Genomic DNA, 60948 nt, shown 5'->3' on the forward strand with positions numbered 1-60948 from the left:
GGTATTCAGAGACCTGGATTGGAAAGAATTGGGGATAAGAGTTAATGGAGAATACCTTAGTAACTTGCGATTCGCTGATGATATTGCCTTGCTTAGTAACTCAGGGGACCAACTGCAATGCATGCTCACTGACATGGAGAGGCAACGCCGAAGGGTGGGTCTAAAAATTAATCTGCAGAAAACTAAAGTAATGTTTAACAGCCTCGGAAGAGAACAGCAGTTTACGATAGGTAGTGAGGCACTGGAAGTGGTAACGGAATACAGGCACTTAGGCAATGTAGTGACAGCGGATCCAGATCATGAGACTGAAATAACCAGAAGAATAAGAATGGGCTGGGTTGCGTTTGGCAGGCATTCTCAGATCATGAACAGCAGATTGCCATTATCCCTTAAGAGAAACGTTTATAACAGCTGTGTCTTACAAGTACTCACGTACGGGGCAGAAACCTGGAGGGTTAGGAAAAGGGTTCTACATAAATTGAGGACCACGCAACGAGCTATAGAAAGAAGAACTATAGGTGTAACGTTAAGGGATAAGAAAAGGGCATATTGGGCGAATTAATGATATCTTAGTTGAAATCAAGGAAATAAATGGGCATAGGCAGGACACGTAATGAGGAGGGAAGATAACCGATGGTCATTAAGAGTTACGGAATGGATTCCAAGGGAAGGGAAGCGTAGCAGAGGGCGGCAGAAAGTTAGGTGGGCGGATGATATTAAGAAGTTTGCAAGGACAACATGGCCACAGTTAGTACATGACCGGGGTAGTTGGAGAAGTATCGGAGAGGCCTTTGCCCTGCAGTGGGCGTAACCAGGCTAATGATGATGATGATTATGATGATCCGCTTGGCACACTTTGTAGCTCCGTGAAGTCAGCTTGACGCAGTTGATGGAGGTTCACTGTGCTGGTATTGAAAACAACTTCAGCGGAAGAAACCTCCTTTATCAAGTAACTTGTTAGTGGCAGCAAACGTAATGTCTGTTTGATGGGCCAATGCGCGTTTCGCCTAGTCGCGCGACAGAAAGTCCCAGTACGAAAATGTCATTATTGCGATTTCAATTATAGACACTAGATGCTAGTTTACACTGCCAACGCCTCCACTTCCGTTGTGTCCATGGTGAGGGTGCCCCCTCGCCAAGTGTTGGAGGTGAAGTCGAGGTGAGGCTGGATACTGGAGCGCTAGCGCCGGACCTTAACAAAGGTGTAAGCAAACAGATGGAAAAGCAGTGGTTTTATGCGTACCATTGCACACTACCGATGCTAGTCTCTTTCGGCAGCAGCGATTTCTACAGCGCCATCGCTGACGCGAAAGAGGCTCATTGACACTTGAAGAACTTCTAGTGTCACTCTCTGGACCTCAAAAAACAGTGATGCACTGCCGTAAATTTTTATGGGATGTATTGCCACGCAGAGTAGCTGTGGTTTTGTGTACGTGTGGCAGCAGCCATTTTATTCGCGTCTCGTATCATTTTTACATCGGCAACATGATAGTGATCCAAAATACTCTGACAATTGCATTATTATAGACTACAAAAAAACTCGCCATACTATACCTCGGAAATCTTACAAGCATTTTAAAAACATGCGTCAGCGATGTTGTCATGTCATTTCTTTTATGATACAAGTCTCATTTTTTATGTCATGAAGACATGCCAGCTTTGCCCATGCAAGCTTGGAAAGGCAAGCCTGCGTTTTCTGTATTGTTTTTCTTTTGCGATGTTATTGTTGTGCGCTCTGGCATTTTTCTACAGCTATTATTTATAACATAAGGTAAATCGGAAGCAACGAGAGGAAGAAAGCGATTTTAATTTGGTTACCCACAGGCATACAGATATGAAACTCCGTGAAGCCTTCGAAATCATATCGAAAATAATTTGGTAATAATGCGATCAGCATTCTTTGCCCACTTCAACCGTTTTGAGACCAGCGGGGGTGGCTTACCGGCTACGGTATTGCGCTCCTAAGCATGAAAAGTTGCGGGCTCAAATCTAGGCCGCGGCAGCCGCATTTCGATGAAGGCGAAATGCAAAGACGACCGTGCCCAGTGCATTTGGGGCACGTTTAAAAATCCTGATCCAAATCTGGAGTACCCCACTATGGCGTTGATGATATTTAGATTATGGTTTGACACGTAAAACCCTAGAATTCAATTCAATTCAAAGCCTTTGGAGCCTATCTACCCGCAGTGGTTGCTCAGTGGCTATGGTATTACGCTGCTGAGCACGAGGTCGTGGGATCGCATCTTGCCACGGCGGCCGCATTTCGATGGATGCGAAATGGGAAAACAGCAGTGTACTAAGATTTAGGTGCACGGTAAAGAACCCCAGGGGGCCGAAATTTCCGGAGTTCTCCCGTATGGCGTAAGCAGAAAAGCAGAAAGTGGTTTTGGCACGTAAAATTCCAAAAATGAGATTAAAATTTTTGGAGCCAATCTGTCTATCTATCTATCTATCTATCTATCTATCTATCTATCTATCTATCTATCTATCTATCTATCTATCTATCTATCTATCTATCTATCTATCTATCTATCTATCTATCTATCTATCTATCTATCTATCTATCTATCTATCTATCTATCTATCTATCTATCTATCTGGCATCTCACGCCGGCCCAGTGACACAAGTTATCCAACAACTTAAGCGACTATGTACAGTGAACCGATTCTCTAACGCGCGGGTGTCGACTGGCCTGCCGGTCAGCGCCTTCTAATGGCGCGAAGTGACGAGATCAGCAAGAGTAGCGCATGCGCACCACGTTCACTCGAAACCCAAGTTTCGTCTGCTAGGCATTTCCCACAGGCATTTCCTCAGGTGTTGCAGCGCAAGATTGTTAATGCAAGAAACCCCCTGTCGCTGGCAGCTAAGAGGATCAAGGACACCGGCACCGTCATAGTTGCCTTTGACGGATACTGGGTACCTAACTACGTCAGGTATGACAATGCACTGGTCAGATGTACTTTATATCGTAAGCATATCGACATCTGCTACGTTTGCGGACGGCTTGGCCAGCGTGCCGACGTCTGTCCGACACCCAGCGAAGCCGTATGCAGAGGATGTGGAGCCTCGAACCCAGACGAGCAGCATCAGTGCACGCCTAAATGCAAGTTGTGTGGTGAGGGCCATCTCACGGCAGGAAAGGAATGCAGACAACGCTTTAAAATCCCATACGTCGTTCGACGTCGCCGAAAAGAACGAGCCAGAGCCGAAAGGAGCCGGATGAGAAGCCCTACCCTGGATTACCGCGGTTCTGTGCTCCAGTTCCCGGAGTTCGACCAGCATCGGTCCCAGCATACAGCCCCCGAGGGAGGTCGCCGTCACTCGAGATCGCGGTCTAGGGATCGTGACCGTTCCTGGATTTTATCCCGCAGCCATTCCCGTGGTCACTCCAGGGGACGATCTGCTTCCATGGTTCGCTTCGAGCCCAGAAGCCGGTCCCGGTCAAGATCCAGAGCCCGGGGCCATGATCATCAGCATCAGGTGGTCCACAAGGAGGGCCGCCCCACTTGGGCAGATCGGGTGCGTGGAGGACCATCAGAGGTGATGTCGAGGTCGCTGCCAGAGCATGATGATAGTTTGGAAAGAATCACGAGATTAGAGCGCGAGAACGCGGCCATGAGAGACAACATTAATAGGCTAATGGCTGAGATAGCAGAGATTAAGGGCGCTAGGAACTTGCAACCCACCGCTACCGTCAACGCGGAAATTCTGGAAGCCCCGATGGCCGAGGGTAGCGACGGGTCACGACCACCGAAGAAGAGGGCAATAGCTTGTGATCAGGAGAACGTGTCACGTAAAGCTAAATCAGAGATGCGCGAGATGCTAACCGCTCTCAGCGAGTCTGAAACAGTTAGGTGATAGGATCACTGAGATGCAAAGCAAGATGACGACCTTAGAAGCAAACACCAACCAACAATTGGCCAAAATGGATTCCTTTCTCGAGTTTGTGGTGGGCCCGGTAATGCCACCGAACCCGCCGATACGTCTTTCTGAACCAATAGCTAGCAACGTAGCCCCGATTCTAGCCCCACCTAGGGTCGGCGTTCAGCTCGTAAGAGATGGCTCCACCCCTTGAGACATTCCGAATTTGGCAATGGAACTGTAGGGGGTTCTCTAGGAAGAAGGCTCCCCTACAGCAATGTCTACGCAATTGTGAAAAGATGCCCCAGGTTATCTTATTACAGGAAACCCTCTCGCCTGGCATCTCGATGGCTGGGTTTTGCTCGGTCGCCGTGCAGTCGGGGAGAGGGGGGTATGTACTCTTGTTAGTAAGAAACTCACTCATGTGACCCATGATCTGAAATTGACTGGTAGTAATATTGAGTATATTATGGTAGAGATCATACCTGGTCGGGTCAACCGAGGCAGCATATATGTTCTTAACATATGTAGTAGTCCCAACGAAAAAAGGCAAAGATTTAAGACTCTGCTCCGCAAGGCCATAGACATGGCAGGCTCAAGCCCTCTTATTGCCGCAGGGGACTTTAATGCCCCGTTTCATGTCTGGGGTTATAAATATGATACCAATAAGGGTAAGCATCTCTGGCAGAATGCCATGGATCTGGACCTGACGCTGATCACTGACCCTAACTTTCCTACCCGAATCGGGACATCCACGTGTAGAGACTCTACCCCCGATCTCATCTTCGTCAAGAACGTGACTGAAGCCAAATGGAATAACTTGGCTGCGAACCTTGGTAGTGACCACTATATTTGTGAGGCCCAGCTTCCTATCGTGGGTAAAAAACAGCGCGAATTCTGGTACACGGAGTGGGATAAATTCCGCAAGCTTCGGGAGGAGAGGCCTCCCTCAGATTCCCGACCTACTATAGAGCAATGGATGGTTCAGGTTCAAGATGACGCTCGGCGTGCAACCTCTAAGGTCTGCACCGACCTTCCTGTTGAGAAAATGGACAGCAGGCTAGCCCATCTGTTAGAGGCCAAACAGTCCATTCTCAACAGATGGAAGTGTCAACGACTTAATCGCAGGCTACGCAAAAAGATATCTGAGTTAAACAAACACATTGAGGAGCATTGTGTAACCCTCTCTAAACAGCCGTGGGACGAGGTTTGCAATTAGATAAACGGCCAAATGCGCAATGGTAAAACTTGGAACTTGCTTAAGCATCTGCTTAACGAGACCAATACTAAGTCTAATCAGAGGCATGTCATTGCTAGAACCATACATGAGGCTGCACGAATGACCTCTGAGGATGAACTAATCCGCACGCTTGCCAACAAATATCTCCCAGTCGGCTCAGGGCGGTCTCCTGTACATCTCGATTACCAGGGCCAGGCCAATTCCTACCTGGATGCAGAGTTTGGCGTGGAGGAGATTCGTAGGGTTCTACATGGACTCAATGGCAGATCCGCACCAGGGCCGGATGGCATCTCCAACAAGGCGTTTCGAAATCTGGATGAAAAATCAATCCCATACGTCACAGAGGACATTAATGAAATTTGGAGGAGTGGAACCGTCCCATTACCTTGGAAGACTGCTCTCGCAGTACTCATCCCCAAACCTGGAAAAACACTTAGCGTTGACAACTTGAGGCCCATCTCGCTTACATCATGTGTGGGTAAGGTAGCGGAGCACGCGGTCCTGAATCGACTCTCCCGGTTCCTGGAGAATAGCGACGTTTACCCCCATAGCATGATAGGATTCAGACCAGGCCTATCCACACAAGATACCATGAAACTGATTAAGAATCAAATCATAGACAACGACTCTAGCGACACTCGAACCATTTTGGGACTTGATCTTGAAAAGGCTTTCAACAGCGTTCTACATTCTCATATCCTAGCCTCGATATCTCGACTCAATCTGGGTGAGAGATTTTATAACTATGTTAAATCGTTCCTCTCGGATAGGAAGGCTACCATCCGGGTGGCCGATATTGAATCACAATTGCTGGAACTCGGCGAGAGGGGCACCCCACAGGGGTCGGTCATTTCCCCCTGTTTATTCAATATAGCCATGGTTGACCTAAGCAGAAAGCTTCTCGAGATTGAAGGCATCAAACACACTATGTATGCTAACGATATAACTATATGGTGCCCAGGAGGCAATGACGGTCAGGTTGAGGGAGCCTTACAGGAGGCAATATACACTATTGAAACCTATCTCGAACCCACCGGTCTCAGATGCTCCCCCTTGAAGTCGGAACTTTTGTTGTATAGCCCCAAGAAACGCGGTCCTAAGCCCAAGGGATGGACATCGTTATGTACATTAACGTTATGGACATTAACTTATGTACAAAAAACGGTTGTCGTATACCCAAAGTCGGTTCAATCAAGGTCTTGGGCATGATCGTTGAGTCAGGGGGTACAAATGGCAAGACTATACGCAAGCTAATTGCTAAAACTGAAAGTGCTGTTCGTTCAGTTCGGAGAGTATCAAATCGGCATCATGGACTCAAGGAGGATAACGTCATTCGACTAATGCATGCCTTCGCTCTGTGCCACTTTAGGTACGTGGCAGCCATGCATCGATGGAAACGGGCAGAGAGGGATAAATTGAATGCACAGCTTAGGAAGATTACCAAGCGGGTTCTCGGGTTACCCGTATACACTTGTACAGAGCGCTTAATGCAGCTTTGTATTCATAACACTCTTGAAGAGATCACAGAGGCCCAGGAGCGCGCACAGCTAACTCGCCTCACAACAACGAAGGCAGGGAGATCTATCTTGCAGGAACTCGGATATCACCCCGATAGAGTAGCACAGGAGTTCTCTTATGTTCCTCCGTCGATTCGTGAGAACATTGCGGTCGCGCCAATACCTAGAAACATGCACCCCGATCATAATGGCGGTAGAAGGAGGGCAAGGGCGGCCAACCTCCTTAGGCAAATACACAGTGATCAGCGACAGGTCAGCTTTGTGAATGTCGCTTCTTGTAAGGGACGTCAGGCGTTCACCATCGTCACTGCTGATGGTCGGCAAGGAATCACCAATGCTGCCTCGGTTCGGACGAGGGACTCCGAAATAGCTGAACAAATGGCTATTGCACTAGCCCTGCTGGATAGCTCACGGGATGCCATCTATAGTGATTCAAGATCTGCAGTCAGAGCATATGAAAAAGGCACCATTTCCAAAGAGGCCCTCAGACTTATTGGGGGCAAGGCAATCACGCACCACTTCATTTATTGGTTTCCGGCACATCAGGGTCAGATAAAGGGTGTTCCTCCCAACCTCAACGAGTCGGCTCACGGGGTTGCGCGTGAACTTGCCCACCGCGCTACCCTCGACCAATCGGAAGCCGACTCACTAGAGAACAGGGACACGCCCTCCACCTATAACGAGATAACTAAACACTACTATCTCAGCCGTAGAACCTACTTTGTTCCTCATCCGCGCCTCAATAGAGCTCAAGCATTAGCGTTCCGTCTACTACAAACGAATACCTATCCGAATCCATCGCTCTTAAATAAAATCTACCCGGATACTTGCACCAACGCTACCTGCCACGATTGTGGAGATATAGCCACGTTAGACCATATGCTCTGGTGATGTGCTCGGTCACTCTCTATCATCGCTAACAGCTCGGCCAGATGGGAGGTGGTTCTCCGCAGCCCTCTTCTGGCTGACCAACTCTGGGCTGTCCAGCAGGCCCACGATGGGGCCGAGAGGCTCGGCCTTCCGGTTCCCGCGTGGGAGCGGCCCGCTTCGTGAAGACTCACGATCTGCAGGACTTTAATTATTAAAGTTTTACCATACCATACCATACCATTTCCTCTGTGGCCATTCACTCAGTGGAAGCTTGCGCCACGTTTGAAACTGGGTATTCAAGTTGATAAGCCCCCTCCTGCACTTCTCGTTGTTGCCGTTTGGATACAGTTGCATTGTAGCTTTCCACGTATTGTTCATTATTTTCATGTGCATGCGCACTAGAGCAGCACAAGTTTAAAAATGAAGAAAAAGGGACGCACACCAGGGGCACACGCACATTCTATCTTCGCACCGGTAAGCTTTCGCCCAATTAATCATGCCGGCGGCTGTGTCGAGCTGGTAGGAAGAGCCTAGCGGATGAAACTTGCGCTTCGGGTGAACATCCTGCTCATGCGCTACTTGTGCTGATATCGTCGCTTGGCGCCGTAAGGAAGCGCTAAGCGGTTGGCCAGTCGACGCTCGCGTGGTACTGTTAAATAATACATCCACTGTACGTGCCCGTCGTCGTGATGCCGTCCTTGCCATTCCAGGCTCCTCCTCTGACTCTCGTCAGACAGTCGTCGTCACGTCCTTTACGCGGATTCAGGGGCGCATAGTGAAAAATAGGAGCGTTTTCGTGGTCCTAATGCCGCCGTGTTCGATGCATCATCCTCATTCCAGCTTTATCCTCTGACTCTGGTAATGACGTTGTCTTCATGCTAACGTCGTTACACAGTGGTCAGACATTGATTTTCATGCGTTGATTGTGATGCCTTCATGGTCGTTCTAAGGCTGCCACTCCAGCTTCGCCATGAGATTCTAGTAATGCCGTCTTCAAACGATCGTTCTCATGTAATATTCGTGATATAGTCCGCTTCACGCCATTGTCGCCATACACTCGTCGTCATCCCCCTGTTCCCATCCCGTTGTCACGCAACCGTCGTTATTGCGTCGTCGCCATGCGGTCGTCATGTATCCGTAGTCATACCACCATCATGATATCGTCGTGGTTCTTCCATCATCCTTATTCTAACTTCGTCACCAGGCTATCGTCATTCTAGCGTCGTTACTCGACTCTCGTCATGAGGTTGTCGTCATGCTTTCTGCGTCGACACAGTGTCCTATGTTTTCTTATACCTTCGACAACTACGTATGTGCTCATGGTCGTGATGCTGCAGTGTTCACTGCACAGTCGTCATTCCAGCTTTGTCATCAGACTCTAGTAATGTCATTGTCATCGGGCCATTATTGTAACGCCTTCATTATCGTACCCTTGTCGTGATACAATTGTGGTGGTTCCATGTTCGTCATTCTAACTTCATCATCTGACTGTCGTCATGCGGTCATCACACATTGTAGTCCCGTTATCTTTGTCACACAGTCCTCATCTCGCCGTTGTTATCATGCCTTTGGCACATAGCCGTCGTCACAGTATCGTGATTACTTTAGAAAGGTCCATGCATTGTCGCCATGCCATCATGGCCATACTGCCTTCATTGTTCCATCGACGTGATTCCTTCCTCATTCTATCGTCATCATGCTGTCGTAATTGAATGGTGACTATGCCACCTTTTTACGACATCGTCGTCATTGCGTCGACAGAGAGTATCCGTCATGCATCCGTCATCATGCCGTGGTTATTATGCCATCGTAGTCCTATCATCGCTGTCATTACAACTTGGTCAGCGGTTGTCGTCATACCATTGTTGTCGTGCTGTCGTCATAATACCGCTGTCCTGACGCAGTATTCATCACGTTGTCGAAATTAAATTATCATCATCATTCCAAAATCATTGTTCTATTCTCACGCATTGGGTGTCATGACCCCCGTGTTTTTGTATCGACATCATTCCTTCTTCGGGATCCCATAGTCGTGACTGCGTCGGGATCATGCAGTCATGCTCATGAGCGCCTTTGTCAAGCAAGTGTCATAGCAAAGTGTACCGATACCAGAGACAGTGTATACCGCACATAGTCTAAGCAATGGTAATATCAGAATGATAACTACAGATATTAAATAAACCTGACTTCAGCTATTCAGTGTGTTGTTATATTCGTTGAATGCTAATCACAGTTCTGTCGACATATATCGTGACAAAGCTTGGGCGGTATTTTTTATTCAAATATAGAAGTGATAAGACCAAAGGAAATGAAAGTTGATGAAAAATCCAAATTTCTCGTATATTGCTGTAGCTTATCGACGACTTCAATGCCAGGGTAGGGAAGAAGCAGGCCGGATAAAAGTCAGTGGGGGGAATATGGCATAGGTTCTTGGAATAGCAGGGGAGAGTTATCAGTAGAGTTTGCAAAACCAAATGATATGCGGACAATGAATACCTTCTTCCGCAAGCGAGATAGCCGGATGTCGACATGGAGGAGCCCGAATGGCGAGACTAGAAATGAAATTGGCTTTATACTTTGCGCTAACCCTGGCATCGTACAAGATGTGGACGTGCTCAGCAAGGTGCGCTGCAGTGCCCATAGCATGGTAAGAACTAGAATTAGCCTAGACGAGGAGGTAACGGAAGAAACTGGTACATAAGAAGCCGATCAATGTGTTTGCGGTAAGAAGGGAAATAAACGAATTCCGGATCAAGCTACAGAACAGGTATTCCGCTTTAACTCAGGAAGAAGACCTTAATGTGGAAGCAATGAACCACAATTTTATGGCCATCACTAAGGAGTGTGCAATAGATGTCGGTGGTAACTTCGTTAGACAAGATACCGGTAAGCTATCGCCGGAGATGAAAGGTCTGATTAAGAAACACCAATGCATGAAAGCCTCTAACCCTAGAGCTAGAATAGAACTGGCAGAACTTTCCAAGTTAATCAACATGCATAAGGCAGCTGACATACGGAAGTATGTAATGAATAGAAATGAGCATGCTCTCAGGAACGGAGGAAGCCAAAAAGCACTGAAGAAGAAACTAGGAATTGGCAAGAATCAGATGAATGGGTTAAGAGACAAAGCCGGCAATACCATTACTAATAGAGATGGGATAGTTCAAATGGCTGAGGAGTTCTATAGAGATTTGTACAGTACCAGTGGCACCCATGACGATATTGGAAATGAGAATACTCTAGAGGAACTTGACATCCCACAAGGAACGCCGGAGGAAGCACAGGAAGCCTTGGGAGCTATGCAAAGGGGGAAGGCAGCTGGGGAGGATGAAGTAACAGCAGATTTATTGAAGGATGATGGGCAGGTTGTTCTGGAAAAACTTGCCACCCTATATACGCAGTGCGTCATGACCTCGAGCGTACCGGAATCTTGGAAGAACGCCAATATAATCTTAATCGATAAGAAAGGGGACGATAAGGAGGGGACGCCAAAGAATTGAAAAATTATAGACGGATCAACCTACTGTCCGTTGCCTACAAAGTATTTACTAAGGTAATCGAAAATAGAATCAGGAACACCTTAAACTTCTGTCAACCTAAGGACCAAGCAGCATTTCGTGAAGGCTTAATCAACAATAGGCTATATTCACACTATCAGTCAGGTGATACAGAAATGTGCGGAATATAACCAACCCTTATATATAGCTTTCGTTGATTACGAGAAAGGGTTTCATTCAGTCGAAACTTCAGCAGTCATGGAGGCATTACGTAATCAGGGTGTAGACGAGCCGCTAGGAAAAATGCTGAAAGATATCTATAGCGACTGCACAGTCACCGCAGTCCTCCATAAAGAAAGCAACAAAATCCGAATAAAGAAAGGCGTCATGCAGGGAGATAGGCTCTTTCCAATGCTATTCCAGTACCTCCAACACCTTAGTAACTTGCGATTCGCTGATCGTATTTCCTTGCTTAGTAACTCAGGGGACAAATTGCAATGCAAGCTCACTGACCAGGAGAGGCAAAGCAGAAGAGTTTGTATAAAAATTAATCTGCAGAAAACTAAAGTAATGTTTAACAGTCTCGAAAGAGAACAGCAGTTTACGATAGGTAGCGAGGCACTGGAAGTGGTAAGGAAATACATCTACTTAGAGCAGGTAGTGATCGCAGATCCGGATCATGAGACTGAAATAATCAGAAGAATAAGAATGGGCTCGGGTGCGTTTGGCAGGCAGTGTCAAATTATGAACAGCAGGTTTTCATCATCCCTCTAGAGAAAAGTGTATAACAGCTGTGTCTTACCACTACTCACGTATGGGGCAGAAACCTGGAGGCTTACGAAAAGGGTTCTGCTTAAATTGAGGACGACGCAACGCGATATGGAAAGATGAATGATGGGTGTAACGTTAAGGGATAAGAAAAGAGCAGATTGGGTCAGGGAACAAACGCGAGTTAATGACATCTTAGTTGAAATCAAGAAAAAGAAATGGGCATGGGCAGGACATGTAATGAGGAGGGAAGATAACCGATGGTCATTAAGGGTTACGGACTGGATTCCAAGGGAAGGGAAGCGTAGCAGGGGGCGGCAGAAAGTTAGGTGGGCGGATGAGATTAAGAAGTTTGCAGGGACGGCGTGGCCACAATTATTACATGACCGGGGTTGTTGGAGAAATATGGGAGGGGCCTTTGCCCTGCAGTGGGCGTAACCAGGCTGATGATGATGTTGATGATGGTGTAATGAGGAGGGCAGATAACCGACGGTCATTAAGGGTTACGGACTGGATTCAAAGAAAAGGCAAGGGTAGCAGGGGGCGGCAGAACGTTAGGTGGGTGGATGAGATTAAGAAATTGTCAGGGACAACATGGCCACAATTCGCACGTGAGCAGGATAGTTGGAGAAGTGTGGGAGAGGCTTTTGTCCTGCAGTGGGCGAGCCAGGCTGATGATGATGATGATGGGTGATGCTGTAACAGTTGACCTATGGCAACGGCTCCTCAAACGTACGCATTCCTGGAGATAATAACGCGTGTCTACAAGACTTGACCCTAAGAGTGATAGCCAGTGCCACCAATAGTAATTTTGGTGGTTGTGGCATATCCTTTTTGTAGCAGGCGTCAAGTTGTACGCAAACGTAGGAAGAGGCGGTTGGTCAACGCAAATAATAGTATAAGGTCTGTCTTCACTACGTCTGTGTTTAGCTTCATGATTTGTATAATTCATGCGACTCGAGACGCGACTTCAGCTGGGTAGCTTTCTTCTTAACACGCCTTCTTAACAGACCCTTTATAAAGTGGGCTTGATAAATAAACTGGAACGAATTCAAATACTAGCCGCACGGTATATCTTCAGTGCTTCTCAAAGGACGTAGTCTGTAACTGCGTTATTATCTCGTGCCGGTTTGCCCGAACTCCCAACGCGCATAAAAATAGCCAGGTTAAAATTCTTGTACCAACTGTATCAAAATAAATTCAATTTGGACTCCGGACTATAATTGCGTCCCCGTGGACGAGTGTCCCCACGCACAGGTCACCCTCGTGCTGTAATGCTCTATGTGCAGCACGTTGATGCCTTTCAATTTTCCTTTCTTCTGAAAACCATAGTAAATTGGAAAAAAGTTGACGCAGACGTATTTATTAAAACGCACACAACTGAATCATTAGAGCGTAAACTGTCATGTCTTTGCTGAATGCAGTTTGTTTATTGTGGAACTGGTGTTACACTTCTTCCTTCGAAGATGGGAGGTGGCGTGTTCAAACACCTTGTAGTGTATATTGTGAACCGACTAACGGTGAAACGGTGATTACGCGCACCTTTACTTGGCGTCTCATCGTGGAACGCACAATTAGCCGCATAGCGAACTAGCCATGGATGTGATTGATAATTGTGGAGGCTGTTCGACGCGGCGTCACTTTAATTCCGGCTGCAGAGTAGAAACTCCGCAGAAAAACGGGCGTAGTGTACTGTGCCCTACTTAATTCTTTAGATTTGTCCTGTTGCTCTTCCTTTCCTCTTTCCTCCCCTCCTTCCTATCTTCCATTTCTGTGTTGCTGTCACCTCCATTAAGAAGAGTAGGCAGGCGTTGTGCCCCTTCCGGTGGCAGTTGCCAGCCTGCTCCTCGCTTTCCCTTTCCTGTTAACTGTGTATATGTGTATATGTGTTCAAAACAAATAATAAATAACTGGTGTTACGTGTTTGTCGAAAATTCTTTTTCCTCCACCCCTGTAACAGCCCGCAAGGGCTAACAGTATGGGAAATAAATAAACAAATATATAAATAAATAAATAAATATGGATAACCAACGCAGAATGGCTGCTCGGGTAAGAACCTTCATTTATAAAGCTCCGTCATGCTTTTTCAAATTATATGCGGAGCGCACAGCGGCAACAACGCGCTGTTCGTTTGTGTGTCTTACATTTAGTTTCTGGCTCCTTTAATTTCTGTCAATGCTCCATCGTTTAAGTGAAGTCCAGCAGTATGCTAAATGTGATATTTTTGAACGGAATGGACCGTGGAAACTCGACAGCGCCCAAACCAAAAAGAACACGTACTGGTAATGTTGAAAGCACGATGAGGCAAGACAGAAATGCGTAAAATAATATCTGCAAATTCGGGCAAAAATATTCTCACGCCTTATAAACACACCTTCATAGTGTATAACATACAAAAATAATTCACTAATTCACACATAATTACAAAGTGTGGCAAATCTGTGCTGCTTATATTATCAAGTGGATGACTTTTCATCAAATGGAAAAAATGTTACATCCCGTACATCAGCATAAAGCTACAAACGGAAAGCACCAACGGTATTCAGGGGCGTCGCTCTGCCGCCTGAGCTAACCAGGCGGCTAACAGTGTTTTGTATCCTCCACTCTGGAGACAAAGCACCCCGACTCGGGGGGGGGGGGGGGTTGCGACGATGTGGCGAGGAGGACGCCCCCACCTAAAACGGCACTGATGGAGGTCACTAAGGCAGAAGCGCTGGACACTCATGACCCCTCGAACTACATGCGAATGCCGTGCGGGCGCGTTCCACGAACAGCGACAGGTGGCATGGTGGTGCCCATCAGCTTAGGGGCGAGTCGCTTGCACGTGCGGGGTGCTTGAAGAGAGCAAAAAAGCCTGTTTGGGCCAGTGTGTCGTTACTTTCCCTTTCTCTCTACTCTATCCCCTTTCCCGTACCCCTAGTAAAAAATAAAGCAGTCTTCTTGATGCACTCGAAGCAAAAAGACGTCTATCGTTTTTTCCATAAGTGAAAAGTACGGCACACAAGAAGGAATAAAGACAGGAAGCGCCTTGTCCTTTCTGTATTCCTTCTTGTGTGCCGTCACTATTGGCGCTTCACTTATTGAAAGAAAAGTCTCCATTTCTTATTCTACAATAAGCAGGTCACAGGCGGAGGTGAGGCGAAGTCTCAGGCTTTATCGATTGACCAGGGCAATTGTTTTTTTCGCTTCCAATTGTTATTTTTGAAAAACCCATACTGCTTTGCTTTGTAACGTCGTGCTACTGTCGGGTGGGTGGCAAATCCTTAATTATTTTGTTCTGTGACTTCAGCTTTGAAACAAGTGTCTTCGCGTAGAACGAATAGTTTACTTAAACCATGTAGCCATACGTAACTGTGGTTGCCGCAATTTTTCTATTTTGTTTTCGTTCGGACTAGAGAAATTCTATCAACTGGCCTTCAAAAGCGCCTTCTCCTTTTAAGGTCTAGCAGCCAATCTTACCATAGTTGGCAAGAAGCAAATAACAAAATGTTTAGTACAGAAAATGTTCTACCCCAACAGGAATCTAGTAGCAAGGACATTACATTCATATTCAAAATTATGTTTACACAGCGGTACTGTGGACACATCGCCACCATGCAAGTTGTTTGTCCTATATTATAATTACTTGTTGCAAGCGTACTGTGAAAAAGCCACTGCCATCCAGGTGACAAAAAGTTGCATAAGAACAAGGCGGACGAAAGGCGTGCATGTGTTTAGAGTCGCAGCTTCTTACCTACATAGTCGAAAGTCTCAAAGTGATTATATTGTTAAGTAGTACAAACGGGAAAAAAGCAGCAAAGCTGTAAATTACGAAAGTTGCGTTTTATTGGGTGACCATGAGACCTAAAAGCAGGCTGCACTTAAAGAACAACGATAGCGAGTGGCGAACGCAGTCGGTGATAGGCGAAAATCTGATCAGCGGGTCAAGTGCGTCGGCTTTTATACATGAGTCTGAAGGCTGCAGAGTAATCGATGGTGGCCGCGTGCCTTCCAGAAAGTACTACACAATTCCCGACGCGCATACGTGCAATCAGATTACACAAGGTCCAGTGACGACAGCTGATAGAACATCGATAACATTCGAGAAACATCCAATACATGCGGACGCGTCCTGAGCTGAGCGATAACATTTGCCCTGTGAAACGGATGAAAGGCGGTGAAACAGGGTCACTGGATAAACAACTACACTTGTCAATATGGTCTTCAAAAAATTGTGTTCTCCCTACTCGAGACACTGTTCTATACTCCGTCCCTAACATAGCAGTGAACGCGGTGGAAGCTACGCAACCAGTTCAGTCAAGAAAAGGGAGCACTCCACGTGTTCTGTAGACGCTTCGTTGCGCGCATGGGACGCATGGGGTGCATGGGATGCTCCTCGCGACGGGCTGCAAATAAAAAACCCGAAAAGAACAACAAAAATAAAAATGATTTTAATGCACTAGCAGCGTATACCACAGTGTGTTTGGATTCAAGCTTGTTTCATTCAAGGCTGAGCCTATATAAAGAATTGTTGCGCACAATTGCGGTCAAAAACATCGAACTGTATCCAAGTTCGAACAAAGCCACAGCAAAACGTCTCTCTAGCCTCCACAGCGTTGATGACTATGTATGGAACGGACTGTAGGTATACGTTTTTCCGTGTTGTGTAGGCGCGTGCATGAAAGTTTGTCGCTTCACTTTTTCCAAAGCCAGCTATTAACAAAATAGGCGTTACGTGCAAAACGAAAAACTGTTGTTTCTGACTAGCATTCAGTGCTTTTGGTTTGTTAGTTGTGATGTTGAGCGTGTTGTTTTTATTTTCTATTTCTGCTGAAAAATTATCTTCGGAGACTAAGTTTTTTCTAGTAGTATTTGCGTTCTTTCTTCTTTTAGGTGGATAATCCTTGCCGTCAGACCTTACCGGCTTCTGTGCGTGTGTGTTTGCGAATGCCTGGTACATTACTTTCGATGACACAGAAATTGCATGACTGCATATTCTGTCCTTTGACACTGTAGTTGCATCTGACAGAAAAAGTAATTAAGTTTTATCGATATGGTCCAGCAAAGGAAGATCACATACGATATTATCGTTGTCCAAGAATTAAAAGTGAGGGAATTTGATGTTCAAACATAAGCAGAATGAGACTTTGTATCATAATGCGGGTACAGCGTGACCCCAGGTTACCATCATTGAATTTTCATGTGTGTAGGGCTGCAGCTGCTCGTTAATCGCCGTATTAGTCTGCTCGCGTATAGACTCTCACTGACACTGTTCAGGTAAAAACAAATTGCTACAAGAATGTGGTGTACAACTTTTTTCGTTTAAGCAGAAAATGATGGATCCTGCATATACTCAATGCAACGTATTAACGCTGTACTAAGGAGCCCCACAACTCAGTTTAGACTCATGAAGCAGTCTTTCTAAATATTTTACAGGGAAGCTGTATACCTTTAACGTCCAACGAAATTTCCGTGTCCTTGGCGTGGTAAGCAAAAAACTCCCCATACGTGGGCCAATCCCGAATACAGTGCAATACCGGCGAGACTCGCGGCGGAGGTGAAGCAGGCGTTAAGCACTCCTCCCACGTGGGCCGATACCGGAGATAGCGCGAAGCCGGGCCGGGCCACGGCGGAGGTGGAGGCGGGCCGCGGCGGAGACCCTTTCATGGTAAAAAATTCTACAGAGGTTATCGAATATTTTTCTGGCTGTGAAACCTCGTGTCAAAAGAGGTTTGCTTTTTCTATCGATGTAGAAGATTTGCTTTACTCATTGCCTCATCCTGAGCTTTTCAGCGTGGTTAGAAGCCACATTGAAGACGTGGGACCAGTGGCCTTCCAAAACATGACTGGGTTATCAACCGACAATTTTTTAGAGCTAATTTCTTTTATCTCTCATCCACCATTATCACTTTTAATGAAACTGTTTTATCCAAAAAGAAGGAGTGTGCATCGGCTCTTGCCTAGCACCACTTTTAAGCGATATTTTTTTAGCAAGTATTGAAAAGCGCATTCAAGCGTCCCTTTACAACGCAGGCGTGCAGAAAGTTTTTAGTAGGGGTGTGCGAATATTGAAATTTTCGAATACGAATCGAATACGAATAAGGCGAAAAACTGTCTTCGAATATCGAATCGAATATCGAATATATGTGTAGTATTCAAAAATTGCAAAACGAGGTAACAATAGCTTCATTATCCTTTTAAAAATAATATTGCATTTTACGAGGTTGCTTCAGGTTAAAGAGGCACTCATTACAGGTAATGCACTGAGGTAATGTCAGGTAATGCTCTGTCAGGTAAGCGCTTGTTACAGATGATCGCTAAGGAAAATATACTGCTCAACATGTTCAGAAAGTAACGGCTCTCTATGCACTGTGACAACATTTGTCCAGGTAACATTTTCTAGGTGCATATTTTATTGCGCATACTTACAAAGCCCGAAAGTACATCATATATTGTTATGAAAGAGCCCTCGAATAAAGCTTGGTAAAAAAAAAATCGAAACTGATCATGTCTCACGGGCCTGATGCAGATAGACTAGAACAGAGCGTACAAATTCATAGTAAGGTTCTTTACAGCACTTAAGATCACAGTGCTGTAACGCTGTGTCGTCGTTTTGTACCTTCTTTTGTCCCTGTTTTGTGTTGCGCTGTAACAAACCTTACTATGAATCCCAACAAACTGGCCCAACTTGCCATCTTGATGTAGAGCATACAGATAATGAGCGGATCATGTGAAGCTCTCAGTGAATAAACATGTTTTTAGGAGAATGTGGAGCAAGCACATAATTCGTTAATTGCTAAATTATTCACAGTCTGTCCGAATATTCGCCGTTTCGACCATTATTCGGCCGTCCTCGAATATTCGGGAATTTACGAATATGCATTTCTCGAATCGAATACGCTTCGAATAAGGAAAATATTCGATTCGTATTCGAAATTTCGAATATTCACACACCCCTAGTTTTTAGATATGTCGACGATTACCTCGTGGTAACGAATACGACTGATGCTCAGGATAAAGGCAACAGTATAGGCAACATTCTCGATATTTTTGCTAATAACGCCTTTGGAATGAAGTTCACGCACGAACTGCCGCAAGATGGTCGCATCCAGTACCTGGACTTGTGTCTCATTTTTCATGGAGCGCGCGTGTGCTGGCAGTGCAAGCCACGGTCGAAAAAACAAATTCTGAATTATCAATCGGCCCACTCCAAGCTCGTAAAAAGAGCTATAGCAAAAACTGCATCCGCTCTGCTCTAGACAAGTCATGCGAACATCAAGTTCGTGACAGCGTCGACGCCCAGCTAAGGCGTCTGGAGAAGGCTGGGTTCCACGGAGAAATCGTGGCCTCGGTGGTAGAGTGCCAGATTCGCGAGGCAAAGGCTGGTGGGAGTCGCAGCCTGAAAAAAGACGCACGCCCGCAATAGCGCCCTGTCATAGTGCCCTATTGGCACCAGGTTTCTCACCGCCTCAAGAAGGTTGGCGACAGTTGCGGCGTGCGTGTTGTGTTTTCAGCACCGGAAAAGCTGGGACGAATGTGTCACCTAGTAAACGAATCCCAGAAGAAGCCAGCCTGCAAAATAAAGCACACCAAAGCCCTCGTTGAATGTGACGTCGGCGTTCTGTACAGTATTCCCCTCGCCTGTGGGAAATGCTATATTGGCCAAACTGGGCGCTGTCTGAATGAACGCTTGCTAGAGCATCGCAGGAATGCTACATCACTAAGTGGCGCTGGTCATTTAGCCGGTGACATTCGCCATTGCTCGCACAAGCCAACATGCAAGGCGTATTTCGAACGAACACGCGTGTTGCGCAAATATAGCGATCAGAAACACCGGGAAATATTTGAAGCGTGTTGTATTTCCAATGAAAACGATTACTGTGTCAGTGCTCCTTCTGTTGCACTCGGGACAAAAGAAATTGATTATCTCAGGGCAAACGGGTGTGTCGATTCTACCAGGTAGGGCTGGAGATGAACAAGATTGTACTGAGTGACGTAAAAAAAAAAAGAGGGAAAAGTTTTACTTTTATTTTTGTTTTGACACCTCTGATGACCTTTGCCTAGACCAAGGAAATATTTTTGAGTGGTCCTGTGCACTAGCAGTTCCCCACCCCCTACCCCTTGTGCATATAAAGCCCTGTTTCCCATGAATAAAACAGTTGAAATCCGGCGTTCGTGTTGTCTGTCTCTCCTCGTCCTTGTTCAATTGTGCGCTGGAACTATGTTTCACAATGCTAATCATAACCAACTAGTCCAGCTGTCCATACTTAGATGCTGCTGCTTCTCGGTGAGACGAGTGGTCTCTAACCAATTTCTTTATTATTTGCATTTCCTTTCGAATCAAAGGGCATTCCTTCGTAGATGCATCGTGAGGGCCGTTGCAGTTTCTGCACTTCAGCACACTGGCCTCGCACGTGTTTGTGGTGTGGGGCCGAGTGCAGCGAGAACAGATGGTAGTGTTCTTGCACACACTACTTACATGGTCAAGCTTCATGCACTTCCAGCACTGCAACGGTTTTGGTATAAAGGGGCGAATTGCGTGTCGGAAGTGGCCCACTTTTACATGCGATGGGAGGGATTAGCCCTTAAATATCATCTTCACACACCGTGACGTGCCGAGACGAAACGCACTCGTGATGATGGCGTTTTCCGTAGCTGACTTGATTAAGATTGACAGATCGGAGTCGACAATGGTCTCAACATCGTAAATTACGCCAGTACGCACTTGTTTGCCCAGCGGAATATAAGGGAGGACTTTCATCCCGCAAAGTTCCGTGACCTTGCGCAAAGAATCCAACGCAGCCGCGTGTTCTACGCCAATCGCTAGCACGTTCTTACGGGTGTTCACTCTGATGTCTTTGATTTTGTTTGGAACCAGCACCTCTAGATGAGAAGACACAGGCTTGCCTGTTGAGGCGTCTCAGGCTGTCAGTGGCGAGAACTGGCGAGAACAGGATGGTGGGCTCCTCGGTATCCCGCGAAGATCTCACGGTGGACTCACTCGCGCTGAGAAATCTTCGCTTTGCTTTACGACTCCGCACCAGCTCCAAGGTGTCATCACAAGAATCTTCACCGCTGACATAGTACTGCATGGTATCGTCGCTGTCAGTGTCGCTCTCGGTGCCGTTGCGCTTCCTGGAGGCAGCCGCCGCGGGCACTGCCGAGTCCGGCGGACGCGCGTGAGGCTCCATCTCCATCGCACTTAAGGAGGAAATAGCAGTCCACTCGCAAAGTCTAGGAAATTCACAAAATGAGTAGAGCTAGAAGAGCCGGCGTTCTGCCTGCGCGTTGACGCCGAGCTGTATTTTGATGAAAATGATAACGTAGGGAAACTATGCAGTCAACCTACCAAGGTAAAACACTGTCCGCGGGACATGACCTGACTCCTAGTGTTTCCTGCTAAAATACCTACACTGTAAAAAAAATTTTCCTTACTTTACAGAAAATTTGCTGGTAATTTGTGACCGAACACTCTTCCGTAAATTAAGAACGGTCATTTCCGTAGAACGGACAACTGTAAAAGAGAGACCGTAATACAAGATACGAGTGCTTCTGTATCTAGAAAACGGAAGACTCTGTATTCTGAATCTGTACTATGACCATTAAAGTACGGTGCTTCTCGTATTCAGAAACGGAACGTAAATTAAGAACGGTCATTTCCGTAGAACGGACAACTGTAAAAGAGAGACCGTAATACAAGATACGAGTGCTTCTGTATCTAGAAAACGGAGGACTCTGTATTCTGAATCTGTACTATGACCGTTAAAGTACGGTGCTTCTCCTATTCAGAAAACGGAACACACTGTATGCTGAATCTGTACTATAACCGTTAAAATACAGGTGCTTGCCGTATTCAGAAAACGAAAGACTCCGTATGCTAAATCTGTACTATATCCGTTAAAGTACAGGTGCTTCCCGTATTTCATCTTTCAGAGCATATCCATTATTCGAAGAATGTGCCATCGGGGACAAAATTGCCCAGGACGTGCGAGAGTCGACCGAATTTTATTGGAGTGCTATTTGCTGGGATCAGCCATGGCACCATCTGCGTTCAGAATGTGCATTCGTGACCCACTGTTTTCAGCGGTCTTGAGCAGAAATGCAATTTGGTCATCACTCGCACTTCCAGGGTACTTTTGTCCACGATAGTACATCTCCTTTAATGCAAATGTCATGAAGGCAGCTCATAGTCAAAGCAGCAGATCACCATTGAGAAAACTGTCTTGCCAACACACTGACATGGCTGCAGATATAAAACACTTTGCACTTTGTGATATGAATGCACTGCATAGCATATATACAAAAAGGTGCAACATTTCAGTCCTCAAGTTCTTAGATCACAGAAGCAACTTTATTTTCTTCAATCACTCGTCTCGCACTTCTTCCTGGTGAAAGTTGTTCTTGACTCCAAACGCTTGCAAGGATAAACTTGCTGCTGTTAGGAGAAACAAATAGTATTCGTGAATTATTATTTGTTTTGCACACATATACACACATACACAGGTAACAGGAAAGGGATAGCGAGGAGCAGGCTGGCAACTTATCCATCCTAAAGAAAGCGGCAGAAAAGTATAATCACAGAACACGACAAAGCAGTAACTTCGGTGTTAGAAAAACATGTAAGTAGATCAACATTGTTGGGAACAAGGAATGTTGCTGTAGCCAACATTTCGACATAGGTGCTTGTCATTAGGGTAGCAAATGTTTTCCTTGGCTGTGTTGTTTTGGATTTTGCATATCTCACTGGTCCCTAGCCTCATTGGGGGAGAAGTAACTGGTGCATATAATAGGTCAAGAGAAGCCAAAGTGTTAAAATAAAGGAAGGAAGGGTGTGCTTAGCAGTGGTGATTGTGATGGAGCGGGTATGAGCGATGCTGTCAGTACTTGCCAAGAGTAGGGGTGACCAAAACAGAAAACGATGTACCCATGTAAGCAGTCATTAATCCAGTAGACCTAATCTTCCCAGAAGACAAAATAGGTATCAAGATAAACAGTTTGCATTTTTGGAAAAAGGAAAACGAAGAATTAAGGAAAATAAATTTTGTATCAAGATGCATCTGCTTAAGATCACTGCAAGTGATCTTAACCACATCAATATATATTTGGTTGAAAGCCGATGAAGAAAAGATATATTAACCAAATATTAAAAAATAGGGACATTAAAATTAAACTGGGTATGACCATAAAACAGTAAACAGCCTGTGGAAAAAAATGGGATGGATAATATAACCAGGTGCAAGATTGCAAAACGTCGAGCGCTGTTTATATTCATGCTGCTGTTGACAGCTTCAAGTTTCTGTCTTCCTGTGGAACCTTTGTCTTACTTGAACAAGGAAACGGGTCATTTTTTAAACAAGTCAGTTCAAATGCAGTTCAAAGTTTCAGCAGTGTTATATAGAAGAAAATATTATGGCCAGTTCCGGGTGTGCTTTCATTCACCAGTTATTTCCACCGGTGTAAGTTCAAAATTTAATGGTCTAAATGGACCTTAGCTCTTGGCAAACCATTAGCTGGTCTTTTTTTCAACACAGATGCCTGCACATTACATGTGTTGGCAGGAATGCTAGCGAACTACATTATACTTGTTGCCACAACCAAAGTGAAACTTGGTAACAGTGATTGAAAAAAAAAACAGCATTCCACAATATTGATTCAAGTCGTCTGGAAAAGTTGCTTAAGTTAACGTACACCCCCTACCCCACCAGACACAATTATTCACCACACTGACTCTCATGGTGTCAACCATGCTATTACAAGACTAGGCATCAAGTGAGGAGAATTAGGGGATAAGAGGGCACAATGCTTTTTGTTAGAACATCAAATGTGCTTTACATAAATGCTACATTCCAACTAACAAAGAAGCAACCGGTTTGTGAGATAGTGACCAATGTATACAAAAGCTAATGACATTCTGTGCAGCAGAATCTTTACGATGAGGTGTTATGCGCACAAGTGCACTCTTTCACACAAAATGACATCCTGCAGTCAAACCTTGTGCCAACATTAGAGGTTGAAAAACACCGTAGTGGAAAGCAAAGAGTGCTAAATTTGTTGAAAATTACTAAAAATTATTCGATTATTCATTATCCTTACTGTTCGTTAAATATTCACAGATTGTTCCCTACGGGTGCTGTAAACGGGCGCCCTGCTTTTACAGTGGTAGCAACAATGATCTGTGGCACAGACAAGAATAAATGCTCATGAAGTTTGTGCAAGAGTATACCCTACAAATTGCACCCCATTTCACATTCCAATATGGTAGAAGAGGAAGACGAAAAAAACTACTTTCTGGTGGAGGATGCATACCCTAGAATAGAAGAAACAAGTGTACCCTAACCATTGCTGCTGCCGATGCCTGTGCACTAGCAGTTACATATAATATGGCAGTTACAATTGTTTTTCCACAAGCACTGCAAGCTGCGGCCAGTTTACCAGTACACAGCTGTAATAAATTTAGGGCAAGCTAAAGCTCTCTAATGGATTTATCTCATATGACACAATTGGAATGCAATATTCTGCAAATAAGTGAAGCACGATGTGCCATCCCATACAATGAAACACCTTTGAAGAATCTGAATCACCACCTGCACTCTTAGGCAAAGTTACACCCTTTAAGGTGTCCCTTCTGCCACACAACAATAATCATTATCTGCCTTGATGCGTTTCCTTTCTTGAAAACGCCACGCCTGCTACTTTGCTGTCGGGAATGCTATCATGCTGATAACGCGCATGCCGTTCGTTACTGGAAAGCACAGGGCTCGCAGCGTTAAAGAAAGGAAATGCATAAAGGCAGATGACAATTATCGTTGTGCGGAAGAAGGGGCACTTCAAAGGGTGTAACTCTGCCTAAGAGTGTGGGCCGTGACGAGGGAAAAGAGTGTGTTCTGTGTAAAGTAGTGCACCTGTATAACCTAAAGCTTTGGAGAATGCATTTAGTATGAGCTGGGAAGGTTCCTAATTTTAATTGCACACAGTAAAAACCTCCATGCAGTTTTGCAAAATGCAAACCCCCTAACTTTTTGTTGTTCAAACGTAATGACACGTAGGGCCATAACATGTACATTATGGGTTTCGTTCCCAAACAATCAAAGTGAATAGCACCAACCTAAGTGTTATGTGCCTTCTTGTTAGTGTCGAATGCTGCGATCGGCAGAGAAACGGATTTCTGGAGCAATATAAAGTATTAGGTACTGTGATCTCAGTTCTTTCACTGCTGTTTAAGCATTATCGGGTCTTAAAGTAAAAGAAACGAGGAATAAATACATGCATATTTTACGTCACAACCCTCATAAGTATTTAGTAGTCTGGATTATAAACGATTCCAGATTTACAATGCAGGACAGATTTTATTCCACTGAAAGAATGGCATCATGCCAATGATTCTGCATTTGGTGCTATATTTATTTGTATTTAGTTCAGTTGGAATGTGTGTGTATCGTCAGCGATATCGCTTGACTTGTTTTAGATTGACTGTTTTCTAAATTTAGGCAAATTCGTATTTTCAAATAACCTTGTATGACACCAAGAACTTGCTTAGCACGAGTATTTCTAACATTTGCAAGATATGAGGCTCTTGAATGCATATCTAAGCCTGGAGTACACGCCGCCCCCTAATCTCATCAGCAAGTTTCTGGAACTCATCTACGAGGTTTCTTATGATGAATGTAAATTTGCTTGAACGGGATAAATAGGGAACTTATAACAGGTAAATTATGCAGCATAAGAATGATGTCAGAAAGAAGCAAGCATCAAGAAGCACTGTCACTCAATGTGCATAGGCTATCAAACACAAGAATTATTTGGGATGATTTAAAATTCTGGCATCGGAATGAAATGTCTTTTAATGTATATATAAACTGATTATTCACTCTACTACCACTACCTTCATTAGAAACATTCATAATCATTATCCTATCTATGCCACATCATCCTAGCTAATATTCAAGCCTTCATAAGCTGCTTTTTTTACTGCTAATTCTCTGTGGGAAAGAGGTGTCCGTATGAAGACCATTACCCGTTTTTTGATAAATGATAAGGGAAAAACTTCACAGCAAAAATGCATTGAGCTTGAGCAAGTTCTGTGTTTGATGCTGTTTGTTCTTTTTTCCCTTTGCCATCATTGACCCACCTGGTTAGCTAAGTAGACAGAAAAGCTGCAGGAGAAAGGTGGGGGTGCCAAACCAGACTTATGCCCCAGGGGACCTTTTCACGGTCATTGGAAGAACTGCCTGTGGCCTCGGCATCTTCCTTGAGGGCCATGGCCATGTCTAAGAAACCTTGTCTCCACAGGCTGCACAAAGAAAGATAATTTGCTGAGCTAAGTCTTTTTCTTAAAAGAACCCATTTAAGTTGTATTCATGGCTTTGCACCACAAAACTGACACATGACTGGTCACTCAAGACACTTTATGTGTATTCGCAGGCTTATTCCTTGGAAAAACACTTTTATGTAGCACACAATGAGTAACAGTAACAAAAAAGTGTATCAGGAGGCTTTCATATTGCTCTACAACTTTTGATTGACACATTTCTTTTAATTATTTGAGATATTTAATAACTAATTATGGCATTAGGCAGAATGCACAAAATAATCAGAGTATCTTCAAGCGATGGCAAACATTACCTTCATTTTGTCTAGTTACATCGCATTTACATATTTCTAAATCTTGGCGCATGATAGTTAAGCCACCCTGTAGATCAAAAAACAATATTAAAATTTTCATAATCATCTCTTGCGTGTTATTGGTGGCCATGGCTGCTTCAAGTTATTCTTTCAGTATGGTACAAGCAGTTTTAAAGTGAAATTGTTTTGCATCGAGGGCATGCAATCTAGACAATCAAGCAAAAGGTCAAGTTGTGTTCACTATTCAGATGTTTAACTAAGAAGCTGCAGGAAAAGGAAACAGGACACAACACCTAATAAACAATGCAAAATTTGAAAATTTAAATTGAACAAGAAACCAGTTTTTGAAAACACAGAAAAAAAGCCAGCAGCTTACATTGAATACACCCTTGCTATGTACTCCAAGTGAAGTTGTTACCGCAATGCTTGGGCACCATATGAACGTAACAATCAACAACTTCGAGCAGAATATTAACACCACTAAATGAGCTGGCCTTTGAAGATTCTTGATCTGAAATCCTCAACGACTTGTTCTGGCGTTTAATCTGTCAAGCTCAATCTGTATTCTCAAAAGCTGGCTCTCGGCCATAATTTCTCTTCAGCTGTGAAAGCTGTCTCCACTAGCTAAATAAGCGATGAGAATAAAAAAGGAACTTCACCATGCTCGCAATACGTTGGCCATTTGTAAGTAAACAGCAGCCTTTTTGGGCGCCCAGGTTGCTTGGTGCAAATCTATTATGCCACAGTACTTGCGTTACCCAGTACCAGCCACTTTAAAATGCAATGTGTTCAGAGCCCTTTCCCTCTATTTTTCTGCTTTGGAAACAGTTTTACATGTGTTCAGTAGGCGTCGAGAAAGGGGACAGAAAACACTGTGCACCACTGATTTCTAACATGTTTCGCTGGATGCAGCACACCGCACCGGATGCAGGTGTAGCCAGTGGAAATGCTATGTCATGCAGTCGCTTGTCCTGGAAGCAGGGCATATGGTGGACTAACTAGTGCGTGTGATCAGATAATATTTCGCTAGAATAGCAGCTTGGGCTTGTTGGTTTTCCATCCTGCTAGTAACAGCGCAAAATATAGACAAGGGACGAGACAAGAAGACACCACAAGCGCTGTATCTGGCAGCGCTTGTGGTGTCTTCTTGTCTCGTCCCTTGTCTATATTTTGCGCTGTTACTAGCAGATAATATTGCTGCCGAAAAACTTTTCTTCGTGGTTTTTCACATTTTAGGAGGTCTCTACATGTCTGGCAAGCGCTTTTATGACAATCTGAACCCGTATACGATAGTGTTCTCTTACATCAAGTTTTTTCTGATTTACCAGTGTTTCCATTGCACGCCACTTATGTTAGCGACACTGTAGACACTACAATGGAAAAATTCTGGACACCTCGAAACACTGCTTGGGTAGTTTATGGCACATCAGGCAGGCATGTTAGGGGAAGAAATGCCACACACCCGAGCAACAAAGTGGTGCCGCAAAGTTGTGAAGCACCAACTTCCGGGACAAGGCCGGCTTTAGTTGAGGGCGCTCGATGTGCTGTTCATCCCCTGTAGTAGAGATGAGTGGCGTGGACCCTTTTATACCGGCTGTCTTTTCTGGCCGGAACCTTGGCGACAGCTTCCACCATACTTTTTTTGAACCTGCAACATGTGCAGAGAAAGTCACATCACTGTGCATTGATTGTATGGCTTTATTGTTCTACACATTCTATCAAATGATTAAAAAATACAGTTAACACATTTTTACTACTGTATATAGACAGTCTAGTTGCTATACATGCGAAACATTACCATTCCTCTGACAGAATGCAACAATAGAAGCGTACACTGTAAAGCTACCCTAAAATTTAAGTTGATGTGACACCGTATGAGCATACAGTATGCTTACTGTATGCTCTAGCCCTGTGTCAAGTAAAAGGTAACTGTCAATCATTTATGGTGTATTTCTGCTTATTCTGGGTCATCAAACTGTACAATGTTCCAAGTTTACACATTCTTGGCTTTTGATTGCCTATGTGATCCGTTTCCTACTTACGCATGCAGTAATCCCACTGTAATAAGGAAAAAGAGAATAGGAAAGGCCGTGATAATCTTCCACATTTGATGAGGGCAGGAGCAATGGCCCATAGCATGTGGTTGAAGCTACATAAATACTCAGTTTTCACACAGCCTAATTATTCAGCAAGTAATAAAGAGCTATCCTGTGCACCTCTGCATGACCAATAAAATCTGACTACTTGACACTGCACTAAGGCTACCGCTTGGTACTGTGCGGCAGTTCAGCTTTGGTTTTCTGATATACAGAACTGTTTAGGTACCAGTAGTTTACTTTGCGATAAAATGGAGCTTGGAGCACTGGTCATTTGCACATAAATAATGCGACAGCAAATATAACAAAAGGATAGGAATATGGGTCTCTTGGAAAAAGTACACACACATTATGATTATAATGTGATGTGATGCCACAATGAAACAGAAAGCAACGCATAGAAGTGGACGGCGCTTCCATGCCACCAAGGTTATTGGACAGACAGTACTTCAGAAGTGCCCGCAACACAATGTGTTGGCGGGCTAGTTGGTGTAATCCATAAATACTTTGTTAAGCGCAAAACAATGGACACAAGAAAGACGACCGGCACAAGGTGCTACACTCAACTGACATCACCCCATCGCGTCGCTCCCTTATACACAGCAGAATCCAGAAGAACATGCGCAGCGAGCACCACGTGCAGAGACCACCAACAACCAATCACAAGAGCGCACTCATGCGACGGGCCCCAAAAAACCATATTGAGCACTGCACAAGGTCAAAGAAGGCACACCAATGCACTGTGACCCCAATGACCGTATGAAGAAAGCTTCCGATAACTCTCGGGCGGCTGTATCACAGCACCTTTTCAAAATCGTAGTATCACAAAACATGGCTTTGCACTTCCATATTTTACAATGTTGAGCCAAATGGGAACCTGTGCCTGTTGGTATGGATCGCTTAGGTTCGCAATGTTTCGTGATACTACGATTTTGAAAAAGAGCCGTGATACCACCGCCAGAGAGTCATCGGAAGCCCCCTTCATACAGTCATTGGGGCCACAGTGCACAAGTGCGCCCTCCCCAACCCTGTACAGTGCTCAATATGTGTTTTTTTTATTCTGTCGCGTGAGTGTGCTTTTTTGATCAGATGTTGGTGGTTCCTGCACGTGGTGTCCACAGCGCATGCAATTCCAGACTCCGCCGTCTACAAAGGAGGGACGCAACAAAGTGATGTCAGTTGAGAGCAGCGCCCTGTTCTGTCGTCTTTCTTGTGTCCGTTCTTTTGTGCTAAAAAAGCAATGATGTATTCCTTGTGTGTGTTTGAAGACAGCTCCACACGCAGTAGCGATTCCAGTATTGCTGCCCAGTGGTTTAGCTCGCCGCAGTTTGAAGTGCCACAAAACATAAGGAGAGAAACCTGCATTATAGTGTTGTTGCAAACAAGAATATAACGTGAAGTGCATTCTGAGGCCAGAAACTAAAAAAAAATTTCATTATGCACCGCTGTGCAGGGTTTTATAGCAAAGTCAAATACATTTAGTGTAAATATCACACTATGATGGTGCACAATGGTGGTAATCTGTAATAATATAAAAGGTGCCTTAATGTTACAACAAAAGCTGACATTACTTAATAATAGCCCTGTAAAATTTAGCATGCAGGGGCACCGCTTGGTTAAACAATAGTGATGTATTGTCTATGTACACAAGTATTACCCACGCATTTCTGCCATTGTCTAAATGGCATAAATGAATGGGTAATACTTGTATACATAGATATTACATCTCTATTGTTTAACCAAGTGGGTAAACTATGTCTGCCTGACACAAGATTAGAATTAAACCATAAATTATATATAGTCACCCTAACAGTAACACCTCACTTGAACTTCACAGTAAGTAGACGCCTGTTGATGCCAGTCTCCCCCAATGCTAAACTGTGCTGCATGCTCTACAGAGAAATTATAGTGGTATCACTCAACTCTGAAGCAATTCAGGTCTGCAGCACTGTAGAAGACATCTACAAATGTCCCATTTCATGCATAACAGCCTGAATTGCTTGCACAACTTACCAAGTGCAAATTAAAATTTCTTCTTGCTTAGCATTTTTGCCTGCTAGACCACAATCCAATGTCATCAATATATTAACATATTACCTCAAAGAACCTAATTTGGCTTATAGATTAACACCTTTGCATACTGCCACAGCTACACTCTGTCATATGCGTTGCAATCATAAAGGAGTGCTGGTCCACCAGCACTCCAATGTCACTAACAGTGATCACCTACACAGCTAAGTAAATGGTCATGATTCAGGTGGCAAACAGCTAAGAGAAAAAAAAATCCACTCACTTTGTGAGCTACAATACTGCAATAACTTGAGAGAGATGGACCCATTGCAGGTGGCAGACCTCTTCTCAGCTCCAGCACAACAGCAACTTGCCTTTCAGTAAAAGAAAAGGATTGATTAGTAATGATAAGTTACCTTGTTTTTGCTGAGTATCAATACAATCTGGCTTTCATGCATATCCACTCTCCGCTATAGTAATACAACTGAATTATTCGTCAAATAAAAGAGTCTATGATGATACCATTCGCTTCTCTTGTATGTCCAAATTTTTTCGCACTGATACCCCGTTTACTACTGGCTTACTGGCACGAATGCCTTGACTGCCCAGACATCATTCGAAGCAACACGTCTTGCTGCACCGCAAAAAGTTGCACCGAGGAAACACAGCAGGGCAGCCAGAGCAAAGAACTTCTTTTTCTGGTCACAATTAAAACGTGCACCCAAGCAAGAAAGTAACGATCACAGGTAGTGAGCGACTGCTATTGCCTCGAACGTTTATTTCCGTATTTTAACAGAAGTTCGTGTATCGGATACAGTATGCTCTCAAGCCAATACAAGCGTCAATACAAGAGCTCAACTGAACGCAGTTTTATTCTACGCTTTTAACGCGAGTGAACAAAAGGTTAGAAGTACCTCACGGAAATTGCCATCGAGCCAATCGCGCTACGACTGCAATCGATCTGAAAAGATAGGGTGATCCCTTTCCCCATTCATGCGTCATTTTTGCCCTAAGACGTTGCATAGTGGTCTTTTAAAACAATATTTCTGTTCGCGACACCGGCTTACCACACATCATTTTAACACCTACGTTATGCAAACCAAATAAGATTAAAATGGGCTTACCTCATGAGCAAGTTACGAGCGCGCGTAGACTGTTGAACACCCGTTGAGAGCAAGCAGGCTATCCGTGTCCAAGCGCATACGTGCACCCAAACACAGGACAACTTCTTCGATGCCGCAGCGTGCAGAGTTTTGTACACGAAGTGAAAGACATCCAGCGCAAATATCTCCGCGCGATGACGGCAAATGACGAGCGCACAAGCGTACACAACACAGCGACAAATTCGGAACTTTGCCAATTCGAACGTGCCGAGACCCAAGCAGCGTAACCATCCATCGTTTCTGTTCTTCTCTCCCGATGCGTCAATCTCTCTTCCTTGGGGTCTTGCTCCACTCTTGAGCACAAATCAAGAGATATGTACGGCGAATTAACAACATTTACAACACAACTCGGAAAATGCCGGCTGACTACACATGTGCAGCTCCGTCTGCCACTCTAACGGACGCGCAGCGCGCGCTGCCCCCTGGTGCGGCACTCTGAGCGCGGAGAACCGAACAGAATCGGTTTCGTTTTCGCATTTGTGCTCTAGTTACTGCAACTGCAATATAATTGCTTGACAATTAATTGAATTCTAAAAGAGGAGAACGCTTTCTCTCCCACAAGTTAGTGCGTTTTATACAAAGGGAGAGAGAATTCAAAAAGCAGAAAGGCAGAGGGGTCAACCAAAGCATTCGCTACTGGCGATAGCAAACCCCTGTGCTACAATGAAATGCAAAGCAGTGCACTGCGATGCGTTCATAAGCTCTAGTACAGGGATAATTTGGGCTGGTTGGTGCATGTAATGAACGGGTAAATAATGAGTTGTGTCATAACATTACCCATGCATAAAGCACATGGAACTAATGGTGTTGCATCCTAGGTCAAAAATAAATAAAGCTTGAATCGTTACATGTCGGCACTGGGCATTCTTTCTTTCCGTATTATTTTTTTCTTCTTTTTGACAGTATACACAGTACTAGCACGGTAATAGGTCCTTCATCTTCAGTCACCTTCCAGTAGTTTACACACATGTCGGTGCATGTTCGCGTTCTTTATTCTACCGTACAAGAACGAGCGCGCTTACCGGTCTTGTTTCAAGATGAAGCGCCAAATGTTTGCGCTTACATCTTATCGCAAGAATTAACACATGAACAGTGAAGATTATGCGTAATCAATTTGTCTCAATGAATGGGCAGCTATTGTCAGAGACGAGATATTTTGTAAATATCATGGGAATGAGTTCAACCAACTATATTGCAGTTGCTACATTGCTTGCCGCATTCGAAAATTTCCTCCGACCGTTGTACTTGGCTCTATTGGCCGCCAGTCCCCTTCGAGACCATTTGTTGCAAAATGTAAACGCAGTTAGGGTCATTATACCACTCCCTGCGTTTCTGTACTGATTTAGAGTGCGCACAATTTTTGGCGTATAGAGCACCAATGTCATTCCCAGTGCACCAGCACCTGAGTGCCGCAAGCTTGTTTACGTATGCACGTATGTCCCCGGCTCTTCATTCACTTAAACATATATGCTGCGTTATTAACTACGAAGCGCTAAATTTGAGAACATTGCGAGAACACGCATATATTTGCGAATATGATCAGCGTTACTAAGCCCATATGCGCGGCAAACTGCGACCGGAATAGAAGATGCGTATATATATTTATACGATCTGTTATTGCAGCTTTTGGTAGAAGGCTAGCTCTCACATTTTGTACGCATCTTCATAATGCGTACAGTTTGCGTGTTCAATAAAGTATTGTTAGCTGAAACTTTATGAGTACGAGCGCTCATTCAGACAGCTTAAATTTTCTCACAATATACGGATGTTCACATAACAAAAATACGGAATTCTCTCTGTTTCGTCCAAAACAGTGTATAGCCGTTATATGATTACAGTGAAAATGTCCGTAAAGCTGAATACGGAGAGCACTTTCCGTATATTAACGGCAGATTTTGCCGTATTTTTGAAATATGACATACTTTCCGTATTTTTATCTGCAGTTCTCCGTATAATGACAGAAATCCCCCGTAAAATTACGGAAATTGTTTACAGTGTACATGAAAATTCGGCTTCAGCGGTCCATACGCACTGCCGGTACTGCATTTTTTCATGGAATGATTTTTAGTTTACGGGATGCGCTAGAGTTTGTTCCTTTGGCTTAAAGCACCCTCCGGGATTTTATTTGGACCTAATATTTTCAGCTCACATTTTTTGCGCAGAAATTTAACGTCTTAATATTTCTTCCTTAGTATTGTTTTCCGATGCTTACAGATAAACAATTGTACGAGTCTAAGATACATAAATTGTCACCCATGTTATTTGTCACTGCTCAAATGTTGAGATGTAGCGACATGTATACATAGAAGTATCGAGTAATACAATTTTATATTTCAAAGACTTTTCGTTTAGCCTGCATCGTTCTATATAAAATTTTCACGACGATGGCTGATACACAGCGTGGCATTACATGGAGTGACTTTCATAGTGTGAATAGTAAACGTTGGAACCCAATATCTTCTAGCTGATTATGCATGTAAAAGCTTTATGTCTTAAATAGACCCCTGTGTAATGGTGCGGTGGTTACTTCACAGTCCGAGATACTGAATTCAAAATCTTCAGTCTCAGAGGGACTAAATTGTAGGTGCTGCGGAAGCAGTGTTCAGTGAAGCGTTCTTTGTGGTGCCCCATAGTGTAGACAATGCCAACATGCACGTTCAATGTGCGTGTTCTTTTATGTGGTCGAAGTTGCGTAAAAGGATGACGCAGTCGTCCAGGGAAAACGCTTAATTTTCCTAAATGAATGTGGTACTAACACGCAACAGAGCTGAGCTTTAAGGAACCATGTAGGGAGATGTAAGTTTCTTTCTCAATATATCAATGCCAAATCGCAAAAAAATGAGAGAGAAGATTATGCACTGCGCATTATGCTCGTGGTTGCTGAATAATTGTGCAGGCATAATTCCTTTTTGTAATTTTAGAGGGAAACTGCGGTATAATAATGTGGGTCTCTGCATAATCTGTAGCACTATTCTAGCGCTGATTAGAGCATGCAGACTGCTTATCCTTGTCGAATCTAATCTAATCGGTCATGCAACGGGCATTCCCCTGGCCATACACATTTACGAGGCGTCGAGGACTCTAACTCTAGCACAATCACTCAACAGGGAACGACGAGTGAGCTTGCATTGCGGCAAATTTGCTGACAAGCCTGAACTGTCACACGAAAGAAATTGTAACTGCCACTATTACCTTCCTTTTGTGTCAGGCAGAGGGAAGTTCGCCAAAGAATAAACCCGTAAGTGCGTGCATCTAGCGCGAAATACGTGACCGTAGCTTGCACACCCACGTATAGATATAGCTGCGACATTATTTGATTATGGAACGAACGTATAAGTAGTGGCGAAAGCAAGACGCTCAAGGCAGTGTGAGTGCACCATTCCTGTAAACAAGTGCAACATGGTGCCGTATCTTTTATGAAACATTTGTTGGTTAGAGACTTAGCCAGAACTCGTTGGTGTAATTAGTATCTTTTAGTTAACGACAAATAAATAAGAACAAGCGATAAGAAAGCAGCTCACGGAGAACCCAAATTGTTTAAAAAATGCTAGCAAATGCATCCGTGAGGTCGGCAAAATATTTTTGCAGTTTGCGCCAGCTGGAAACTTTCAGAAACTCCTATTTGACCGAGGAACACTGCTAGACGTTGTGCTTTACTTTCTGGCATATATATATATATATATATCAAAGACTCAACTCAGCACTTTGCCCATCAACAACATCATTCTTTCAGATATTTAGAGGAAGGTTTTAGAAGATGCCACGAAAAAGCATTTCAGAGATGAAAAGCTTATCTCATATTTGAGCAAATAAAAATTATGCAATCTTGTCTTAGCGTATAGTTCCAGAGAGAACGTCACACTGGTGCCCTGCGTTCGTGATCTAAGTGCTCATTTAATTTCACCCAACAGATGCTTCCAAGACGGCACCCTCGCAGCGCGTTTTCGACAACATGAACCTCACTGGACTCCTCACCAGCACGTTGTTTTTCTATCTCGCCCCGCCGTAGCGTGATGATTACCGTGCTTTTGCACTCAGTGGCGGGCTCTGTGCTCTATCAAGCGAAACCACTTGTAAGACATCACTGAAATAAACAACATGCGGACACGAACCAAATGCAACCGTAGAAGGTCAGGCGCCACAACAGTGAAAGCTTAATGCGAGCAGCGGTGAGAAAGAGGGCGTAGGTGTAGGCAGTGGGAGTGGGAGAGGTGCCTAATAAGTCAGCGCAGAGTCGCCGGCATGCGGGAGCCCGGAATACTGCAAGCCTGGCAGCTCCCGTCCAAAGGGTTTTCGGAAACCATTAACAACGGATGCTCCCGACGCGGTATGGATACGGCTGGCTTGAGCATCAAGAAGTCCGCCGCCCTGCCTTGATTGTACCGGCACTTCCGTGGCTGCTGCTTTCTCTTACTTGCTCCCCTGCCTCTTCTCCCCATATTTCCAGCCACTTGTTCGGTCCGTGCTTGTTTTTTTTTCTGCGCATTTTTGTCGCTCAGGCTGTTCGCCCTTGTAGCCCGTGCACGCTAATCATCATTGCATGAACCCGTCTTCTGGGCTAAAACTGTGTTGTATATATGACCCTGCCTATGAGAGGCGCTAAGCGCGGTTTGCCGGAATAAGGCTTGCAGCTGAAAGGGTCTTCGGAGATAAGGCCCGGCGCCGACATCTTGAGGTGCCCGAAACATCACTCGCGTAGTGTTTGCCGTTAGAGAGACGGGAAAGCCGCGTACTTATGCAAGAACTCACGCCCGTAAGTTATCAGCTTGCATGGACACAAAGAGTGGATTCGCACATCAGGCGAGTGTCGTATATCAGCCAAACAGGGCTGCGCACTCTCGTACGCCAGGAAGAATGCACACTTCTGCCTTTCTCATCTTCTTACAAGTTCTCTTTTTAAATTTTAAATTATACCTTAGTGCTACTTTGTGACAGCATTCAAGCTTCAAATCCAGGACTGAGCACCGCTCTTCCTGGCGTATTCAAGCAATTCTATAAATTCTACCTAATTCTTGTAGGTAATCTTCTCGGAGATCGTAGTCAATGCATTTGAGTCACTGCGTTAGGAGTTGCGGTTCCATAAGTTGTTGCTGAAGACATGACTCACAAATATAGGTAGGGAGGTTGACGCTCCCAAGGCGGTGAATTTCTCGAACGAAGGAACCGCTGACAGGCTACACGTGATCATTGTGATGTAAATTATTAACTATTTATACTGTTGCTATTGTTGAAAAATAATTAACCTATAATAAACAAGTAATAAATATGTAACCTTTGATGCGACTTCTCTTTTATGGCGACCGATTCAAAACTCGCGCCATAACAGTGGGACTTCGTGTGGGTGTGATACAAGGTTCTTTCTAGACAGCACAGAAATCAGGGTATGGTAATCACGTGGTATAACAAATGTGAGAGAGAGGCAGACAGAAGTGTGGATCACTAAAAATTGAAAGACCCTCTTCAATAGCAGCACTAATGACAGAAACGAGCAAACGTCGGTCGACGCTGCTCGTGGGTCTGCTTTACATATTTGCCTCTGCAAGAAAATAACCAATATACGATGGATGCACGAACTCACGGTAATACATGATGCCACTGAGGCTGAATCATTATTAAAAGACGTTTTCCCATGTTCACATATACACCAATTCCTTGAGCGCCCTTAACCCACTGAAGAGCGTCGGTAAGACCACAATACTTTGTCTGAAGATATATCATCATCATCATCATCATCAGCCTGGTTACGCCTACTGCAGGGCAAAGGCCTCTCCCATATTTCTCCAACAACCCCGGTCATGTACTAATTGTGGCCATGCCGTCCCTGCAAATTTCTTAATCTCATCCACCCACCTAACTTTCTGCCGTCCCCGGCTACGCTTCCCTTCCCTTGGAATCCAGCCCGTAACCCTTAATGACCATCGGTTATCTTCCCTCCTCATTACATGTCCTGCCCATGCCCATTTCTTTTTCTTGATTTCAACTAAGATGTCAGTAACTCGCGTTTGTTCCCTCACCCAATCTACTCTTTTCTTATCCCTTAACGTTACACCTATCATTCTTCTTTCCATAGCTCGTTGCGTCGTCCTCAATTTGAGTAGAACCCCTTTCGTAAGCCTCCAGGTTTCTGCCCCGTAGGTGAGTACTGGTAAGACACAGCTATTATACACTTTTTTTTGAGGGATAATGGCAACCTGCTGTTCATGATCTGAGAATGCCTGCCAAACGCACCCCAGGCCATTTTTATTCTTCTGATTATTTCTGTCTCATGATCCGGATCCGCAGTCACTACCTGCCCTAAGTAGATGTATTCCCTTACGAATTCCAGTGCCTCGCTGCCTATTGTAAACTGCTGTTCTCTTCCGAGACTGTTAAACATCACTTTAGTTTTCTGCAGATTAATTTTTAGACCCACTCTTCTGCTTTGCCTCTCCAGGTCAGTGAGCATGCACTGCAGTTGGTCCCCTGAGTTACTAAGCAAGGCAATATCATCAGCGAATCGCAAGTTACTAAGGTATTCTCCATTAACTTTTATCCCCATTTCTTCCCAATCCAGGTCTCTGAATACCTCCTGTAAACACGCTGTGAATAGCATTGGAGAGATCGTATCTCCCAGCCTGACGCCTTTCTTTATTGGGATTTTGTTGCTTTCTTTATGGAGGACTACGGTGGCTGTGGAGCCGCTATAGATATTTTTCAGTATTTTTACATATGGCTCGTCTACACCCTGATTCCGTAATGCCTCCATGACTGCTGAGGTTTCGACAGAATCAAATGCTTTCTCGTAATCAATGAAAGCTTTATATAAGGGTTGGTTGTATTCCGCACATTTCTCTATCACTTGATTGATAGTGTGAATATGATCTATTGTTGAGTAGCCTTTACGGAATCCTGCCTGGTCCTTTGCTTGACAGAAGTCTAAGGTGTTCCTGATTCTATTTGCGATTACCTTAGTAAATAGTTTGTAGGCAATGGACAGTAAGCTGATCGATCTATAATTTTTCAAGTCTTTGGCGTCCCCTTTCTTATGAATTAGGAATATGTTAGCGTTTTTCCAAGATTCCGGTACGCTCGACGTTATGAGGCATTGCGTATACAGGGTGGCCAGTTTCTCTAGAACAATCTGCCCACCATCCTTCAGTAAATCTGCTGTTACCTGATCCTCCGCAGCTGCCTTCCCCCTTTGCATATCTCCCAAGGCTTTCTTTACTTCTTCCGGTGTTACCTGTGGGATTTCGAATTCCTCCACACTATTGTCTCTCTCATTATTGTCGTCGGTGGCACTGGTACTGTATAAATCTCTATAGAACTCTTCAGCCACTTGTACTATCTCATCCATATTAGTAATGATATTGCCGGCTTTGTCTCTTAACGCATACATCTGATTCTTGCCAATTCATAGTTTCTTCTTCACTGTTTTTAGGCTTCCTCCGTTCCTGAGAGCATGTTCAATTCTATCCATATTATACTTCCTTATGTCAGCTGTCTTACGCTTGTTGATTAACTTCGAAAGTTCTGCCAGTTCTATTCTAGCTGTAGGGTTAGAGGCTTTCATACACTGGCGTTTCTTAATGAGATCTTTCGTCTCCTGCAATAGTTTACTGGTATCCTGCCTAACGGAGTTACCACCGACTTCCATTGCACACTCCTTAATGATGTCCACAAGATTGTCGTTCATTGCTTCAACACTATGGTCCTCTTCCTGAGTTAAAGCCGAATACCTGTTCTGAAGCTTGATCTGGAATTCCTCTATTTCCCCTCTTACCGCTAACTCATTGATCGGCTTCTTATGTACCAGTTTCTTCCGTTCCCTTCTCAGGTCTAGGCTAATTCGAGTTCTTACCATCCTGTGGTCACTGCAGCGCACCTTGCCGAGCACGTCCACATCTTGTATGATGCCAGGGTTAGCGCAGAGTATGAAGTCTATTTCATTTCTAGTCTCGCCGTTCGGGCCCCTCCACGTCCACTTTCGGCTATCCCGCTTGCGGAAGAAGGTATTCATTATCCTCATATTATTCTGTTCCGCAAACTCTACTAATAACTCCCCCCTGATATTCCTAGTGCCTATGCCATATTCCCCCACTGCCTTGTCTCCAGCCTGCTTTTTGCCTACCTTGGCATTAAAGTCACTCATTAGTATATATACTAATATACTAATATACTAATACTAATACTAATATACTAATATACTGAAGATATATAAACATTACGATACCTCACCTTCCTATGTTCAACTACACTGGGTAGAAAGGCGCACCTCTGACCATGCTTAGGCAGTAAGCAAATCAATCGACAACATGAATAACGGGTATCTGTCGACACTAATTTTGCAAGAAAATTTCGCCAATTTAGAACCTTGTAAACATTTAGAATGGTGCGCGAGAAAAAAGCCTTTTACAACTGAACACTTCCCGGTAAATTTAAACCTAATGGACCGACATAAATTTCCTCCACATGCTGCCCTGTAGAATCTCGCCTCTGCCGATTGGCATCATTTTAATTAACTTACGTATCGTGACATTTTATAAGCGATCTTACTATAGGTGACGCACTAGCTTATTTTACCGTTCTTAGTACTGACGCAGCATAAAAGTTTTCCGTCCATCAAAAGATCGTTCAAGTGGAAGGCAACTTCCCTGGTGGAATGATGATTTCAAACAAGCTCGAAAAAAAGCAAAAGAAAGATGGGGCATTCTGCGCCGATACCCAACGTCAAGAAACCTTGTTGAATTTAAACAGACTAACTTACGGGGAATCCAGAGAAAAGGCGGGGAATGCGGGAGATGGAAATTCAAGACGATGAGCAAAACGTGAACAATGTTCGCCTTGTTCACGTTTTGCTCATTAACTTACGGCGAAGGCGCGCACGACAGCCGAGTAGGACGGCAAACTGGAAGAGGTTTCTTTTGGGATTAAATTCGTATAACCAGGAAACAAATGTGTGGAACGCGCTCAGAAGGCTAAACAGGCCGCAGCCTTAACCATTGTCATTGGTAAATGATCAAGAAAAGAGGTTGAAATACCAGGCATGTGGTATTTCTGCGCAGTGAAATATCATACACTTTGATATAGGTGACGCAAAATCAAATCCAAATAACTTTCGGCGCATGCTCTCCACTAAATACAGCCCTAACACCATCGAGCTCGTTGACCTCGATGGTGAACCTATCCATAATGATGAATGCGCAACCGCCCTAAATAACCACTTTTCTTCTGTATTTACTTCTCCCATTCACGTACCTGACCTGCCCACACTTACTGCTTCAGTGCAAACTATGCCAGACCTAGACAACCATCATCTTTCGCTGGCTGTGATGGTATTAGTAGTAAACTTCTGAAGAACACCTCTCATGTATCAGCACAAATACTCTGCGTACTATTCAAACAATCGCTACAAATGGGGACCGTTCCAGGTGACTGGAAAAAAGCTAATATCTTGCCCATTTTAAAATCAGGTGACCGCTCAAACCATACCAATTACCGCCCAATCTCCCTTACAAGTATCTCCTCAAAATTACTTGAACACATTTAGCCTCAAATCTAATGAAATTCCTTGAAAGCAATATTTTTTTCTACCCATTTCAGAATGGTTTCCGAAAACACTTATCGTGTGATTCCCAACTCGCCGAATTCACCCAAGACATTCAGCTTATCATCGACAGGAACCTGCAGATCGACGCCATTTTCTCAGATTACTCAAAAGCTTTTGACAGGGTGCCTCACAAGCTCCTACTGCAAAAACTATCTGGGCTTGGAATCTGTAATAACTTACTCAGATGGATTGAACAATTCCTATCCGGGCGCACACAATACACTTCCACAAACAATCACCGCTCGCCTCTTACCGATGTGACTTCGGGGGTCCCTCAGGGTGCCTGTCTGTCCCCTTTATTATTTCTGATCTATGTAAACGACTTGCCTACTAGCATACATTGTAAACTACGACTTATCGCAGACGACTGCGTAATTTACAACACTGTTAACTCCTCTGACGATGTTCTTTGCCTGCAGCGTGACCTCTTAGCCATCTCGTCATGACGCGAAAAATGGCACATGCCTCTCAACTTATCGAAATGCAAATCTATGTCTTTTACCGAAAAACGTAGTCCTTTTCAGTCCGCTTATCGCATTAGCTCGGCCAACATCAGCGCCACTTCATCTTACAAGTACCTGAGTCTTATTTTGACGTCACCACTATCTTGGATAACACATATCGAAACAATACGTCGCAAAGCTGCGTGCTCACTCGGGTATCTACAAAGAAATCTAAAGACGGCATCCCCAGAGGTAAAGAAGTTGACGTACTTGATCGTTCATTCATTGATCATTCATTGTTCATTCATTGATCATTTATTGTTCATTCATTGATCGTTCATCGTTCATTCATTTGTTCGTCCACAACTCGAATTTGCTTTTGCTGTCTGGCATCCATCTCAAGATTACGTAGCCGCATCATTGGAATCCGTTCAAAACCGAGCCGCCCGCTTCATCACTTCACATTATTCACGGTACACTAGTGTCACTTCTTTGAAGCAAACAAATCGTCTGCCAACACTGAAGTCTCGCCACATCATATCACGTCTTTGCTTGCTGCACTCTTTTTTTTACAATCCACGCTCAAGGCACCACCTTCTTAAACCACGATTACGAACTTCCTCTCGCATAAGTCACAGCTCTGCCATAGCACGTTTACACAGCCGCTCATCTGCCATGACCACTTCCTTCTTTCCTGTTGCAATCGTTTATTGGAATGTGCTCCCTGAGAACTTCGTTACCGGTACTGACAGCAAAAGGATTTCGTGAATACGTAACAAATAACTTTGAATAACTTTCTGTTCCCAGTGTACATCGTTCATGAACCCATCATAAACCAATTGGAATAGTCTACCCTTGTCAACCCTTCCACCTAGTCTTTTTCTTTTATTGCGAATGTATTGTCGTGTTACTTCTTTCAATTCGTATTTTTTCTTTGATTGTTTAAAGTCCTGCAAAATCAGCAATGTGTTTCTTTTCTTTTTTTCGGTGTTTTGCAAGAAACCACTCTTACACGTGTTTGTATTGCCCCCCCCCCCCTTGTGCAATGCCTTCGGGCCTTCAAAGTGATAATAAATGAAATGAGATTAAATATAAATATGTTAAAAAGAATAATCATAATAATAATACCTATGTATACATAGATGCGTCGATTGAGGCAGAACATACCATAGCTTTGCTATTCGTCCCTGATCACACAGGAGAAGGGCTGATGAATTTTTATTATACAAATAGACGCATAACATAGCCCCCCACAGATCTGAAGTTGTTCTTGCGCCATGACTTGCGAAAGTGCTGGCTCAGGTAGTAGTATACTGAAGTGTCAAATAGGCTACATGTTTTAAAAGCAAGAACAGGGCGGTGGGTATCCGACAAAAGAACGAGACACAAGGAAGTGCTCCTTTGCATGTTAAGAATAGCACATATCTTTGGAACACGTACTTACATCCCTTGGAAGTGACCTCCGACATGTGATAGCTGTTGCGACATTCTTACTGTCCTCCATGCTCTTGTTCAGTGTCCCAAAAAAGAAGTCCTTCATAAAAACTGCTTTCCTCCCGCATGTCTTGAGCACATCGCCAATTCACCCATCATTCTTTCTTAGGCACGAACAAGCTTTGGTTTTGAAACAGTCCTGAAGTTTTTAGCAAGTGTACACAGCCTACAAATCATTTGGCGAGGTTATCTGTAGCACCGCCGCGCCTTGCAAGCCGAAACTGCAGTGGCAAATGTTTTCACAGCACGTGCATCTCAGTCCTCGACTTCAAAGACCCTCTTGATACCCTAGTGCTATTGCATGCGTTTTGTTAGATCATCTCCTCCTAGCGGAACTTTTATGGTCCTAGCACACGTCATTAGCCACTGTCATTATTTCAATACGGGCATATTTCAAGCCATTTACAGCGAATTGTTTTTAGGCCATTATACAGCCATGGCACATTTACCATTTGCCACTTAATTTCATATATAGTTCAATGGCAATTCATTACCATAAGTCATGGAGCACTTTGGTCGTAGCTGACCCTTGCGCCGGTAAACACCACATGTCATCATCACTTCAGTGAGTCCTTCGGCTCTGAGCCTATTTACCTACAGTGAACACCACCATATCATTTGCTTGCGTTTCTTTTTTTGACTTATGGATTCATTGTTTTCGTTTCCTACTTCCTGCTCAAGTAATTGCGTTCAGCCAGTTTAGGGAGCGGAACAAGAGCCAAACTTGTCAGTGGGGAAGGGTGCTTTTTCAATAGGAATATTTTGAACGAGGAACTTAAAAATACGTATTTTATTATAATATTCAAAAAAGCATTTGACTTGTACTATAGTACAGAAAACGTATTGTAGATTAGGTATATTCTGACCTTTTGTTCTTTGTGATGTACGCAACTTTCTTTCTTTGTGGCACAGTAATGCGTGGTGTGGATCGAGCTATGTAGCTATCTTGATCTTTTTGAGCGTTAACACGGCAGCGCTTAGCTTTCATACAACGAGCGCAGCCTAGCGGTATTGCATAATTGCTGCACGCATGTGCGGTGAGAGTAGCCTACGTTCACGCGTATCACCATTTTGGTTGTCAGCATTACAATCATTTAACTTTTTCTGAGTCTTTCTATCTCAGAACTAACGCAAAAAATGCAAGCCCTAGAAATCGACTGACCATCTTGATTTCGGTATCGCTACGCATGCACAGAAGAGCACAAATCGAACACCTTGCATGGACGAGTATACTCATGGCGCAGTCTCACCCTTTGTCAAGCGTCTACGCCGGTATCACCTTTCTAAAGACGAGGCCAGCAATCGTTTCCATAGCTCTGCGCTGCGTAGCATACCAGCAGTACGTTTTATTGGATTGTTGCCTTTGCAGCGGGTATGCTATGCTTTGTTCCGCAGCTACTTAGCTCGTGATTTCTTCGCTCGGCATTAGGGCGCGTACGCTACCATCTGAATAGTCCGAGAAACTGTACGCACCATGGGACCAAAAGGTTTGTGATGACTTTTGCTTTGGGAAGAAGTCGAACATAACCATCCTGCTGTCTTATTTCTGTTTAGCAGCTTTAGTTCTCGCAGCCAGCGAAATGTGAGGATGCTAATTGAACTAAGGGGTTTAGTATAGCTTCAATTAACCTTGCAGCCTTCACCATGTGGTAGTGGCCCACACAATTTTACTCCTATGAGTGACGCTAGCGAGAGTAAGATGTTTAGGTTGTCTGCGTAAGCATTGGCATATCGACCCGGCTGTACCACGTCGTTTAACTACGCACCCAGTTCCAGCAGCGCTCTTGAGGTTTCCTTTGCATTCTTTTCCCTCTGTAGCACGTGCTCCAAAATGCGAGGCGCTCTCACCGAACGTCGAAGGGCAGTGCAAGGCACCACCGCGCCAAACCTTGTGTGGAATTTTTGTGGCCAAGGGAACTTGCGTCCTACTGTCCGCGCTCGTGTTTTCTTTTGGAGCCCTCTTCTGCGCCTTCTTGATGAACCTCACCGACCGCTGGGAGCTGCAGGTGACCGCGTATGGCATCGCCACAGCAGCCACCATCGCCAGCCTCCTCTTCATTTCTTACGCACGCACCAGTCCGGAAGGTGTCGATGGGACGTCCCCTCACGATTACCATCGCACAGCAAGTTCTCGTCGTAACCGAACGTTCCAGGCTTCGTTCAAGAGGTAAGGAATGTGCACAGAAAGCTGTAACGCATTTTCTTAGCAGTTTTACAGTGCTCACAGAAGGAAACGTGACAGTATTCATTAAGTAGAACGCGCGATACGTACAAATACTCTTGAGCCCAATGGCATGTCGCTACTTTTCTCTTATCGCGAAAGGCGACGCGCACTCTTCTCTAATGAAGCGCGCCACCATTACGGTTATGTCACATGAACGGCAAACGGTAGAAAGGAAAGCATGCGCGTTAGTTAGCCCTACATTGACGCGCTTCATACTTTTTGCTGTATACCTCTTGTTGACTCGCGAATACACGTGTGGGTTTTCTTATTTTCGGCACCGTTGCACAATAATATCCATAGCGAGGAGCCCGATTTTCCCACAAACGAACGCAAGAATTCTAGAGCACACTTGTGTCGTGGGTGTATTAACATATCTTATGCATATATTAATGGAAGGCTCAAAGTGACATCGTTGTGGCCGCCATTTTAGGGTGCTAGGATGTTGTGAAGCTCCGTAAACAAAAAATCTATAGTCCAACAGATGGTTCTTGTGCCGAATGGCGAATCAATAACGTGAAATTCCGTTGCAATGCGTTCGCGCTCACGCAGCAAAACAGTGCCTGTGATACGGCGCACTGACGTCATCGTACACGCTATATTCGGTTACTACCACGGCGTGAAGCTGTCTTCATGACATTACGGGAAAAATCTGTCACTGGCCGTCACAAAGGTTGTTATAGCAGTTGATCTTGTTTTTATTGACGCAGCCACTAACGCGAATGGAGTTTCTCAGTGAAGAAACTTTTTAAGAAAGAAAAGAATAAAAGAAAACTGTTCAGCTCGTTTGATTTGTTAATGCCAAAAAACCACACTAGATGTAAAGCTCATGAAACAGCGTAGCTGCGGACGCTAACGCCTGCTTCGTCGTCATTTCTTATAAAATCTGGTGTGTAGGCGAGATTGGTTTTGTAGATTATAATCAATTCACCACTTCCCATTATCCACTTCGGCATGCGGTAGCCCAGTTGCTGCGGCGTTGCGCTGCTGAGCTCGAGGTGCGGGTTCTATCCTGGCCACGGCTTCCGCATTTTGATGTGGGCGATATGCAAAAGAAATGGAGGAGTCTTAAGCTTCGCCTTAAAGAGTTGAATGCGATAGCGTTCAAATATCCCTGACTACTTTTGACGCTTACCGGCAAGAGTGGGTTATAACCGTACTGTATTCTTGGAAACGCTGGTGCTGAACGCTGTGCACGAAGTCGAGCTTTCTGGCTCTTTTTTTTTGTTTCCCCCCTTTCACGCCGGGTGCCGCCGCTGCTGCCGAGGCCAGCACCATCTTGATGGTCGTGCAAGGAATCTAGCGGGGCACACCCTTCCTACTTAGACAGACCGCCAACGGCAGCTAGACAAGGGGTTTGAGTTTCCGTGAAATCGAATTGTTTTCTCGTGTATACAAATTAGTCTGGTGCTATCATCTGTGTAGGTTATAAATTCAATTAGTTAGCTAACGCATCTGCGCCATGCGAATAGCGTACGTAGATGGGGATACGTAGTTCGGCATAATTCTTATAATACAGACGTCACCGCCTGCGCTGACGCCTGATTTTGCTCTGCACGCGGCCCTTAAAACTATTGCGTTAAAAAGCTCCTCTACTTACGTTTAGGCGCTCGTTAATTATCCCCAGGTGCTCCAATTTATTCCTGTGTCCCTCAGAATGGCGCGTCCCGTAATCAGGTCATGATTCTTGCACGTAAAATCGACACCTGCATGTAGCACCGGCATACCCCTGTTATCACGCCAGCGTTGTTGCTCTCGTCTCGGTCATTTATTGTGGGTCACGGTGACCGCATTCTGGTCCGGGCGTGACGGAAAAGAACATGCGAATTGACATTCCGGTGCACGCTAGACGACACCTTGCATGTTAGACAACCGAAATTTAGAACTTGTTCAGCGTGCCGGTGCTTCTTAGCAAACTTTTTTTTAACTCCGCGAACGGACGACCACAGAGAGCATGAAACGACGGGCGCAGAACCGGAATTTTTTCGCTGGCGTCGTCTCGCAGTCAATGTGCAGATCACGTGTGTCAAACCTTGCAGATTAATGCCATTCAGACTGGCAGGTCCACAAACAGCTTAATGCTAAATCTGTCATCTTGTACCTTGATATCTTCGTTTTCCTCAGTGCAAAAGCGTTCGCGGTTATGGGCTGGGAGGAATCTGGTCTTCGGGATCTCAACGCAGCACCTTGCTCCTAATCTGTGCTTACTTTTGTCGTTCCCATCAAATATATAATAAACCCTACTCGGCCAAAATTGCAGATGCCTTGCTATTTTCCTTTAAACGACAGTACAGCCATCGTACAATTACTCAAGTTTGAAAAGAGTATAGGCTCCGTTGCAATTACGCTGGCGTGTCTTGCTGGGGCGTCTGGTGAGAGAATTTTGATATGACAGTCGCACTAGAACACATGGATCACCACTCTGTTTGAATAAATGCGCGCCTGCTTTTTCTCTTAAAGCAAGCGACAGAAGCAAGCAAGTTGCTCATTTCTTGGCTGAGGAACATGCAAGACGAGGATGATCAAATAAGAACTTGCGAAAACGAACAGTTTTTCGTACTCGTGAGTTACCGCGCACTCCTTCTTTAAGAAACTGAGCCGTATGTCATCGTAGCTAACTTTCTGGCCTTGTGAATGCGGCTGGTTGCAGGTCCAAGTACATTGAAAAGCAATTATAACAAATGGACACATGGGAAAAAAAGTTATTTGAAGGAGCTGCAGCTAAAGTGCATCGCAGTACCATCTAACAACGTCGGCAAGAAACAGGCATCACGCATGCCCGCAGGATGATGCCGATAGCCTGCTAACGCATCCTGATCTGTTTCTTTACCCGCACGTCGCAGCGTCGTTCACAGCTTATGCGGCACTGATAGAATGGCAGTTCCTGCCGTGCGCGCGCTAGGTACGCCCCTGGAGCGCTGCGAGTGTGTAGCTTCCTTTGGAAGCTACACACACTCGCAGCGCTCCAGGGGCGTAGCCTGTGTACACTCGCAGCGCTCCAGGGGCGTAGCCTGTGTAGCTGCCTTTGGAAGCTACACAGGCTACGGCGCATTCTTCTGTCGGAACGGGTGATACCACAGCTTTGCTTGCGAACCACCTTATACAGCGCGGATTGTAGCAATGTGAGACCGGGCCATCTGGTAGAGCCCAATATTTTTTCGCCTTTTTTGTACGTCTCTTCTTCTTATCCATTTTTCCCCTTATATTTGGATAGTGCTTCTACTGAGACTTGCCTGTGCACACTAGGCGGGCACAGATCATGAAAGGGTAAGCGATTACGCAAAGTAGCACATTGTAACGTCCCCTTAAAATCAAAGGTTATGGCGCTAGGCAGACGAGGACGAAGTCAGACACAAACGACACATACGGTTGCCAACTTCCAACTGTTTATTCACCAGACACTACGCAATTTTATACAAGAAACCTAAGTGAAACGTAATCACTGTAGCGATTAGTAGGGGTGATAGCAGCTAACGCTGCTCGTAGGCCAGTGATCTGTACTGAATAATCATGGCAGGTACATGTGAGCACGCGTGCATTACAGGCGTAATCCGAGCATCCAACCAAATGTGGCAGCTGCACGTTCTATGCTTAGCGGCGATTACAGGCTATCATTTATGAATTACATTACTTTGTCACTTATTGCTAGTGACGGCGTGCTGTGTGTGGTTGTGAGTGTGGTTTCTTGCTTTCACTAGAAAAGTCGTTTTGTCGAGGAGGGGCACACAACCACAGCGCTTGCAGCTGTCTGCCAAGTGGCCGCCTATGTTGCTGTTGACCGCGAACCGGTGCTCTATCGCTAGATCGTTGAAGCACCGTTCCGTTTGCGCATTATATACACCTTGCCATATTTTAGGGGAATATTGTAAATGACATCGCGAACACAATCTGTGTAGCGTGGGACGTGCTTCTTGGAGCACGTAGCTGGCAACTTATTCGCCATCAAGGGGCAGGTTTTGGCCTGTTTTCATGGAGCGGAAAACGCAATACGCATATTGCCTCCGGCAGCGGCCTTTTTTAAACTGTGGGAAAGCTTACGTACGTAAGTAATTACGTGGTGTTCATTTTTTCTTTTGACTTGCCCCCATTTTCCCCGTGTTTTATAATCTGCAGGAGGCTTTCGTATATGCCATTTGTGTCTCACTTCGTCGTCGTCTGCTTAGCGCCATAACCTTTGCTTTTAAGTAATGAAGCAACTAGCTCAGCAACAAGTTTTGCCAACCTCCCCCTTCGCTTGTCGCCCTGTCATGGGTTAAAATGTAGGGACAAAATGAAAAAAAAAACCAACATGCTCAAACAATGGCCTACACTACATGATTTGCAACGCGAAGAAAGATGAGTTAGCGCGACACTGGATTATCATTGCTGCGTAGTTAAAAGCACATTTACAGTATTACGTGACCCACTCAAGCCTGGAGTGGGTCACTCATTTACTAAAGCTTCGCCTGGAGCAGTTGTAACACTTTATTGCAACTTGTATTCGATGCACTGCTTTTGCGGACCGGGTGACGCAATACGAGGTTAAACTTGAAGTATTAAAAATTCCACGTATCTTCACAGACGTCCACGTTAAAGCGACTGATAGTGGATACTTTCAGTGCATAGTCAATACGTCGATGATGCATACAGCGCAATTCGACCGTTCGATGTTTTGTCCTGTCCTCTGACTGACCATGCCCTGTTCCTGAGTTATTTTCCCACTTTTCAACAGTCGGCAACGGGATGTTGCGCGACCGCCCCCTCTCTGGGTGCCAGACTGGACGGATACTGGACCATTCTTGAGTAACCTGAACCACGACGAAGATTGGCTCGTGCTGCCTCAAGACAAGACTCGGCAACTCTACGTTGGGTGCTATCCAATACCGACGCCGGTGCACACATCTCCTCCAGCGAGTAGTTTCCTCACGACGTTCGGAAAGGGGATGGCTTGGCCGTCGCCCCCACTAACGCCGACAGAACTGCTCCGTTCGTGATCTTCGCATTGTAGACAGCATGCGGTTTTATTTAGTGTCGCGTGATGTGCTTCGAACCTGCTGTTTGATTTTAATTTGGTGTACGATGTAATGTAATATTGTGGTCATAACAATTTATGACATTCCTATGCAATGACTGATACCGCATGACAACAGATCTTGTACGTTCCTGACACGCACGAGTGTGTTGCTAGAAGTAGGTGTTGTGTAGGATCGCATGTGACTACGTTCAATTTACCTTTTTACCTTTAGTGCTCCTGCCAACGTCGATTATGCTTTATGGCTCGATCATGTATAAGACGCGAAGCTTGAATCCAAGCTGGTTGTGCGAAATCTGACAATAAACGTCGTTTAGTGCTTTTTAGAGCACGTTTCCTTTCTATTGTACCGATACTCAAGACTTAGTGCTGGAAAAATAGAGACGCACCATTATTGATGTTCTGCTAACTGCTTATGTGTTTATACTCTCCCAACGATCGGATTGTCTCATGCCGTACGGGCAACGTGATTCCCCGCTCACTGTTTTATCGAAGTGAACATTACATTTCATTCTCGCAACAGTTTCCTCATGCACTGCAGAACGACCACAAGAAGCGACTACGATACTGTTTCAATATACACCCCAACGCAGTGTAGCAGCATGTATACGGACACATTTCTCGTAAAACTGCTCATGATATTCTTAGGGCGGTAAAATGGCTCAGGGAAGAGCCAAATTTTGATTAGTAGAGCCTCGTTCCTTCTCGGAGAGGCGAATGCTTGTTCTATGTAGGAAGGCATTCACTTGACGCGTTCACACTCTCAAATCATCGTGCAGGTTGCCAGAGAGCAACACCAAGCGCTGAAGTTCGCCTGCAGGCCACATACGCCGCAACTCGGCAAGTGATAGGAAACACGTCCACCCCGGGCGAAACGCATTACGCCCTGATATTTTCGAAAACATGTGAAAGTACCCAAGAACTCCATTTCTTTTTTTTCTTTTGAGGCTGTACCGAACCGTGCTAATAGTTCTTTTATTGTGGCTGGCTCATAGTGTGCCTGCAGACGAATGCCAGACAGAAGGGAATACGATGAGTTACGCTGCCCTAATTTTGTTATCTCTCTGACGGCGCAAAATGATCGGGAAAAGCATAATCGACCTAAAAGGTGCACGGCGAGCTCAAGACGCTGAGCCCGTCCTTGGTATAACACTGAGCAGACGCCCTAGGCGCAAAGGCAAGACCAAGCTGCACCGAGAAAGCTCGCCCACCACGAAACCCCCAAATTTGACGCAGTACACTCGCGCTGGAACCCAATATCTTAAAAAGCCCTCGCATAACTGTTGATACTAGCACGGCATTGGAACATGCGCAAGCGCTCTTGTTTTCTTTCACCCGGAATTGAAGTGTTTTGTCTAATACGCGCACTTCGTAGCGCAACCTTCCGTAACGAGAAACAGCAGTCTTTGGCGTGGTTTCTTTTGCGCACACTAAGAATAGAGGAAAGTTTAATTTTTTCTATTCCTTAATATATTTGCCGAATTCCAACATTTTACAAGCGTTCAACGCAACAGTAAAAGGTTTTTGAAGGACAGCGAATTTTTTGCCGTTCAAAAGGGTCATTTTTTGAGTGTTGGGTTCCACTTTCAATGTATATTGATATGGTTGTCAGGCAATGTGGCCATCTTTGAAAAAAAAACATGCTAGAAGTGGAGATAGTGTGATCCGGTTTCGCTTAACCTGATTGCAATCCACCCTCATTTAGCCAGTATACTTGCTGGCCACTCCAACACCGACAAAACACACTTTACTTGAAGGCATTCTTTGTCAGAAAGTCGAACTAGAGAGATCAGTCCGCGTTTTGAATTTTATTCGCAGGTGACAACTGAATTACTGTTCTGGGTAGCAATATAAAAAAGCTATTTCGAAGTTTTTTAGAAGCGTCGGCTGTAATCGCGCTAATGCTGCAGTAAAATTGCTTGATGCAGCTACAAATTTGATATGTGAGAAAGTAGCCTGAAAAGAGCTGTATGCTGGACGAATTCGCAATACATGCACGAAACTACAGCGCGATATTTCACAATGCAACAAGGCCAAGATGGACAAAGCTGTGTCCTTCGCGACTCCTTCTTACACTAGGCTAGATAAATGTTTCGCATCTACCGCGCAAAGGTCCCGATTTTCCTGCTTGGCGCCTACAAATCGGAAGAGCTGTAAGTTGATTCCAAGGTGCCGGTTATGCGGGTATTTTTTATTATTAAATGTGCGTGTGGGCAAGCTTCGTATAAGGGATTATTCCTGTTATTACTTCTTACGCAATCACTACGTCTGAATAATAGGCCGACTCAAATAAGCTAACTAGTAAAAAAATAAGAAAAGAGTAAATAACAAAAACAGGCAGGCTATAAAGCAAGCACACAAATAAGATGAAATATCAAAATTGTGTCCGCATTATGACACCACATACCGCAAGGAAGAAAAGAGTAAGCGCGCCAGAAATGCGAAAGTTTCAAATGTCAACCAGAGAATGTACAGCTGGCCCATCGACAATTATGATAATAATGATGGCGATTGAATTGACGAAAGCACGAAGAATAAGATGGCTGATAATGGCATGACCGAAATTACTAGTTAGAGCGTCAAATTATTTGCTCGTAAATGACGGAAAGAACAGAAAAGTGTTGCGACGTCCATATAGACAATTCGTTCACACAGAGAATAAGCAGTACCCTGCTTGTTTTGAGGGAGAAAAAGTCGAAGTTTCGCACCGGATTGGAAGCATTAATATTGGTAGGAAAGTATTCAACAAGTACACAGAGTAAGCTTCGTAGCTTTACCGGCCGTGTAAACTGCAGTAAATATTCCCTTACTAATTAAATGAATAGGCATGGTGTCAGGCCTACAGAGGCAAGCGCGAACCGACCTCGCTCGATTTCCACGAACACAGGCAGTGACAAAGTTGGCATAACTAAGAGTGCTGGCAGCGGGGAGCGAAGTGTCAGTGGTGTTTGACGCTTCGACGCATATCTGAAACTTGAGATTACGGGACCTGCAGCACTAGACATGCGAGAAGACAACGCACTCGAAGCCAGCAGCTCTCTAGCTCGCCAGGCCTTTGCACCCGCTGCAGATTAGCTCCAAGACAGCGCGCGTGCTCCTTGTAATCCCTCCCCCTTCCCCCCGTTGAGCGCGCTTTATCACATGACCACCCCCATTGGGTGCGCGGGCAAAAGGCAAGCACGAAGGTACCATCCCGCTCGGCTCATTCTCGCACGCCCAGGGTACGGCGGGCGGGGCGCGATAGGATTTTATCACACTAGAACTTTATTCGGAACATCACGGCAATGGTGACCGCGACGATGACGGCGAAAATTTGACTGGAGTTTCCATATAATTGCTATTGCAATATCACTTGCATTTGGCAAATAGGTGATCTGAACAAACGAGTTAAGCAGCCATGGTAGAAGCGCCAACAGGGGTCGCGCGTCAGAAATGCCATCGCTGAACCCGCACAAATCGCCAAGCCCAATACTAAATTACGTCGATGTTTGGGCAAAACAAGACTTGGTTTTTCTGGCGACTTTTTCTTCCAAGGTCACACAATGGTAACAAACTTGTCGATAAAACCCGTGACGACAAGGAGAAAATTTTGATGAAAAACACTTTAGGACTACGTCTGAAAAACGCTGTAAAATGCAAGTCGTTAATATGGCCTTGGAAGCATTGACGTTGACTATTTTGTCGTAGCCGAGAAAGGTGAACGCGTAAGCAGTGGCATTAGGTTCAGAGCAAAAGGGATAGGGGAGGCCAAAGCAGATGCAAGTCATGCGTAGGGAAAAGCAGACAAAAAATAGAGCCAAACATCATCGAGATTGATCGAGATAGACAAGCACAGTAGACTTCCTAATTCCCGTCGACTTCACGGAAACGATCCGCGGCCGAAAAAAAAAGCGAGCAGTACGATCATTTCAGTGCAAGTTGCAGCAAGCCTGCGCATTGCGCGCTCTTGTCCTTTAGTGGTCACTTTTCCATTTAATTCGTTCAAGAAGCGTAAACGTAATTCAGTTTTCCTTAACAGCCATTCTGAGTGCATGGACCATAAAGCAATTCCCGCGTGCATACCTTCGACAAGGTGACTAAGTGTGTTAGTTGTTCACGGAAGATTCATTTTTATATTCAGCCATGACACTCCACGTAAACCAAAGCGTTGTGGCCCGAACCCTACTTTGCTTGCATTATACTCCCCTTTTTGTACTGAATCCAATGTAAGCGCATACCTGTGCCTCTGTGTAGAAAAAGTAAGCGAAGTGTAAAAGCTTCTTTGATTAGCCTTTGGCCTGTGTTGTTGACAGCGCTGCAGCCATCAACGTGACCTTGGACGAACTCACGCACTCACCGGCTATTGAAAGGCCTTGCTGCATACATACTGAACACGACAAACTCTACAAAATCAATGTGCTAGGTAAAAGCCTTTTTTTCCTTTTTTCATGATACGAACTATACCGGTGAGAACAGCTGAAAACACAAGCCTCATGGTTACGGCGTCTGTACACTTGCGACACGGAAACGCAATCGTTTGAGCAATGTTTCGTGAAGCGAAGGCTCGACAGGCTAGCGACGTTGCCACCTTGTGAAGTATGCTTGAAGAAGTGGGGTGCACGCGCATGCTATTTCTGCTATCATGCTCTCACTCGGAGGGGTTTTCTCAATTCTCCGAGCCCCGAGCCTTCCGCTTCAACCGCTGGGCACTTTACTCTTCCCCAAACCCTCTTCTCTAACTTGAGATTGACAAGAAAACATATCTGTTCATCGGCAAAAATTACTGCTATATATTTTCTACAGATAAATTTACTTTAGAAGGCTTGTTTCCTTTCCCATGCTGGCCTTTCCTTTCGTCGCCTGAGACCTTCCGAGCATCTTCTTTGGTACCCCACGCCACTCGTTCATTGTTTCCCGGTATTTCCTACTCTTTTCAACGTTGCTTTCGAGTAAGGTGAGCTCAGGAAAAACAATATCCGAGTACCAGCACCAAGCGAAGAAGCAAAAGGCAATGCCAGCGGAGCCGAAATTGAAAGCAACGAAGAGGAGATAAACAAGAGGCCCCTATACTCGCGAAGGGCGTCCGGTCTGAAATCACATCTATATTTCATAGCGACCGGTAAAGCTCTCGAACCGCCGGCGCTTTCCGCATGTGCCGTGAGAGCGCCATCGAGGAGGGTGGAAAGTTTGTTTGACCTGCCAACACAAACACGATTCCGTGGGAGGCGTGTCTGGCGCGCTAGCCGTCCCCGCGTGCGCTGCTTGTGCGTCTGTACGTGTGTGTCTGTGTCGCTGAGATTTTTCAAGTGCGATCGTACGTTTAACTTTCTATATAATTCCATTTTATTTCCCCTTCTGTATGCGCCTCTATACCTGCGAGCCATAAAACAGACTGCCCGGCTCCCAGGGGCTGTGTACGAAACCATTCTTGTTTCCAATGGGACCGTGTGTCTGTCGCCTGCTCTTTCTTTCCTTCGGGTGCTTCCTTGTTTGTCTTCTGGGCCGAAGGTGTACCACTTTCAACCTCCCCTCCCAACGTTTCGCTCCACAAGAGCTGATTTTGTCTTTGAACTCATGCTGGGGCCAATGGTTCAATCCTCGACAGCTATGATTCGTTTTCTTTTTTTTTTAAGTGCTGAGATCCGCATTTAATTCGGTGCATCCTGATGACTGCATCTGCAGAAGGTAGTGTAAATGCTTTTAAACACAAAGCTAAAGCTACACTTGCTCTCAATAACAATCTTCTTATCGAAGGTCGCTGACTCGACTCAAAGTGGTCTAAGTCATCACTCGTTTCGGGGCACTGTGATCTGCTTTCTAAGCAGATTACAAAACGAGAACAACGTCTTAAACCCACGACCTTCTGTGCGAACTTTCCTCGGATATTTTAAATGTAATGTGGGAATCAGAAAGGAGGAAACGTGTACATCTTTTTGAGACAGAAACACAAACTTAAAAGAGAAGAAAAGAAAGGGGCCGGGTTCCTTGCATTCTGTAGCCAATATGGCGGGAGCAATGAAAAGTGCCTTGTCCTTTTATAAAGAGCACTCCCTTCATTTAATTCACCCGGCGAAGCAATGGGCACACGGTTAGTTTGTACTGTTTGTCGAAGTCCGCTCCAAACGAGAAGACGACGAATCATAGATTCACTTCGAGTAACGGAGGACACACGTGAAAAGGTCTGCTTTCTGTCGTCTCGAACACTTGAGGTCGAGCTAAGAAGAAATTGTCTGGTGGGTCGAGACGGGAGATTCTACAGTAAATGTTTGTCTGGTAGGGAGAGAGGACGGTCACTTTGTACCTTGCGCACGTGGTGAGAGTCAACGGAAAAGCACAGTGCCTTTTTCCTCTTTCGTTGGTTTCGTTTGGTATTACGTAATTAAAGCGGCCGCTTGTGCTTCCACAATCTGACCTCATTGTTGAGGCCTCGTTTTCGGAATCTCGAGTCGAGTGGCTCTTCACGGGGTTCTTTTTTTCCCCTTCGTGTAGCAATCTGCGCTCGAGGATACATCGCGGAACTAGAAAAGCACATGCACCGCCCTTGAAACGCCTTCCCGACGGAAAAGGATGTTCAATATATGGACTACTTTAGAACCACGTGCACAATAAAGTGACTGTTTTCAAGTTCAACGCATTTGGCTGTACTCTGCTGCAGAAACAATAATTGCCTTTCGGCACCTACCGGCAGGGTACTCCCTGCCAGTAGGTGCCGTCAATTTGTCCGTCAAGGTAATCCAGAAGGTATGCATAATAACACAAGATAATTAATTGCACACGTAGTTTACTGCGCTCCTTAAGCGCAGTAAACAGTGTGCAGTGTTCAAGAGAAAAAGTAAAAACCCTTCTGTTGCTGCAGGGTTTACAAGAATGAACATTCTTTTGCGCTTTTAAAACTGATATCAGATAACTTCGTCAGGAACTAGAAACTTTCCATCATCATGTCAGAAACTGCGATAAATAAATGGGCATGTTCCTATGGGTGGGCGGCGCCATCCAGACGAAAGACAAGAGGAAGTACACGATACGAGCGTACTTCTTGTCTTTCGTCCGGGTTGCGCTGCCCACCCATAGGAACGTGTTCAATCACCAACTCGCCCAGCTTGCCATGTTAATGAATAAATAAATTATTCAAGGAGCCTAAACAAGTAAGACACATGACCTCTTTCACGACGTCCGCGATTTCTGATGTTCCGGTAACTGAAAAAATCGCCTTGTCATCTTGACTATTGTATATTTTAGGAATTCTCGGAGTCCTCGCTGCAAATACCAGCTAGAAAGGTTGATTGTACTCAGCATATGCGTGAATTACCTGAATACTTACATAGCTCTGATTCATTTTATAATACCGTTCTGTAGCCAGCGTGTTCTTTATGTTGCCCTACTGTACCTAATAAGTACCTCGGCGAAAATATTACAAAAAGCTTAGGTAGGCTAATGGGCCTATGATCGTTTTGTTTCTTAACGTCTTCCTTGGTATGGATTATCATATTCTTGGTATTCTTACAACTGTCTGGTACACTTCAAGTCTAGATGCACTGCATACAAAAAAGGGGCGCAATATTTTGAAATATTTTATTGCCTCCACAGATCTTTGAATAAATGGGCTGGTATTTTATCTTCACGTGCACCTTTTCCCTGGGCCGTCTTGCAATGCAGTTCTAACATAATGGCTAGTTTCATATATACCTTCTGTATCGTCTTCATCATTTCTTCCAATCAAGGCTGCGTGGCTGCTTTGGGTAATATACAGCTCCATATAGGATTCCTCGGTTGCCTTTAGCAGGTAATTAAAATTATTGGTGACATTACAGCAGTTCTTTGGTACGGCATACATTCTGCTTTTTTCTATACCAAGCGGTATTCTCAATTATTTCAGCTGCCCCCACCCATTTTTACTGCTACCCCAATCTTTCTGATGTCATAGTTTTGCATGTCACTTTGTTCTCGTTCATCAGCTTTCACAGTTGAGCCATTTTTCTTTATTCTCTTGAGTTGGACACTCTAACGTTTTGTCGTTTGTTTATTAGGGTCCTTTGTTTTCTTAGGAGAGCTTGCCTACATTTTTTGTCTTCGTGCCTTGTCTCTCAATTCAACTGTGACTTCCGAAATATGTCTTGTTACGGTTTCATTGATAGCCTTCATGTTATTTTCATTTATTTGATCTAAAGCCGCATATACGCCCAGTAGCTTCTGCCTGAATTGATTGATTTTTTTCCCTGATGGCTTTCCGGCTGGCCTGTTTCTGCTTCACTAATTTTGCTATGTCAGTATATTGAGAGTGATCCTAGACCTCAATAATATTTATTGACTGCCCTTTATGTTACCTACATCTTGCACTGGGCTAAAGTCGCTAGCGATAATGAAAAATCATGTTTTATTTTTCGTTTCTCCGATTCATACACAGAAATTGGCAGTGCATACATTTTTTACACATAATGTCGACTTCAATCTGATTAACAATCACTCCTATGGTTGGTGGCTAATGGCTGGTTATATGTTTCTTTATGAAGCTTATTACGAAAAGCATCACATACCCAGTGTCACATTCCTAGGGACAAAACTAGGCGTAAAAGAGGGTCATCGAAGAGTGCACACACCGAGTAGCACATATTCTGTGACCCAAGTTGACGTCAAGCAGGTTTTTTGAAGAGCAGGAAATACCCAGCTTTTCATACTCAGCCACATAAGTTGGTCCGACAATTGGTTTGGAACATTGTTCCCTAAGCAAAGCTAATTTATGCTGTGCCCATTTTACCATGCATTACCCATGGAGCCAAGTAGAGGAGAAAGATGTTGAGCGCGGACATACATTCGTAGAGACACACACCAAACTGGGTGAAGTTTGCAAAGAATTGAAACGATGCCAGTGGCATTATTGTGCCGGCATTACTTCCCACGTATGCATTGCCACTTCTCTCGAGTTACCTAACGGCAATGCGATCTCTACATTTACGTGGCTCCATCTCGCATAAAGTTAGTCTCTTGGCTAACTAACGTTAGACAGCTGCTCAGCAGTATATAATTCGCCATAACGAAGGCATATGTAAGACAATAGGCATGATTTATTAATTTTGTTTAAGTTTGTTGGTTGATTACAAAAGGCAGTTAGGATTAACGGACTAAATGGGGTAAATTATTTAAAATAATCATTGTTAAGGCTGAAAAAGCTAATATTTCTAATGAAACTTTACACAGGATTGATCGCGTATTTGGCATTAAAACTCAGTTTTCAGTTCTCAGGTACATTTTTGTCTAATTGAAGCACAAAGGCTGTTTACCGAGGAAAGGAGAGATTGCTTGGGCAGCGTTGGTATCAGGGACGAAACTGTGCCATGGGCGCTGTGCACAAGCCTAACAAGATCATTTCTGACGGGAAAGTGTACTGTACAAGCACTTAGGTAGTAAGAGATTGGGCGAAGTGTACAGGGGTTTACAGGCTAAAAGGCCGGAGATTCGCGGGATTGGCACAATACAAATCGCCTGACAGCATCGTGCATTTTCAATCAATACATCGAACACACGTGTACTAAAACAGAACGGCGTGTTGTGGCCGTGCGCCAGATTATAAATTTTTTTGTTGAAGTAGGTAAAACACAACCTAAATTGTAAAGAAAGGCTCCCTCTTTGCTTCCCGTTATCGATGCTAGCTCTCTGTGGATAACAGGCTCACAAAAAGGGCAATAGATAGTGTGGCAATGTTACAAAAAATAGCCATCATAAAATCTATAGTAGAAGTTATGTTTACAATCCTGTACTAGCAGGTATTCCTCCTTAAGGTGTGACTGTGAGGCAGCTTGTTTAGTTATTCTGTATTGTCTGCCGAGGCTTTATTCTTTAATACAATGAAGCTCATGATAATAAATTGAGGAGCCAGACAGCTTTTCAATTTATAAGAGTAACGTTGGGTTGAATTAATTACTGTGGTCACAGACGAAATAATTACACCTTTATTTCATTACACAGCAACAAATACTTTGCATTATCCTCGTTGTTCACGTTGTGGTCCTTCCTGCATACACAACACTGCCCACAGCTGCAACCTTTTGACCTCATTGTAACGAAAAAATACTAACTTCGAATTTTGGCAACAGTGAAACCACTGTCACACGTGTGCCAGCTGCACCAGTTCTGATCAAGGTGCCAACATAACGGCATCTTCGAATGAGGCTACTTTTTTAAGTCAGCCTACATGGTCATCAAACAAGCTGAGCACAGTAGCTCCCTTGATTCTTTATTGAACATGTCACGACACTTTTTAGCTATCATATTAGTATGAAAGGTTGCGCAAAAGCTAGCGGTGAAAGTTTCCGACACTTTGGCTAACGAAAAACGCATATGTACGCTTGCACTTTAGGAACTTACTAATACCTAACTCGCTTACAGTTGATTGCAGTAACTGCGCGTGTACAAGCGTGAAAAATCAGGACGACTGTCAGCCATCTGATTCTCAATGCGACCAAAGGTTCCTGAAAGAAGTGCATCGCCCTGGAATAAGACGACGAGCGGGAGCCGATACAGTCGAAAGATACGAAAGAGAGAAACCTTACGTCGCATCGAGGGACAAACAAACGTAACGAGATCGGCTCC

General features: G+C 44.6%; 1 protein-coding gene across 1 annotated transcript; it reads left to right on the plus strand.

The window, feature by feature from the left end:
• Window positions 1–44324: 44324 nt before the first annotated feature.
• LOC135915330 (uncharacterized) lies at window positions 44325–50708 on the plus strand. The gene is made up of 3 exons (XM_065448366.2): window positions 44325–44637; window positions 44969–45317; window positions 50083–50708. The coding sequence occupies exons 1-3, from the start codon at window positions 44625–44627 to the stop codon at window positions 50342–50344; spliced, it is 624 nt and encodes a 207-aa protein (XP_065304438.1). The 5' UTR covers window positions 44325–44624; the 3' UTR covers window positions 50345–50708.
• Window positions 50709–60948: the final 10240 nt, after the last annotated feature.

This window comes from Dermacentor albipictus, chromosome 1 (genome assembly GCF_038994185.2).
Source record: "Dermacentor albipictus isolate Rhodes 1998 colony chromosome 1, USDA_Dalb.pri_finalv2, whole genome shotgun sequence".
In the NCBI taxonomy this organism is placed as follows: domain Eukaryota; kingdom Metazoa; phylum Arthropoda; class Arachnida; order Ixodida; family Ixodidae; genus Dermacentor; species Dermacentor albipictus.

What these genes read in the sequence shown, in the direction of transcription:
- LOC135915330 (XM_065448366.2), top strand. An exon ending in TTCCAGGCTTCGTTCAAGAG is followed by an intron (nt 45,318 to 50,082) that starts GTAAGGAATGTG and finishes ACTTTTCAACAG; the next exon opens with TCGGCAACGGGATGTTGCGC.